The 72,089-nt window shown below is 36.3% G+C and overlaps 6 protein-coding genes and 1 pseudogene across 6 annotated transcripts in view; 4 read left to right on the plus strand and 3 right to left on the minus strand.

Annotated features, from left to right (window-relative positions):
• The first annotated feature begins 4,358 nt into the window (after positions 1 to 4,358).
• On the plus strand, positions 4,359 to 17,486 carry LOC115416663 (protein arginine N-methyltransferase 7-like). Its single transcript, XM_030130510.1, is given in 20 exon segments — positions 4,359 to 4,392; positions 4,395 to 4,449; positions 5,363 to 5,399; positions 6,143 to 6,292; positions 6,819 to 6,867; positions 6,870 to 6,926; positions 7,037 to 7,149; positions 7,875 to 8,052; positions 8,055 to 8,100; positions 8,819 to 8,999; positions 9,620 to 9,747; positions 11,059 to 11,197; positions 11,270 to 11,353; positions 11,612 to 11,659; positions 12,267 to 12,356; positions 12,851 to 13,015; positions 13,098 to 13,172; positions 13,992 to 14,152; positions 15,682 to 15,778; positions 16,897 to 17,486. Coding segments are annotated over 20 exon segments (2,046 nt in total). The 3' UTR covers positions 17,056 to 17,486.
• A 738-nt stretch (positions 17,487 to 18,224) lies between these two features.
• Positions 18,225 to 24,625, minus strand: LOC115416664 (anamorsin-like). Its single transcript, XM_030130511.1, is given in 10 exon segments — positions 18,225 to 18,696; positions 18,775 to 18,802; positions 18,804 to 18,854; positions 19,647 to 19,768; positions 20,640 to 20,716; positions 21,554 to 21,722; positions 22,228 to 22,335; positions 22,409 to 22,551; positions 22,720 to 22,882; positions 24,534 to 24,625. Coding segments are annotated over 9 exon segments (966 nt in total). The 5' UTR covers positions 22,877 to 22,882; positions 24,534 to 24,625; the 3' UTR covers positions 18,225 to 18,585.
• Positions 24,626 to 24,835: 210 nt separating this feature from the next.
• Positions 24,836 to 34,731, plus strand: LOC115416665 (ubiquinone biosynthesis protein COQ9, mitochondrial-like). Its single transcript, XM_030130512.1, is given in 10 exon segments — positions 24,836 to 24,917; positions 26,289 to 26,400; positions 26,402 to 26,500; positions 27,065 to 27,204; positions 28,202 to 28,334; positions 29,257 to 29,341; positions 30,630 to 30,734; positions 32,204 to 32,359; positions 33,694 to 33,747; positions 34,435 to 34,731. Coding segments are annotated over 10 exon segments (978 nt in total). The 5' UTR covers positions 24,836 to 24,859; the 3' UTR covers positions 34,471 to 34,731.
• A 1,245-nt stretch (positions 34,732 to 35,976) lies between these two features.
• On the plus strand, positions 35,977 to 51,466 carry LOC115416667 (DNA-directed RNA polymerase II subunit RPB3-like; annotated as a pseudogene).
• Positions 51,467 to 54,589: 3,123 nt separating this feature from the next.
• LOC115416666 (C-factor-like) lies at positions 54,590 to 59,425 on the minus strand. The gene is made up of 6 exons (XM_030130513.1): positions 58,836 to 59,425; positions 58,042 to 58,093; positions 56,725 to 56,912; positions 55,844 to 55,999; positions 55,239 to 55,349; positions 54,590 to 55,153 (listed from the first exon to the last, which is right to left on the minus strand). The coding sequence occupies exons 1-6, from the start codon at positions 58,980 to 58,982 to the stop codon at positions 55,040 to 55,042; spliced, it is 768 nt and encodes a 255-aa protein (XP_029986373.1). The 5' UTR covers positions 58,983 to 59,425; the 3' UTR covers positions 54,590 to 55,039.
• Positions 59,426 to 60,835: 1,410 nt separating this feature from the next.
• LOC115416661 (protein tesmin/TSO1-like CXC 4) lies at positions 60,836 to 67,837 on the plus strand. The gene is made up of 5 exons (XM_030130508.1): positions 60,836 to 61,108; positions 62,107 to 62,182; positions 62,269 to 62,376; positions 66,865 to 67,002; positions 67,781 to 67,837. Exons 1-5 carry the CDS (start codon positions 60,969 to 60,971, stop codon positions 67,835 to 67,837), a joined length of 519 nt encoding a protein of 172 aa, XP_029986368.1. The 5' UTR covers positions 60,836 to 60,968.
• Positions 67,313 to 72,089, minus strand: part of LOC115416668 (probable E3 ubiquitin-protein ligase HERC3) — a 35,310-nt gene continuing 30,533 nt past the window's right edge. Inside the window, exons 20-23 of the mRNA XM_030130515.1 lie at positions 71,655 to 71,725; positions 71,392 to 71,575; positions 71,207 to 71,309; positions 67,313 to 69,889 (exon numbers count right to left, since the gene is read on the minus strand). Coding sequence (XP_029986375.1) covers positions 69,675 to 69,889; positions 71,207 to 71,309; positions 71,392 to 71,575; positions 71,655 to 71,725 — 573 coding nt within the window. The 3' untranslated portion in view covers positions 67,313 to 69,674. The remainder of the gene's footprint in view (positions 69,890 to 71,206; positions 71,310 to 71,391; positions 71,576 to 71,654; positions 71,726 to 72,089) is intronic.

Consider the following 72,089-nt stretch of genomic DNA (forward strand, 5'->3'; position numbering starts at 1 on the left):
AGCAGGTAAACGGGTACGACGTGGATGCAGACTAATGGGTCGGTCCAGAACACATGGGGAGTTCTAACTGATCCAGGAGCTAAATCTGTGTCACAGTCACGTCACCAGATGTTTTCAGGTCATTGAGGAACAGTTTGGGTGTGTTTAACCTGCCTTTTGATCAAACATACGGTCCATGGGCTAAAAGTGGCCCGCCAAAGACTCCGATCCCTCCCATGGATCAATTTGTGAAATACACCAATTACACTGAAGACAAATGTTAAAATTATCTTAATTCAGTTTCCACATTCAGACCAATATGATCTAAAGTGGGTCAGACCAGTAAAATACCATCATAATAACCTAGAAATAACACTGGGTTACAAAAAAAATGTTTTTTGCAAGTTGTCTAGGTTTTTTCAACTGAATTAGGACCATTTTGCACCGCTAAATCCAAACATGACATCGGTTTTCTCAGTCAGGTCAGGTTTTTTGCTTTGATTTTGAAAAATTTGATCTTCTCACAAAATTGATTACATTTTTGTGACTTTATCAGTTGATTTTTTTATATAGTTCTCACCCAAAATAGGTTTTAAGAGAAAAAAAAAACATTTTCTAACAGGATGTATTTATTAATTGTTACAAACTGTAGCAGAATACGTCAGGCTTATTTTGCAAGATCTTCTAGTCGAAGCCATTTCATTCACCTGTAATATTAAAAAAACATTAATCATAAATTGCAAAAGTAAAATCTTCAGAACTCGTTTATTGCAAGAAATATGAAAGAATTTTGTATCATATGATGTGAAAATGCCCATAAATGTGAGCAAAAATGTTAAAAAGCCAATATGTAGCATAGTTCAGAAAGTTGACCTGATGGAGCAAAATTAATGTGATTTTTGGGTTCAGCACCAAAATGATCCTAAACCAGCTCAAAGAACTTCAACAATAAATTTGTTGTTGACCAGTGTAATGACAACTACAAACTTTTTTCTATGTTTTTGTGTAAAAAAGAAAATTACATGAAAATGTTTATATTTACAAACTGTCTGTTGGGCGACTTTTAATGAAACAATGTCGCTGAGAGGCTAAGCGAAGGAAAAAGAATCTTTATCTGCGGACTCGCTGCTAAACAATAAAAAAACTGAGCTCCAGAGGAACATCGTTCCGTATGTTCATTAGGGCTAAAAAACAAACGGTGAAATAATCCAGCAATATTTAAAAACATCCAAGACAGTATACTTTTGGCGGCGGTCAGCAAAGTAGGACCTTCCCCCCTCACCCCTCAGTTCATTCATTCAACAGGTGAAACAGCTGATTTTACTACTGTAGTGTCGTAGGTACCACCCTCACATGACTCCTCCCCGGATGTGACAAAGAAAATACCACCTGGCACTTACACTGTCCTTTCACAATAAAATGTGAATAACATGGAAAAACAGAAAAATTAGTACAATTTTAACAATATTCTGCCTCAGTTTATGATTTACTCAACTTACAGATGACAGTAGTTCTTTTTTTTTTTTTTTTTTAATTAGCTCTTGTATGTCTCCAGTAAAAATGACATAAAATGAAATAAAATCCCAACTCCAAACTGGATCAGAAACATGTATGAAGTCCAGTTCAGTCGTATTTATTAAACTTTTAACCTACAGCACAGAGCTGCTTTAGAGCTCAGGTTTTGATGTTTTTTTTCTTTACCACTGCTGCCTTAAAGCTCTTATGTAGAAAACCCTCATGGTTCATTTCACATTAACTGAAGGTCGGTGGCTTCTTTACATCAAACACAAATTTCTGAATTCTGTTAGATTTTTCACTTTAATTTCTGCTCTTTCTGTATCAGTTTACAGTGAAGTGTCTTTGAAAGCACAAAGTCCAGTATAAATCTGCCTGTTTATGTCCAATAATGAACCTTTAATGTCTTTGTCATTATGTGAGTTTCTGTACGTTGAAAACACATCACACACATCCATGTTTTAAGGGGATTTTAGGAACATTAACAGGAGAACATGGTTGTGTCAGCAACCCCAATAACAGCAAAAATACACATGAAATTAAAAAAAAACAGTTTTCACCTAAAAACATCCATTTTATGTCTCCTCAGTAGGTTTACAAAACACCATAAACGTCTACATTTCACTGTCGATGTTAAATGAATGCATTTTGATGCGTCTTCGGGTGTTTATTTGTCGTATCGAGTCTTTTAGGTCATTTTGGCTTGTGTTTTTTAGGTTGTTGTCGTCATGTTGCATCTTTCAGATCATTTTCTTGTGTCTTTTACTAAATTTTCATCTTGTTTTCAGGTCGTTTTCATCTTGTGACCTTTAGATCATTTGTCTTTTGTTGCTTCTTTTAAGTCATTTTCATCTTTTGCATCTTTAGGTCTTTTTGTTTTGTCTTGTACTTCATGTTATTTTTTTTTTATGTTTTGGATTGCATTTGTTTTAGCTGCATTTTGAGCTCATTTTCCTGTTGCTGTGTCATGTTATCTTCTGTCTTTTATATAGTTTTCATCGTTTTAGGTCGTTTTGGCTTGCTTTACATAGTTTTCATCTTTTTGACTAAGGCGTCGTCTCTCCTGCGTTTCACTTGGTTAACGTTTATAGACTCCTGTATTTGCACTAGGAAAATGAATTCACATATCGCGTTGTTCTGTTTCACCACAGCTGTGCATCCACTTTTAATCCCATCACATGACATTAACTAGTGTTTGTGAGCTCATAAGAACCATGACCTGTAACGTGTTTCAGAACGTTTTCACCTCCAAAGATCCTCATTTTCTACGTCTGTTAAAGAAACACACTCTGGGTTTATGATGCGCTGTTTTATTGAGGTGAAAAGTCGTGTGTTCAGAGGAAGCCGTGATATGAAATAACAGATGTTAAATAAACCTTATTTTGTGTATTTAACGCTCCTTTTCATGAGGTCGACTGGACTTCAGCTGCTAAATCATACAGTTTTTTGACATTTCAAACATGTTTTCATTTACTTGCCTTGACATGTTATTTTGGTTATGTTTTACCTTTTATTGTTTATTACAGTGTATTTATTGTATTATGTATTTGTTCCTGCTTTTTCCTTTTGCGTAGTGTTCATGTCTGTGGTTAAATGCTAACCTCTAAAACACACTGTAAATGTAGGTTTGAATAAATGCTCCAGTAATACACATAACTCTATGTCTTTCATTATTGCCGTGTATTTACTATAATGACCCCTTCCGTGTTTGTCCAATGACAAGAGTCATTGTATTATGGTAGTAATCAATGCATCCATCTAATTTACTTCCCATGTGCTGAAAAAGTGCTATAAAGTCATCATACATCAACTTTTTTCGTTTTGTCAGCAAAAATCTCTTAAACCACTTTAGTTCTGCTTAAAACTACCATATGTTCAATAATTTTCAGGATTTTCACAACATTTAAATGCCAGTTTGAATATGTGATGTCACTGAAATTACAAAATACCACAAAAACTGGATATTTGTCAGAACACATGATAGAGAGATGTGGTATTGATTTATATCAGAGTCATGGACATGTTAAAGATAATCAGTAACACTGATTTCATTGTATCAGTAGTTTTTGTTCAGTGTCGGACCCTCATGGTTGGAAAAAAACAAAAAGACTCTGATTTATATTAAAACCATATTTCTAATCTCATGTAACAAATCCTAATGCAATAAAACCAGTTTTACTGATCACCTTTGACATGTTTAAGACTTTTATATAAAAAATTACTACAGCCCTCCATCATGTAATATATGGAAATTTTTAATTAAACAAGCTGCATCGTGTTCAAACTGACATTTAAAGTATTAAAATCCTGAAAATTGTTGAACTTTGCACAGATATCAAGTGGTTTAAGATTTATGCTGAAAAAAGTCAAAAGCAATATATATTACATATATGATTTTATAGCAGAGGATTTAAAAAGTGTCAGTAGTGTACAGTGGACCTGAAGAAATGACATTAGATTAAAAGATGTAAAAAAAAAAAAAATAAAAAAAAAGCAAACATTTTCATAGAAATTCAACCCATCAGCTGTAACACAGACATAATGATCAGCAAAATAGACAAATATTTTTTAAGGACAGTTTTAGATAATCAGATATTTCTGTCGTTTCATTATTCAAAAGTGATACAGAACATAAAACATGGAGGATGAAAATAAACAGAAATTGAAAATGAAAATGAAAAAATATGATCTGAGGGAATGGAGATCACAGTCACGTGACTTGTGTCAGTCATGACGTAATAGCAAGATGGCGGCTCCCTTTGACACAACGCTGCTTTTTGATCTGGCTTAGTTTTCTATTTTGGGTTCGCCGTTCCATTTTAAAGCTGTGTTGTTGAACTCGTGCTGTCGAGGCCGTGGCCGAGATGAAGACGTTCTGCGGACGCGCCAAACCGACAGGGGCCTGGACTGGGTGGAGGAGAGCGAGGAGTACGACTACCACCAGGAGATAGCAAGGTAGCCGGAGTTAGCATCACACAGCCCGGATACAGCAGCGAGGAGGACCCGGGTCACAGCTGCACAGTATGAACAGAAGTGGAGCAGAACAGTCCGATAATAACAGAAGAAGCTAAAGAATGACAACTCCAAACTTTTCTCTATGTTTTAGAGTAAAAAAAGTCAAATTACATCATAAAATGTTTGCATCTACAAAATATGAGTAACACGAACAACCTGAAATTTCTTAAGAAAAACAAGTGCAATTTTAACAATATTCTGTCTCAGTTTATTATTTACACATGAACACTACACCTTACGAATCAGAGCGGATCTACAAATACACAAAACATTTAATAACAGACAGGAAATCCAATTTTCTTTAGAAGGATAGGTAGTGAAAGGATAGTTTGCAAATGTAAATATTCTCATATAATTTACTTTTTTCACATTAAACCAAGATAAAATTGAAGTTGTAATTATTGTAGGTTACTATGTTATTTTTTTACTGGTCTGACCACTTTAGATCATATTTGTCTGTATGTGAAACCTGAACTAAAATGATTTTAACATCATTGTTTGTTAATATCTTCAGTGTAATTTTTACATTTCATAAATTCATCCCATTGAGCTGGATTGGACCGTTTGGCAGCTGGTTTTACCCATGTTTGACACCCCTGTAGTAGATGGAAACTCACAGTTATTGGTGTGAATTCACTGATCAGTCGTATCATTTTAACACTGACAGACTAAATGGTTTTAATGTTGATTATCTGATTCCGGTGGGACCTGTCACTGTGTGGATAGATTACACAGAAGGTTACTTATTTATTTATTTTGATGTATTTATTTTTAATTTTTTAATTGTCATGTGATGTTTTCTGCCCCACTGTGTCTGCGGATCAAACCTGACCTCAGTGTGTTTCTCTTCCAGGTCGTGTTATGCTGATATGCTGCATGATCATGACCGGGTGAGTGTGAGATGTGATCTTGTTATGTACTGTTTTCCTCTGGATCCATAGAACAGTGAAGCACAAACACATTAAGGAATAAATATCACAAATATTCTATAAACTACAGATGATTTAATCAGTGTCTGTAGGACTTTTAAACACTACTGGTGTTGGTTGACCTTTGCTCGAATTTTGGCAGATGGAAATTAACTGACATCTCAAGTCATTTCTAAACTTCTGTATTTTCTATAAGGTCTTTGAACGTCTAGATCAAGGGTGTCAAACATACGACCCATGGACCAAAACCTGCCCACTAAAGGGTTCAATCCCACCCATGGGATGAAGTAATGGAATGCAAAAATTATGCTGAAGATATTAACAAACAATGATGTTAAACTCATTTTAGTTCAGCTTCCACATTCAGACCAATATGTTCTAAAGTGAGTCAAACCAGTAAAATAATAACAGAATAACCTAGAAATAATAACTCCAAATTTTTCTCTTAGTTTTCGTGTAAAAAAGTAAAATTACATGAAAATATTGACATTTCCAAACTATTGTTTCACAAACAAATGTGAATACACTGAAATGCCTTAGAGAAGTAAGTGTAACTTTACCATTATTCTACCTGTTAGGAAATGCTTTGGCTATTTATAGATTCAGATGAATCATCCATTTGTTCATTCATTCATCCATTCATCCATCTGTTCATCCATCCCTTGGTTTCCTTGACCGTGCTGCTGCTGCTGTGTTTCCTGTAGAATCAGAAGTACTACCAGGGCATTCGAGCCGCCGTGTCCAGGGTCAAGGCTCGTGGTGTGAAGGTCATCGTCCTGGACATCGGGACGGGGACGGGGCTGTTGTCCATGATGGCCGTCAGCGCCGGAGCCGACCTCTGCTACGCTGTGGAGGTGATGGACCAACCAGAACCAGAAAACAGAATTAAAGACAACAGTTATGCTCATAAACTGATTTATAATACATGTCTAAAATCATTATCCAGTTTGATTTTATATTTGTTTTCTCCACTTCCCTGTTCTTTTATTCAGATATTTTTGTACTTTAGTGAAACAGACTTTGTTAAACCGATTTCAACCAAAACACTTCGTCTACATGAGTGAAGGTGTGTTTTCATGTGAGATTTGAACATTTTCACTAATCTGACCTCAAACTTTCAGCATTTAGGCTGAATTATCTCTGTCTACAGTGAATGAGGACAAAAACATCAGGCCTTGGTTCCATAAACCTGAGACTGAACTGAACCTTCAGATAGAAAACACAGGTTTTGTTCTTAAAACAGAGAATTTAAGAAACTATGTGTAAATGTCGAAAATCCCCTTAGAGCTCTGAGGGTTAATTAGCCTCATCAGCAGATGTTTACTAGCTGGTTTGGTTCTGGTTCTGATTCTGGTTGTGGTTCTGGTTCTGGTTCTGCAGGTTTTCAAGCCGATGGCTGATGCTGCCCAGAACATCGTGAAGAAGAACGGCTCTCCGACAAGATCAAGATCATCAACAAACACTCGACTGACGTCACTGTGGGTCCAGGTCAGACAGAACCGCCACACACCTGGGGGGGGGGGGGGGGGGGTCACATGGCAGATTGCTTTGGTACCGTGGGGGGGCGGGGTCACAGGCTCATGTGTGGTGTTTTCCAGATGGAGATATGCAGATGAAGGCCAATGTGCTGATCACTGAGCTGTTCGATACGGAGCTGATCGGAGAAGGGGCGTTACCGAGTTATGAACACGCCCACCTCCACCTGGTACAGGTGGGTGTCATGGAAACAGAACCCACACAGGAACTGAATCTGGAGAGGTTTATTAAGTTCACACAGACATTGTTACATGACTTTGATTGCTAACTAGCTAACTAGACCAGATAGATCAGGAGGGTCCAACCGGCCAATGGGAAGAAATAGTGTAATGCAAAAGTTACACTGAAGATATGAACACTCATTTTAGTTCAGGTTCCACATTCAGCCCAGTATGATATAAAGTGGATCAGACCAGTATAATACTAACAGAATAACCTACACATTGTCTTCTTGGTTTAATGTGTAAAATTACATAGACATTTTTTAATTTACAAATTGTCCTGTCACAAAACAAATGAATGACCTGAACAAATATGAACAGCCTGAAATGTCTTAAGAAACATAAGTGCAATTTTAACAATATTCTGTCTGTTACTAAATGTTTTGTGTATTTGTGGATTCACTGTGATCTGAAAGTTGTGTTAATAATAAGCTGAGGCATAATATTGTATTTTTTTTGTCCATCTTAGTATATTTTTGTCAATTAGTGTATTCAAGCATATTTTTACACATTTCAGTGTATTTTTAGTGTGCTTAGTCTATTCCTTTGTGTATTTTTGTTCATATTGGTGTTTAATAACTATGAAGCCTGTTGAACTGGTATTTATCTGGATGTAAGGATGACTGTGGTTCCGTCTGTTCATTGTGTGGGTGGGATGTCCACCTGTCTCCATCTGCAGGAGGGCTGTGAGGCTGTTCCTCACCGTGCCACCGTCTATGCCCAGCTGGTGGAGTCGGAGCTGTGGAGTTGGGCTCAGCTGCAGCCAATAGAGGTGGATGGCGCCCGACTGGCCCCGCCCCCTGCCGTGGGCATCTGTGCTGGAGCCCACTCGGTGTGTGACATCCAGCTGAGCCAGGTGTCCCTCAGAGCTTCACTGCCCTGGGGCCCCTCTGCACCATGTTCAGGTAACGGACTGTATATGCACTATATGGACAAAAGTATGTGGACATGTTGAAATCAGCTGTTTCTTTTCTAACAGGAGTCTGGGATACAAAACAGTAATGACAAATGTCATAATGTAGCCAAAAAATGGACAAAACTCTCAAGAAAAATCTACCATTAAACTTTAAGGAAATATTGGTGTTTATAAACTATATGGACATAAATATTGGGACACATCATGTCTACAGCTGTAAGATGTCCTGTTCATGAGGATTTGAGATAAAAACATCAATATTTCCTTAAAGTTTAATGGTAGATTTTTCTTCCTCAGTGAGATGTGAAGAAAGTAGATGGTTAGTTGTGGTAGAAAATTATTTTTTACAGTCAGAGCAGGAAAAATATTTTAGAAATTTGAGGAAGAACATTTAAAATCATAGTCATAGATAAAAAAAAAAAAACAAATCAATGTTGACATAAATTCAGTAAAAACCATCTCTGAGGCATTTTGGAAATAAAGATAACAATTTAACCCAAACTAACCAATGCAATGATATTCATCCCAATATAAAACTATATTCTGACATTAGTCAGTATTGTTTTGTATCCCAGACCCCTGTTAGAAAAGAAACACCTGAATTCAACGTGTCCACATACTTTTGTCCATATCATGGACTTTTGTCCATCATCTCCATGTTCCTCTCATGGCACTGTTTCCTCACGTCTCTGACTCCGCCCCTTCAGTGTGGACTTCAGTAAACCAGTCAGCAGCGCCCTTCAGTCCTACTCTGCCCAGTTTGTGGCTCAGTCCAGCGGTCGGGCCCAGGTGGTTCTGTCCTGGTGGGACCTGGACATGGACCCCAGTGGAAGCATCGTGTGCACCATGGCCCCCAGCTGGACCTACCAAGAACCAAAAACAGCCCCAGTGAGTGATGGGATACGATAAAATACCGTCGCGCAAAAAATTATTAGACCATCAAAATTCAACAAAAATAATAGTTACGCAATCCAGTCCTAACTCCTGTGTGTGTCATGTGACTAAAACAGACAGAAAAGAAAACATGGAATGTCTAAAAGCACTGTTTTTGTCAGTACAATGACACAGATATTGATGGAAGAACGGAAATGATTCTGGTTATTATCAAGAAAACATGTTAAATGGATAGATATCAGCTCTGAAATTAAACTAATATGAGCTTTTTTGTTATCATCATATTTGTCCAAACAAATGGACCTTTAGCTGGACCAGGCATTAAAAGGAAAAAGAAATTGGAGAAAAATAATAAAACAATGGTCTAATAATTTTTTCCATGACTGTATAATTAAATAAGATTTAATAAGATGAGACAAGATGAAACTGTGGGGAAGACAGAACATAGAAATTATATAGTTATGAAGCATAGAATATAAAGAGAAAACAGAAGTGTTTCTATAAATTTAAATGTTACATATGTAACATGTTACGTTACAGTGACAGGCTGTGATACTGTGGACTCCATTTCCCAGAGTTCCCTGCTGATGGGTGTGTGTGCGTTTATGTTTCAGTGGAGGGACCACTGGATGCAGAGTGTGTACTTCCTGCCTGTGGAGAGCAGAGTTACCGAGGGGGAGGAGCTTAGTCTGACGGTGTGTCATGACGACTACAGTCTGTGGTTCGACCTGAAAACGCACAGGTACGAAAAGAAGATCTGAGTCCGTTTAATCAGATCGGACTGAAACAGCAGAGGATGATAGATTTGAACTGACACTAGTGGAAGAAATTTTGAAGGACATCCTTAAAATTTTACATAATCTCAAATATTATCATCAAATATTTGGGCAAATCTTTTGTGTGTTTCTAAAGCTGAGGCTACATCACACACACACACACACACACACACACCTCTGTCTGTGTTTGACACCTTTAAAAACCAACTGCTGTTATTTTCTGTCTCAACTCGACACATGAACAACGGCAGCTCTTCTAAATGTGTTTTATCTTCACTGTTCCGCATCAGTGTCATGTAATTTCCCTTTAGTCTTTCGCTGCAGAAGGAGGGGGTGTGTTCGTAATGTTTTAGTTCAACAGTCGATTGGCCATGACCTACAAGGCATCGTCTTCATCTTTGATAGGAATTTCTTCAAACTATTGGTCGGATCATTGAAAATGTTATATTTATCTTCCTTGGGACAATGTCTACAAAGTTTGTTCACAGTTTTGAGAATTTAAAAAATTTTGCCAAATCTTTGAAATATTAAATTTTGCCTTTACTTATAATGGTTCATATTTTGATGCTTTATAACATGTAAATGGTTCCAGATATTAATATTCAGGGTGTTTGTGCAGGTCTTGAAAGTCTTAATAAAGTATGGAAAAAGCTTCTCTTACAGTTGAATTTCAGAGTATGCTCAAAGGCACATAATCCTATAAGATAAGAAAAACATGAAACATATAAAAAAAATAGATATGATTTCACTAACCTGTCGGTACTGGAATGATTCTAGTGAAACTTGTTTGTTGATATTCATGCACTTTTGTGATTTTCATGTGTTTTGAAAATGTTTCTGTCAGTTAAACATAATTTACAGCAAATTATTTATTCATTCATTCTTACATTGATTAAAATGAACTTTTCTACCACACACAACAGGTACAATTTCAACCAAAAAAGTAGGAAACAAGTACAAAAGTATATCTAGTCAAAATCTTGGGGAAAAAATCGCAGTTTTTAAAAAGTCAGGAATTTTTATTTGGATAAAGAGCAAACACCCTGAGTATAGTTCCTATTGATCACTGATAGAAGTCATATATGGACTTTGAATTAGTTGAGTTCTCCTCCAGTGAAAGTCCCGCCCACTTCTATAGTTAGATTGATCTGCATCCAGACCACAGGACTGGAACATAGAACAGAACCTGACAACCTCACAAATTATTAATTCAGATAGGACATGACGCTGACATACAGGGACACTGGTTTTATTTTTACTCTGTGTCCACATCTAAGGCAGGAGGAGTGTCGGGCTGTGGCTCCGCCCCCTCGGCCGTGCTGTACCTGTCAGGCTCACCTGGTCTGGAATCGGCCTCGCTTCGGTGAACTCAACGACAGACATCGCACAGACAGCTTCGTGGCGGCGCTGCGCAGCGTAAGAGTCCACGCTCAGATTAATGTTTGTGTCTGAGGATGAGTGGGAAGTTCATGCTTGTGTTTCCTGCAGGTTCTGAGGGAGGACAGCGTTTGTCTCAGCATCTCCGATGGAAGTCTACTTCCTGTGTTCGCTCACATGATGGGAGCCAAGAAGGTACATGTTCATCCACAACATAAACAGAAAATGGTTTTTCATGGTTTTTCTTCCTGTCTTTCTCTCTGCAGTTGCTTGTTGTTTGTTGTTGCTGTTAACTGTGAAATTTACCCACAGTGGGACAAATAAAGTATCTATCTTATCTTATCTTATCTTATCTTATCTTACTTATCTTATTTACTTATCTTACTTTACCTTACCTTACCTTACCTTACCTTACCTTACCGTCTCTTCTGTTCTTTTATGGTGAATATACAGGTGTTCTCATTGGAAAACTCCAGAATGTCCAAGCAGGTTATTGAACAGGTGAGTCAAACATCTACCAAACACACCTGTAATAGAATTAAACTGTTATTTTCACACCAAACCAAAGGTCATCCATGTTCACCTCACCAATGTTAAGAAACTGGTCACTTCATGTGTTCTAAGTGGGCGTGGTTAGAAGGGTTGAGGCATCATGTAGATCAGGGACGTCAAACACATGATTCTTTAACAAAAAATGTGATAACACGTACAAATATGAGCCTGAAATGTCTTCAGAGAAGTGAAGTACCAATATTCTGCCTGTTATTAAATGGTTTGTGTGTTTGTAGATCCACTGTGACCTGTGATCTATATGATGTAATCCATATGTAAGCGATAAACTGAGAAATATTGGCAAAATTTCACTTATTTTTCTCAAGAAATTTCAGGTTGTTCATGTTCACATTTTTTAATATGAAAATGTAAAGATTTTGATTGTTAATTTTTTTTTTAAAAATCTGAAACACAGAGAAAACTTTGTCTTTGTCGTTATTTATCGGTTATTCCGTTATTATTTTACTGGTCTGACCCACTGTGGATCATATTGGTCTGAATGTGGCCCCTGGTCTAAACCCCTCTGGGTCTTACTGATGTCCCCTGTGTCCTTCAGGTCCTGGAGGCCAACTCCATCCAAGGGGGTGTGGACCTGTTGGAGGTCCGTCCTGATCAGCTGACCAGTACAGATCTGGGTGGAGAACAGGTACGTCTGGGTTCTGCTGCTGCTTTAACATCACCTCGAAACACAATGAGTCTGTTTACACGACCATAAGAATCTGAATACTGTTAATAATCAGATAATTGTAATGATCAGATGTGATGCGTTTACATGCACTGAAAAAATACTCTGAAAATACTGAATCAATGTTGTAGAACATGACAGTGTTTCCATGGTAACTATGGAGCCTCTGAACATCCAAATGGGTCATATCTGATGACTATGAAAAGATGAAGAACTGTATTTTACCAGTTATTCACATGTATTGATACGATTAGTGGATCAACAGGTATGAAACAGTTTAGATCAGTAGATGGTTTGGGTCTTCATGGGTTAATCTGATTTCTCATAATCAGATTCCTGGTGTTATCTGTTTATAGAATCACTTGAATGATCTGATAACTGCATAAATCAGATCCTGCTCAGAGTTTCAGTGTGGATGTGAACAGACCCAGTGGTCTCTGACTCGTGTCCCTCAGGTCTCCGTCCTCATGGGGGAGCCCTACTTCAGTACCAGCCTCCTACCCTGGCACTCGCTGTTCTTCTGGTTCTGCCGCTCCGCCGTGGCCGGCCTCCTCAAACCCGACGCCAGCATCCTGCCGTGCACGGCCACGCTGCAGATGGTCGCCGTGGAGTTCCAGTGGGTCCTTCATATCTGGACCTCATGTTCTCCACCATTTACAAGGATTTTGATCTAGAAGGTTGTTGCCTCTTCTGATCTGGTAGGATTTATGGAGGATACGAGCGCCGTGTGGGATGTGTGAAGGCTTCGACGTCACAGCGATGGACGACATGGTCCAGGTAACAGGGTTCCTGCTGAGTCTTAAAAAGTCTTAAAAGTCTTGAATTTACAAAGATGCATCTAATACCTAAAAAAGTCTTTAAAAGGTATTAAATTAGATATGGTAGGTCTTCAGTTCTGTTGCCATAAACTTGTTTGCTCCATGTGTTTAAATGTGTCTGTTAAATGTCCAAACTGTAAAGAAAGTGTATTTTAATCCACTGTGATCTGTAAGTGTTAATAATAAACCTGAGATATAATATTGTACAAACTTCAAAATGTTAATATTATTCCTTTTACTAAATATTATCAGTACAAATCCAATGTTATGTTGTTAAAATTGCACTTATTTTTCTTACAAAATTTCAGTTTTTTCTAGTTATTCACATCTTTTTTGTGAAAGGATAGTTTTTAAATGTAAATATTTTCATAATTTAATTTTTTTATTCCACTAAAACAAAAAGAAAAACTTGGCGCTGCCATATTTATAAGTTTTTACCTCCACCAGGAGGTATTGTGATCACTTTGCTTTGTGTGTGTGTTTGTTTGTTTGTTTGTTTGTTTGTTTGTTAGCAAGATAACTCAAAAAGTTGTGAACGGATTTTCATGAAATTTTCAGGAAATGTTGATACTGGCACAAGGAAGAAATGATTAATTTTGGTGGTGATCGGGGGGCAGATCTGTCTTGGCGGAGGTCTGCGCTCTGAGTGCTTTTCTTGTTTGTTCTTATTTTCCTGGTCGGACCCACTTCAGATCATTGGTCTGAATGTGGAACCTGAACTAAGGTCATGTTTAAGGTGAATCTGTCTGAGCTCCGTCTTTTTCGTCTTTTTTTTCAGAAATCTCTGGATTTCCGTGAGTCCCGTGAAGCCGAGCCCCACCCACTGTGGGAGTACCCCTGCCGGGCCCTGACCCCCGCAGCAGGGGTCATGACCTTTGACTTCACCCAGTGTGTCCCTCAGCATCCGATGGTCAGTGAAGGTTCACTGCCCTTCGTCAGGTAAAGTCTGTGCACATCTACGTCTGTTTGGGTTTTTCTGCAGGAAATCAGTAAAAACATGAAAACATCAGATAATTCTACTTCTTTTAGGCTTTTTCATAATTTATTGATGTTGGTTTTTTACTCACTGTCTCAAAAAACATAAACCACCTCTACAGTATGACTTCCTATCAGTGTATTTAAAAAGTATTTCTGGGAATTTTAGGTTTTTTGTTTTTTTTTACAATTCCCTGATGTTTATTTTTCACTTTTAATCAGTTAGACAGAGTTGGTTTCAGTACCTGAGTATTTCCAATTTATTATTCAGATTTCTGACATTTTTAAAACTTCCATTTGGTTTTTGATGCAATGAAGACATGTTTGTTTATTTTTTTAATATTTTATTTGTACTTTTTCACATAGACTGCTGCTGTTTTGGCCTCAAGACTCTTGTAATAGAGATTTTTAATCTCAATGAGTTTTTTCCCTGGTTGAATAAAAATAAAAAAGTTATAAATTTTGTACAAAAAAATATGTGGCACCTGATATTGTTACCATGACAGTCAATAAAAAAAAGTTTGCAGAACTAAAAAATAATTAGAATAATTACACCAAGTTCAACAACTTCAGCCCACAAAATTATCAGCTATGTTTTCTTTTTTTTTTTTTTTACTCTTTATTTTAATGTTTTGAATCACTTTTACAGTGCATTAACAATGCTAAATAACAAAAAAAAAGAAAAAAAAAAAAAAAATTGGGGGTGGAAACCCACACAATAAACAAGGGGGATATTGTTTTATACATTCGACAGTTTTTCCATACTCAATCTGATATCATGAGTTTCTGTCTTGAATATGATCCATTTCTCCCATCTTCGCTTAAAAGTTCCCATCTTAATCCTCAGTTGAAATGTTAATTTTTCCATGGAGTATATTTCTTCTATAACGTCCAGCCATTGTTGTGTCGTAGAGGGTCACTTTTTAACCAGTTCCTTGTGACTACCTTTTTACAGGCAAGAATTAAAATTTGAAATAGGTAAATGTCTTCTCTTTAATTATGTCATCAGGTATTAGACCAAGTATGTTTTCTTTTTTAAACTAAAAAATTATCATTTGAAAAGAAAAAAAAAAAAAAAACAACACTATGGAGGATGTTGGGGGAAATATATAAAAACCATCTCTGAGGCATTTTGGAAGCAAAGATTACAATTTAAACCAAACTAACCAATGTAATGATATTTATCTGAATATAAAACTATATTGTGACATTAGTCAGTATTGTTTTGTATCCCAGACCCTGTTAGAAAATAAAACACCTTATCACTGTCTGGCAGCCTCTATGTTTGTCAGTTTCTTTGTTGTGGCATGTTTGTACAGTGTTTGTAAAGTTAAAAACTGTAAATAAAGTATTAAAAAAAAGAAACACCTGAATTCAACGTGTCCACATACTTTTGTCCATATAGTGTGTTTGTGGTCTAAGTCTGGTTTGAGATGTTTCTGGATGATGGATGACCAGACCCGATAACCATCCAGTGTCTGCATCTGTTTCAGGAGCGGCCGTTGCCATGGCGTCGCGTTGTGGATGGAGTACAACCTAACGGAGGATGTTACCGTCAGCGGGGGACTGATTGGACCAATTGGTGAACAGGTACGGTCTTCCATCAATTTTATTAGTTTTTCCACAAGTTCAGATGTAAAAGAACTAAATAAATCAGATGAACCTGTGTACGTTCAGGAAGACATCGGAGTAGCTTCTGTAATTTTTTTTTTTTTTTTTTTTGAGTGATTGAGCGACTCCCAGTGGCAGCAATGACATACTGCAAGTTCATCATATACCAGCCTTTGATAAAAGAAAAAAATGAACAGACATCAATGAATAAATGATAGTATAAAATATGAGACAAAATATAAACCACGGTGTCATTGAATTAGCTAATTTAGCCTGTTAGCTCTTGTTAGCTTACAGAAATTGACACTAAACTAGAGATGTTCTTAACCTTCTAATATCCAGGTGAGCATATTATGCACACTTTGCACTTGATGTTATTAAAGGTCATATTATTTTTCACAGTTTGTTTCAAATCAGAATTCAAAAGTTGTTCATTTTTGCCTGATTTGCCTGAATTCTGACCCATCCACTGAAATCATCACATTGTAAACATTGTTAAATTCCTACACTAACACCCTTCTACCAAGTGAGTACAAAATGCACACTGACACATTTTAACATTTAATATTCGACCTACAACACAACAACAAAAAGTATGTTAACCAATGTTGGTGTTAATCATTGACATATGCCAGAATGAAAAAAAAAAAAACAATGAGTAATTTTTATTTAGAATATCGAAGAAAAAAAGGAAGTTTTTGGATTTTTTTGCATCAAAAATATGTCTTGTTTACATTACAAACATGGCATTTAAAGGGTTAAAAATATGCCAGTTATTGAGCATTTGGTATTTTTGTTCATGGCTCAAGTTGATGAAATACAAAAAAAATAAAAAGTTACAAACAGAAAATAAATGACATTACTCTGCAGTGCTGTTTACATTATGTGCTCTCTGTGATTAGGAAATGCCTCTGGGTGGAATACTGGAGGGTTCATTCACTTTAGGGTAACACCCCTAATAACTAATCTTTCTCTTATTTTGTCTAAATCCTGGTGTTACCTCAGACAGATGATGCATCTTGTATTTAACTTCCTTTAGTGAAGACATTTTTTTTTTTGGTAACTGTTTGGGGTTTTTCTGTTCGTCTGGTCCACAGGGTGAATGCCAGTGGACTCCACACAGGAGACAGGGGGTGTACTTCTTCAGGTCGCCGTGGGATACCACCGCCGACGCCAGAGCCGGAGTGTCATACACCTTGACCTTTGAACCCAGTTTAGGAGACATCAAGATGGACTTCAGCATCAAGTCTCAGTGACGACGGATGAACCAAAGGGACTGTTTTAAGACTGTGGTTGGTGTTTTAACATCAATACTCACTGTTTAAATGTCATTACAGGAACATTTTAAGTCCTGTTTTATACTAAATACAAAACCTAAAGAATGTCTCTCTAACCCCTAGTACTTACTGATATTATAGTCCCAGTATTCCACATATACATTACATATCCAAGGGGATGTGACTGATTTGAAGGTAATTATGTCCCAGAGCCAAAGCCAAATCTGTTACTATAGAAGTACTTACCCGTTTTCCTGTCACACATTCATGAAGGAGCTTTAATCATTCAACTGAAGGGACATAACGTCTACGTCAGGGGTCACATTCAGCCCAATATGATCTAAAGTGGATCAGACCAGTAAAATAACAGAATAACCTAGAAATAACCTTTGTTTTAGTGCAAAATAGTCAAATTAATTATGAAAATGTTTGTATTTACAAACTATCCTTTCACAAAAAAATGAATAAAAAGTGAAAGTGAATAACCTGAAAATAAGTGCAATTTTCACAATATTATGCCTCATCTTATCATTTATACATATCATTAGCCTCATAGCATAATTGCCTAAGTCATATTTTGGCCAAATTGTGATATCTGCGTAAAATAAAGCAGCAGTGTTAGGAGACTGAAGGTATGGAGATATCACAAGTAGGCCAAAAATATGACTTATGCAATTACGCTGAGACTAATGATATGCATTACAACATACAGATCAGTGGATCTACAAACACACAAAACATTTAATAACAGGCAGAATATTGGTACAATTACACTAAAGACATTTCAGGTTGTTCATATTTGTTTAGGTTAGTCACATTTTTGTGAAAGGATAATTCCTAAATGTAAATATTTTCATGTTTTACACTAAAACAAAAAGGAAAATTTGTAGTTGTTGTTATTTATCGGTTATTTTTTTACTGGTCTGACCCACTTTAGATCATATTAGTCTGAATGTGGATCCTGACCTTAAATGACTTTAACATTCTTGATTGCTAATATCTAATTCTTAGTGGATTTAACCCTTTGGGCCGTATGTTTGACACCCCTGGTCTACGTTGTTACATATATTTATATTTGGCAGTGATAGAGGTGAAGTCATTGAATAGAAAAAAAAACATTTCAGTTAAATAAATAAGATGTTAAAGCGTCCATTTTATTAATTTATTGTGTTGAAGCAAAACACAACAGAACATTTTTTTCCCAAACTGTTTGCCTTTCTACATAAATATGACGTAGTCTGGACTTAAGTAACCTCCGTGGTCGCGTTTACACTGATCAGAGTAAATATTACTTCAAAAATACAACATGTCAGTGCTTTACTGAACCCTGCAGTTCACATAATCACCAACAGGGGGAGTTGAACAGCAACCACAAAATCTCATTCTTATGGTCAAAGCTGCCGCCGTCGTGTGCATAAGAAAAAAAATCCCATTGAACATGTGCAGGGACGTGTTTTTACGGCGTCGATGGAATCAGAGGGAATGTGACGGTCAATGTGACGTGTGTTTTCAAGCGTCCGTTAGCGTCTTGTCGTCCAGTTTGATCTTTTCACCTGGTTTGAACGCCGGCATCCCCAAATACGGACAGCTGGCGCATCGGAAGGCATCGCCAAGGTAACACTGGTGGAAAAGCACAGAGGAAAACCATCAGGAGTGTGTTCAACCAAACAGAACCCACTGGATCTGACGGATACTCACACTTCCACAGGCCGACTTGGGCAGCTCTCTTCTGTTTGCCTTTACTGTCCTGCTCCAACTCCTCAGCCAGACCACAGGTACTGAACACAAACACATCCCATCAGGTTTTAACCCTTCCATGGACCAGGGTCTGGACCCTCCACTCAAACATAAATGAGTCCAAATGACCCGGGTTAAAATCGAGGTGTTTTTAAAACATGTTAATCATTTTGTCACATTAAAAATAATCATTTGTATTATATTTTGGTCCAAAAAAGAATGTCATATTTAAAATATTTATTTATATATTTTTTTGTATTTCATTAGCCTCACAACATCATTGCCTAAGTCATATTTTGGCCAATTTGTAATATCTGCGTAACTTTAATACCGCTGATTAATTTTGCATCATTTGCAACGTCCTGAAAAAAATATGACTTAGGTAATTATGCTAAGAGGCTAACAATTTTTAACAAGTTTAAGATGTTTTAAATATTTTGAACATTTGAAAAGCAAAGTATATTATATAGTGTATAACAGCAATAGAACAATGTCAACATTTAGTGAGTGAGTCCTTTGGTTTTATTGTTGAATGACTCTAATGTTCAGATGTAATTCTATTATAAATGAATGGGGTCACTTTGACCCCCTATGGAAGCCTGGGGTAGTAAAACAAAAACTACAATTACATAAAATCTATAAAATTTAACTTAAAGATTCAAATGTCGTGATGTAGATAACATATTTTTGAGTAATACCTGGAATATGAAATAACTTTTCGTTACAAACCCTATTACAATAAAACGACCTCTGCGGGTCATTTTGACTCATTTCTGCATCTAAGGGTTAAAAGCACCAGTAAATGCACAGTGGAGTTAAACACGAGTCCTCACCAGTTTTTACAGGCTTTCTTCTTCTTTCCGGCTCCGTCTCCACATCCTGGTGCTTTCAGAGACGATGGGTCTGGTTTCTTCAGGTCGTCTTCATCCAACAGAGCATCAGAGTCCAACAGATCCTGAAAGAACCAGAGGTCAATGTCAGCCAAGTGGATTTACTGGATGTGGAAACAGATGCACTGAATACACCAGGTTAGACAAGAAAACACGGTTTGAAGGAGTTCTACAAAAGATTACAGTAAAATACTCTAAAATATGTTAAATACACTATAGACATGGTAAATGGACTGAACTTATACAGCACATTTTCTACCCCTTCATGGTCCCCAAAGCGCTTTACAATTCCTCACATTCACCCATTCACACACACACTCATACACCAGTGGGCGACTGCTGCCATGCAGGGCGCTGCCTGGCCCTACTGGGAGCAATTTTAGGGTTCAGTGTCTTGCCCAAGGACACTTTGACAAGTGGACAGTCGGAGCCAAGATTCGAACTGCCAACCCTTTGGTCATTGGACGACCCACTCTACAACTGGCCACAGCCGCCCAAAGACTGGACATACACTAAACCGTACAAAAAATATGCCACAATACAATAAAATACACACACAAAAAATGCTAGAAAACACTTAAATACAAAAATATTGCTAGAAGACTATAAATTCACAAAAACTACATTAAAATGTTCATTAAAATCCACAAACGCTGAAGAAATACACTACAATATACACAAAATATGCTAGAATACACTGAAATACACAAACTACATTAAAATGCTCAAGAATACACTAAAATGTTGTTTTTTTGGGGTGGTTTTGGTGGTTGGAACAGATTAATTACATTAATTAATTTTAATGGGAAAAATCTATTTGTAAAATGATTAATCACAAAACGAGCACGGTCATAGAATGAATTAAATTCGTACTGCGAGGTTCTACTGTAACAATAAAAAGTGAACCAGATAAAGGTTTAATGAACACCATCTCACCACGTCGTCGTCGTTCATGTCTGTGGCCGACAGAGTCCACATTTTGACAGTGTTTGGATCCAGAGCAGGTTTTTCTGCTGAAAACACAATCACATGTATTAACATTAGATCATCCATTCCCAAAGACTCATGGGAGATTTTAACTTAACCCCCCATACAAATCTGCATTTCAGCAACTTTAAACAAGAAGCATGTTTTAATAGTGAATGTTCATATTGTTCTGAAAACTATAATAATTATATTTTTTTAATTTAACAAATCTAGAGTAAAAGGCTGGTGTTTTATTTATTTCACTGATGAGGAGAAAATGATTTGATCAGCTGAACCAACCCCAGATCATTGCACTGTAGGCACAAAGCATGATGGGTAATCACTCCATCCACCTCTGGATCAGGGTCATTCTGGACTCATCAGACCACATGACCCTTTTCCACTGAAACAGTTTAATCTTTATGCTCTTAAAGCCTTTTTCATCTGAATGTGAACATTTTTAACAGAAACTAAAAAAAAGTGCAAAATAAACGTCAGGGAAATGTAGAAAAATCCTACAGATGGGTGTGTTATCTGATATATTTTCAAGGTTTTAACTGATATGTGTACTTCAAGTAAAAATAAACATCCTTTCATTGCATTAAAAAGTAAACGGCTGTTCTATCAGAAATCGGAATAATAAACTTTCGGTTCATACTTTCTAATCTTGACCAAAAACAAAGACCCACTAATATTTAATCTAAATTTCTGAGCCTTTTGCCTTTTGCCTCACATTCACCATGACATTAAGTTGTAATATTATTATTATTAATCTGTTATAGATACTGATAAGGCCACATGGCAGTAAAACGGTCCAAACATATTATTATTATCATTATTTTTATTATTTTTTATTATTACTATTATTAACAGTCCAAACATACCTGGCTTTGGCGTCTTCTTTCCAAATGACAGTTTAATCTGACTGGACGAACCAACCTCGAAGTTGGGTTTGGAGGCGGACACGCGGATCCGAGACAGGGTGTTTCCATGGTAACCGGTGGCCGCCCTCAGAGACGTCAAAGCCTCCGGACTGAGCTCTGTCTTCCTGACCTGGAAACAGATGAGAACATTCACGTCAGCACTCTGACATCATCCAGGACTGATCACATGACGGATGTTTGACGAACCGTCGTCATCAGGAGTTGATTTCAGTTTTTAACTGAACTGGTTTTGTTCTTGAAAACGTTTCATCTCTGGTCCAACAGACTTCATCAGTTCTGTTAGGTTATTCCCAGGTGAGTCCAGGTATTCAGGGTTTTCACACCTGGGATCGATCAACCCCCCTGAAGGATTAATGCTGCCTTTGCATACTCTGGGAATTATGGTAAATGATTTTTTTAAACCATTTTTTTTAATATTAAACCAAGAGGAAAATGTGTAATTGTCATTATTTATAGGTTATTATAATAGTCTTTTACTGGTCTGAACCAGTTGAGATCATATCGGTCTGTATGTGGAACCTGGACTAAAATGAGTTTCTCCAGACTGGACCCTTTGGTGGGCCGGTTTTGGCCCATGGGCCGAACCCTTACCCTAACCCAGAGAGTTCACTCACCTCTTTTACAGACGTGTAACCCGACAGTTTCAGAGCTGAAATTAGCTTCTCTGCTGTCCTCACACTCTGGGCTTCAGCTCCTGCAACCAACAGACAAAGTCAAACACACTGGACCCGGATCCGAACCACAGTCGAGTCCTGTAGTTCATAAACGGAGGATCCAGACGACTGTGAAACCCACCTGTCACGGCTCATCCAGGACCAGCGTCCCTCCAGGTTTGAGGACTCGGGCAATTTCCGCAAGAGTCTCTGAGCTGTGGATGGACGAGCTGTCGGCGAGGAGGCAGGACAGAACCCGGTCGAAGGTGGACGCTGCATGGGACGCTGAGGACAGAACGGGTTCAGACGGGACGGGTTACATTAAACACAGACGGTCACCTCCAGTTTTTTTATGTCAATTATGTGGAATAAGTAAAACAATGCAATTTTATTCAGTATTGTTGCACTGACTGGAGTATCACTCCTAATTTCTGTTCTATGAGGATCACTCACACAGCAGCAGCCTGTCCATGTTTTCCACTGACACTTTTCCATTTGCACCCACAGCGGATCCCAGTTCCTCTGCCAAGTCTTTCAGGGCTTCAGGAGCCGAGGGCTGAGTCCAGACCAGCAGAACCTGGTCTCCTGCTTTGATGTCCAGGTCGGCCATGATGTTCTGGAGAAAAAATGGTTTGGCTTAGGTTGTATTTAATGCTCCTTCAAGTGCTATCGTGAGGATGCAAAAAGTGTCTGTAGTTTTTCGTAGAAAAGTAACTGCCAGGTTTAAAAATATGGCAAAAAAGAAACATTCTGTGGAAATTCATGCCATAATCTTTAACACAGACATAATGATCTGCAAGTTAAAAAAGAAAAGAGACATAAATGTACAAAAATACCCCGGGGGGGGGGGGGGGGCATTATAATAATGTGATTTCTGCATATCTGCAGTTTTACAGCTACAATAACAGAAACAGTTGAGGTTTTCATTATTTGCACTGTGGATGATGTTTCCAACAAAACTGATTCATTGTTTAATGGGGAAAAAATCCTGCCATGTGTAGGTTTTACATAAAAACAGCCCAACAATGAAGAAATTGTGTAGTAGATAGATAGATAGATAGATAGATAGATAGATAGATAGATAGATAGATAGATAGATAGATAGGCCTCAGTGAAGCTAATGACACATATTCATTCATGCATTGTTACAGTAATGGGTTTGTCCTGTACAGGCTGCACATTTTTCCAGTGTAAGAATGGCTTAAGGCCTACAATGACACAGCAATAATTGATATTCATTTTTTCTTCATTTTTTTTTCTTTTTTAAGCTCTATTTTTTTATTTGACAAAGCCATAGAGATGCAATGAATAGAGACTAAAGAACCAACTAAGAGCCTGAAGCACATTCAAGGCCAATTTGCTTTTTGGTTGTTTTTTTAATGTGTGTATGTGCGTGCACTGCTCTGGAAATGCAGAGTAGAGACAGTTCCGGATACTTGGAACTAAAGACCATCTGATCAGAGTCCTAATGTGTTAGGCTGTGGATAAGATGTTAAAGATCATCACAGGTTTTCTGACCGGTATGGAACTTACAGTTAATATTGCATAGATATTTATTCAGTGAACTGGGACATGTCGATGACTGGACTCTGGTCTCCCTCTAGACCCCGGGACCAGCACGTGGTTGTGTTTAAAGATTGGACTTTTTTTTTTTTGCGTTTTTCGTCAGAAAATCATGTCCATCCTGATCTATATGTCCCCTGCATTAGTAACATAAAAAAAACACATATGTAGGTCTGCACTGGCTGTAGTGTATCATGTCCCCATCATCCCCTTGTCCTTGACATCAGTGTTATGTAGCTGATGTTGGTTAACAAATGCGACACATGCTGGTCCATGCTAGCAGCTAACAGCCAGAATATTAGCATCTAGACTTTTACTGGTAAAAACAAAGAGAAATATCTAGAAGCTCGGCTCTTAGGACTCCTATTATTACAAATTATCAGCTAGATTTAACAGTCAGCATATGTAGCTGTTACTTTCCCCTTAATCGTGTAAAACAACCCCTCTTACCTGCTGTCTTAACCTCTAGTTCATTAGTATTTGTTTGTTGACTTCTGCGTAAACTGTAGGTTCGTCTCAGGGCAAAGCTAACACTATGACGCACAAACCGGCTACTTCATTAAAAGAGCAAAAAGCGGAACAAGATCCGGTCTACGGCTAACAGAAGAATAAAGGTTGATTCGTTGTAGGTTTTATTGTTTCTAAGTTTCATTAGAATCCTAAAATCGAAGCATAAAACTACATGTGACTGCTCTGTGTCTTACCTGTTATCTTCGCCGCAGGTCAAGTGTTAGCTCGCAAGTAAGCTAACTGTGTTTCCGGTTTAACTTTCAAAATAAAATGAGCTTTGACGTTTGTACATGTCGTGGTTTGATGTAATTATAATATTTTTTTACGTGTATCTTAACCACTAAATTTACACAAATACCATTTATTTGTTTGTGATTGTGATTTCCGGTTTTCCCCAATAAATTTAAAATACGCACATCTGTTTTTGGGTTATTATTTCTAGCTTGATCCGTGAGTAAGTCGCGTTCACGGTCGCCTTGAAGTGACGTAAGCAGTGTCAGTGAACGCAACCACAGCGGACATGGCGGCGCTGCTGAGAGGTCTGCGGGCTGGAAGGGCACTCCGGGGGCTGGGCAGCGGTAAGACCGGACTACCGTGGCCCTGTTGTCTCCTGTCTGTAACGAATTGTCTCGAAAACATCCCGTTTACGTCCATTTCCTGTTTGTTTTTACCTGTGCAAAGTGAAAACGGCTAGTGTTGACGTTAGCTTGTTGTGCTAAAGTCACTAGTCAGAGAAGGTGATCATGGAGGACGGAATATGTTTACTTCTGCTGCTTTTACAGAAACACCGCATGCAACAGATAAACAGATGGTTGGTGTTTGTTGGGCTAGACTCGACACATATTTTGCATGGTAAAACAGGCTGCAGGGGGCGTCTTCTCTGTGGTTATGCAAGTGTGTTTAACCTACATTGTCTAAATATAGCTGAGGTTTACAGGCATGAAAAACTGATCTGTGATTTAATGCATTTAAAAAAACTGCATTTTAGACCATTATACTGAATAACAATAACACAAAACTTTTCATTTGATACTGGAAGAACTAAATTTTAACTAAATATGGGATGCTGAAATCAGAAATCCTCTTGTACTTTAGGAGTTGGAGCCATGTGAACATGTTAAAAGGGGGGGGGGGGATTAATTTAACTGCATAATTATTGTTTATTCTCATTCTGAAGAAAATCTGTGCTACATGGATCAAATTTACCCATAGATATGAACATCAAACCCAGTATAGAATAGCAGATTCCATCAGTTTGACTCATAAATGTCTCCTGTGACATTTTGTAGGAACCAGCAGTTAACCTTAATGTTTAGGCTTAATCACAGTGGTACATGATTTCCGTTTCTAGTTTGACACTCCTGCTTTAATCTATGTGGAAGTAATGATTTGACGTTTATTGTGATAATATCCACATTTGTATTTGTATTTATTTATTTACTAACAGGACAGTGTGTCTTGGCATTAGTTACAAAGAACAAGATGCGTAAACCAGATTTAGAAGAGAAGCTCATTCCATCTGTTCTCCTGGACAAACGACCAACATAATAAAACATCACATAGATTACGAAGCACTAATACACCGGAAGGAAACCGTTAAACATGACAGATATAGGAAGGTTTGCTCAGGCTGAACAGTTACAGCCAAATACATAAAAAGGGGCTTACATTCTAAAAGTACAATTGCATTTCCTTGAATAAGAAAAAGATATAAAAGAAAAAAGAAGAAGGAGAGGAGGAAAAAAAAGAAGAAATACATAAATTGGCTAACATCAACTGAAATAAATGTGTTCATGATGATGACATTTTTACCGTATTGACCCGCCTTTCCGACTCATGTTTATTATAAATTGCTTGTGACCGGAGTAATCTCCTCATGGAATTTTGTTTGCATTGTTCTCAGTTGAAAGTTTCTGGTCATGATTTCATCCATGTGTTTGTGTTTTCAGTGGTGGCTCCTCCAGTGGCTCAGACCCGTCACTGCTGCAGCCTGAGGCGAGGATTCCACTGTTCAGCCCTGAGGCATCAAGACGAATCTAAAACAGACACACCTTCATCCTCTCTCTTCCTCCTACCATGAGCACTACCAGGCTCACTCTGCGGAACAGGACCATTCAGCATCTGACCCAGCAGCAGAGGAGGCTTCCAGACCCAACACCAGGTCCATAAAGACACAACAATGTCCATCATCAATATGATGATGATAAATTTTATTGGAACATAATAGGAACAAAATATAAAGGGGGACAAAAGGCAACGAGAAATTACAGATCTGAACGGAACACTCCACTATATTGGCAGCAATAAATTAACCCCCAAAAAAGATGTCACACAATGTACAACTATTTCATTGTGTCTCTTCAACAAACCTTATGTCTTGAATGCAGAGTTAATGTTACACACATCCTGTTCTCCGTCTTTGTTTAATTTATGATAAAACATCCACGTTTTAGAACAGACTTGAGTTTGGACACGACTAGTTGCTCTTCTTTGACAACGGGTCACCAGGGTTAAGGCCACTTTATTTATTATTTTTGAACATATGCACATTTTTATACATTTTGTAGATTCTATTCTGTGTATATGTTGTCCTGTTTTATAGTGTGTTTTTACTGTTGCATGCTTTCTCTTTTGCACTGTATAGGACACTACTCCAATTTTGTTGTACTGTGTACATAGTATGTTGGTGCAATGACAATAAAGATTTATCTATCTTATCTTACAGTTACCATGACGAGAGTGGAGAGCAGGATGAAGAGTATGAAACAGAGGAGCAGCTCCAGGCTCGGATCCTGGTAGCGGCGTTGGAGTTCGTCCCGGTTCACGGTTGGTCCATGGAGGCCATCGCAGCCGGAGCCGAGGTAGAGACACTCACGACTAAGAATAAACGCTGAAAAACAAACATTTGATTATTATTGTTCATCTAAGTCAGGTTCAACATCCAGACCAACGTGATCTAAAGTGGATCAGACCAGTAAAAAATAACATAATAACCTGTAAGTAATGACAACTACAAACATTTCTCTTTATTTTAGTGCAAAAAAGTGAAAATTGGATAATGAAATTAAAGTATCGTTTCATAAAAAATGAGAATAACATAAACAACTTGAAATTTCTAATTCAATTTAAACAATATTTGGCCTCAGGTTATGATTTGCATATGCACATTAGAAACTTACAGATCACAATGAATCTACAAATACACAAAACATTTAGTAACAAGTAGAATATTGATAAAATTACACAATTTTTTCTTAAGACATTGCAGGTTGTTCATATTCATTCACTTTTTTGTACTAAAATACAGAGAAGAATTATACTTGTCATTATTTATAGGTTATTCTATTATTATTTTACTGGTCTGATCCACTTTAGATCATATTGGTCTAAATATGGAACCTGAACTAAAATGTTTTTACACCATTGATTGTTAATATCCACAAACAACCTGAAATTTCTTCTTCAATTTTAACAATATTCTGCCTCTGTTTATCATTTACACATGTGCATTATAACTTAGAGATCACAGCGGATCTACAAATACACAAAACATTTAGTAAAGTTCATCTCGAACTGAAAAATATAGGATTTAACTTCATAATGAAATCAGCTTAGACTGGACTCAGTGACACCATTGACTGTTAATGTCTTCTGTTAATTTTAGTTTTTTCCCAGTTTATCCCACAGGCCGGACTGGGCCCTGTGAGGGGTCCATTTTGGGCCGTGGGCCATATGTTTGACACCCCTGATCAAGCTGATCTACTTATAGATTTCAGAAACATTTCGATTCTTGGCCTTTGTTAAAAACCACCAGCTGTGATGGATGATAACTGATTTGACCTTTGACCTTTTACTCCAGACTCGGGTCTGTCATCTGCTTCCACTGGGATGTTTAACGGAGCTGGAGACCTGGTCTTACATTTCTCCCAGTGTAATTCACAACTGACTGAGATCCTGGCAGAACAACACAAACAGGTCCAACTGGGCCAGGCAGAGTGAGCACACACACACACACACACACACACACACACACACACACACACACAAACTAACTTCCTATATAGGTTCAATATTAAATCAAATACACAACCCGGACAAAAAATTCAGCTTCTGGATAAAAAATTCCCCTACTTGATATAGAATAGAATAGAATAGAATAGAATAGAATAGAATAGATAGAATAGAATAGAATAGAATAGAATAGACAAGCAGTAGTAAGTGCAACAAAAGTAAACATGCCATTCAGTCTGTGCATCATATAAAACCTACTATTAAAGTACAGATAATATTCAGAGTCCAAATCAGCCCAGTTTCAGAGGGATGGGTGTATCTCAAGTAAACTCAACTAGACTAAAGTATAGTAAAACTAAACTAAAAGATGTTTAAAACAGACTAAAATTAGGTAAATAAGTCTAAAATATCTTCAAACCAAATTATTTGATTGTAAAACCACACTAAACGTTGGTAAAACCAGTATAAAAGAGAGTAAAACCAAACTAAAAGATGGTTAAATCAGACTAAAAGATGATAAAACAGACTAAAGAGGGTTAAAACTGACTAAAAGATGAAGAACAGACTAGAAGTGGTAAAACAAGTGTAAAAGATTGTAAAACCAAAGAATTTAATGGTTAAACCAGACTAAAAGTTGGTAAATCCAGTATAAAAGATGGTCAAACTCAACTAAAATGCTGATAAACATTCCATCATCTTTAACTCAATTTCACAGATATTTCTTACAAACACTAGTTCATTTGTTAATATTAAGTAGAAAATCTACATATAAACCCTTTAAACACACATCTGTTCATGTACTTAGAGGCTGTAATGGTCATGTACAGTATATTATCAGTCAGTCAGAGGTGATAGAACCATGTTGTGATTGTGTGTGTAAATATGTGTGTAAACGTGCTGTTTCAGACCAAAGGAGACCGCAGACTTCCTTAGAGACGCTGTTGAGACCAGACTGAGGATGTACATCCCATACATGGAAACGTGGCCTCAGGTACAGACCACTGACCACCACCTCCACTCTGCTGTTTTTATGCCATCTGCCGATCGGCTGTGATCGACTGTGAAGGCGTCGGCTTCGTCTTCATAAGAAATTTCTTCAAACGTCTTCTCTGATAAAACTACTGGTCGGATTCATTTCAAATTTTATAGGTAGCTTCCATCCCTTTACTTTTAATGGTCCGTATTTTAATGGTTTATAATATGCAAATGGTAAGAGATATCAGTATAGTTCCTATTGATCACTGACAGAAGTCATATGGACTTTGATTGTTTATTGTTTATTGGCATGTATACAAGACAATAAAAACAATAATAATAACAGTAAAAGACATGGGGAAGCCAAAAACCAAAGTGGTTTATCGTGGGCCTCCCCAAAGACTTGAAATAAAAAAAGTATTTGCAGTGTCTAATATGATATAATCATAAATAAACAAAATTAATTAAAAGAAGGAAATAAGTCAGAAAAAAAAAAACCTAAACTAAATACATCGTAAGCAGTGCACGTAGAAATAAATAAGAATCAACAAAACTATGAAACGAAATTCGGAATGAAACTAATCAGTTATCTAACTAAGAAAAATGATAAATGAATCAAGAAGAGCAAACAGATGAGGTGAAAGTAGTGCATGGATGTTCTATGAAATCCAGTTTTAAGAGTTTCTTGAATCTGGGTCAGAACACACAGGTTTGCTGTGACTGGGTTAAATGGTTCCATATGATGGGGCCCCTGTACAGGATTGTAAATTGTTTCTGATTGCATTTTATCATAATCAGTCTTAGTAGATTCCGCTGTCTTGTACTATGGTGATGAATGTCTGAGTTGAACCGAAGCCGAAGTTTGTATTGATCAGGTAAACATGAACTGTTATTAACAATTTTATGGACAAATAAGGCAATCTGAAATTTGTTGATATCATACAGTCATAACTTTGAAGTGGTGAAACAGACCTGCTGAGTGTGCTGTAAAAGTAGCATTGGCTGCGATTCTGACAAAGCGCTTTTGTAGTTGATAGAGTGGTTTGACAGATGTTGTGTATGTACTAGCCCAGATAATATTGCAATATGTTAATGATGATTGAATTAGTTGAGTTCTCCTCCAGTGAAAGTACCGCCCACTTCTGTTGTTAGGTTGATCTCCTGCATCAGAACCACAGGACTGGAACACAGACAGAACCTGACAACCTCACACATTCAACTGGGGATTGATTCAGACAGAACACGACGCTGACAGACAGAGACACTGGAACTGTTTTTATTGTGTTGACTTGTGTGTCCGTCAGGCCATGAGCATCCTGCTGCTCCCTCACAACATCCCCGACAGCCTGAAGCACCTCTCCACCCTAGTGGACGACATCTGGTACTACGCTGGAGACCGGTCCACAGATGGAGTGGACCCCGTCACCCTCCATCCCACTCATCCTCTGATCACTCCTTCCTGTCCCCCATTCATCACAACCCCCATGATTTCCGGCCCGCCACCTCCCAGGTTACTCCCTGTGTTATTGGGTGTTGTACCATAGCAACACCATCACTCAAGTAAAAACGACATTCCTGCTACATCATCAAAAGGAGTGTGGATGTAATTATTTTTCTGTTGTTTTGGGCCATGGCTTAGCCAAAGCTAAGACAGAATATTTGGTATTTAACCCTTAAAGACCTACAACTGTTGTTTGTTGTAACTTTCACATACATTTTTCTTTACATCTAACCTTTCCTACATGATTTATCTCCATTTATTATAATATCAACCTCTGTATTTTGCATTTTTCAGTGTAAATCAGGTATGTTCTTATATTTAATTTACTGATCATGGAGATGTTCATTAAAGCTCAGAGTAAATTCAAAGGTTATTATATCAAAAACAGACAAACTGAAGAAATAGTGACTTTTTCTGTCAAATCTATCATTAGCTGAACATAAAAAGGAAGTGTGTTCATCCACTGTCATTGATTCAACACCATGGGTTTTACTGGTGAATCAATGTTGTAGAAGATGACAGTGTTTCCATGGTAACTACAGAGCCTCTGAACGTCAAAATGGGTCATATCTGATGACCATGAAAACATGACAATCTGTATTTCATGCCAATTATTTACATAGGATTAATGGATCAACAGGTATTAAACAGTTTAGATCAATAGATGCGGCTGTTTAGGTCTTAAAAATACTTAAAACACTGAAACAAAACTGTAGCGAGAGAAAGAGTTAACAATAATATCATCTTCCCTGGTCTCAGCCTTTGAGATATAGAAAATAAGAAAAAAATCAACATACAATGGGAAATGTACAAGAAAATTACTAAAAATTATTACAAAATTGAGCAAAACTGTCAAGAAAATGAACAAAATAATCAATAAAATGAGCAAAATAATAAGAAAACATTGAGATAATGAAGAATTTGAACAAAATCACTGAGAAATGAAGAAAAATTATAAAAATGAATTAAATTTGGTGTAATAAGTTGACCTTTATTTATTTATTTTTTACTGTCTAGGCTCTGAAGTGTCCTCAAAGTATAGAAGTTCAAATTAGCCGTGTCATTTTTGTCTTGTTAAATATGAACTCTGTACACATATATAAACACTTACAACGTACTTCATATTTAACACAGTTTTTGTCGTTTTTGTGTTATTGCTTATTGTATTTCTGTGCATTTCGGTTTCATCCAGTTGCTGTTGGCTGAATGTTTTGATGTCGTTCATGTGAGAATTGATGCAAAATTAAAATAGATAATGGGCAATTCCTTTCAAATGCCTTAAAAGTATAGAAAAAAAAGCCCCTGTTTGTAAAATGTGTCCATCCCATTATAAAATGTTTGTGCTGACTCTGAGACTGCGTTGTGTTGTGTTTGCAGATGAACTGGTACACCAAACGGGCGGCGCTGACGGGCATCTACAACACCACTGAGCTGGTCATGGTTCAGGATTCGTCCCCAGATTTCCAGGACACTTGGAACTTCTTAGATAATCGCATTCAGGATGTGGTCAACATGGCCAGCACCGCCAAACAGGTAAGAACGAACCTGAATCGGAGTCAGAATACTTTATTAATTCCATCCAGAGTTTTTTTTTTTTTTTCTAACTGCACTTTTTCTGTTTTGAAAACCCTTAAAAAATAATTTTTGGGGTAGTTTTTGAGGATGGAATTCATTTCAGTGGGGAAATTTGAATCATAAAACACGTAATTCACATAATGAACACAGTCATGGAACAAAGTAAACTCATACTTTGCGGTTAAGACACATTAAAGAGATGTTTAGGAATGTAAAAATACTCACCATTCAACAACCAATAACATAATGGCCAAAACGTAATGTACAAACTCCTGAGTTCATTCACATGCTTTACTATGAAGTATCATTCAAATGCAGTTTTAGTGAAGACTGAATCATTTTAGCAATTCCATAGAGAAATTTTTGGAAAAAGTTAAAAGGAACTGTTTACCATGAAACAAATATAGTAAATTCCTTTGAAAATGCAACATGAAATTATGAATTTTCACATTTAAGCAAATAAACAATATTGTAAATAAGGCTTTTGCATAACAACTAATTATCAAATTGTCTCTTACAACCGTAACACTGGTCTACAAGGAAAATGCTTCCAGAATAAAAGTAATGAAATTTTACCACATGAGAGTCACTGATAAAGAAAAATCAAGTCAAAATGCTGGTTGGCTCAACTTTCCAAGATACAGCCTTGGGTCAAAATGTGAAATTCAAGAATTAACAAGAGAATGGGTTTGACTCAAAAGGAATATTTGTCTCAGAGCTACAAGATCTACTTCCAAACACTGTCTGCACATTAGAATACATTCACTTTACAGGTTCTATTTAGTGGAAGATTTAAAAACTATTATAGAAATGCACATAAACCAATATGTATGTGTAATAACACAATCATATACCTTGAAAACATCAGCAAACTGGCATTTTGTCATTTATTTTCCAATTAATCGTATTAAAATACGTAACATCTAGCACATTTAATCTCTGAAGCAAATCATTTCTAAAAAATTATAGACCAATGTTATTAAGGAAAGAGTGTTGCATCGTATACACCCATGATGAATGAATATGAGGACTCAGAATCCACTCTACCTATTTTTGATGAACAAACTGAACAAAAACTGCTCAAAAAATCTTTTATATCCAAGAAGTACTATCATATTGATGTATTATTATATTGTATTCGAAGGATTTTTTTAATACTAGGCCAATAAATAACTTATTACGTTATTGTCAAAAGGTTCTCATGTTATTGTCTTTATTACATGTAAAATGACTCCATTATTGGTTGCTGCACAGCTTATTCTAATCATATTTGTGTTCCACTTGTTTTGTAGGTGCAGTCAACGGGTGAAGCCATGGTGCAAGGGCTCATGGGAGCTGCTGTAACTGTAAGTTTTTGTAACACTATGATATTTTCATTGTATGACATCCATCTCAGTTGTGCAGTACATAGAATTAAATAGTGACAACAAACCTTAAAGCAGGGGGGTCAAACTCATTTCAGTTCAGGTTCCACATTCAGCCCAGTTTGATCTCCAGTGGATCACATCAGTAAAATTATAACATAATAGCCTATAAATAATGACAAATACAATTTTTTCTCTTTGTTTTAATGCAGAAAAACCCATTAAATTCTGAAAATACTTACATTTACAAACTATCCAAACAAAAAAGATGTGAATAAGCTGAAAAAATAAATTTCCATAGAAAAATAAGTGCAATTTCAATAATATTATGCCTTAGTTATCATTTGTACATGTGTATTAAATCAGATCTACAAATGCACAAAACACTTAGTAATAGGCAGAATTTTGTTAAAATTGCACTTAATTTTCAAGTTCATATTTGTTCAGGTTATTCACATTTTATTGTTAAAGGAGAGTTTGTAAATGTAAATATTTTCAGAATTTAATGTTTTTTTTTGCACTTTTGGGAATTTAGGAGTTGTCATTATTTACAGGCATAATGTAATTTTTTAGTTGTTTTTTTTTTTTTTCACTTTAAACCAAGAAGAAAATTTGGAGTCATTATTAATAGGTTATAGGTCTAACCTGTGTTTGTTTTGTGTTTGATAGCTGAAGAACCTCACAGGTCTGAACCAGAGGCGATGATGAGCAGCGCCTCCCCCAACCGAAGAGCTTCCTGAGCTGAAGAACAACCCTGTTTTTTTCCTCTATTTCTGGAAAAGTGTAGCTCATCAAGGTGTTGGATAACGAGTTCAATTCATCACGCCCATAAGAGACCAGACCGACTTTATTTTATTCACTTTCCTCTGCTCAGAAGATCTTCCCATTTGTAATAAAGATACAAGGATCTCTAATTTTGTTGCCAGTTAAATTAGGACTTAAATAAATCGCTATTATTGTGTATTTACTTTCTTGTTTCATTGTTTTAAGTATTGTTTTAAGACCCAAACAGCCACAGGGGACCAATAGCATCCACTGATCTAAAATATTTAAGAACTTCTGATAATATCCTATCAATACGTGTAAATAACTGGTGTAAAATACAGTTTGTCGTTTTCATGGTCATCAGATATGACCCATTTGGACGTTCAGAGGCTCCGCAGTTACCAAGGAAACACTGTCATCTTCTACAACATTGATTCACCAGTAAAACTCATGGAGTTGGATCAATGACAGTGGATGGAAACACCTCACTTATTTTCAGTTAATGAGAGATTTTGCTGGAAAAAAAATCTTTCTCAGTCTTGATATACAATACTTATGCTCAGGGACCAGCCAGCATCATAAAAGCTTTAATGTAACTTTTTTTTTGTGAGCTCTAGATATTTTACCATTTAAATAGGAATGAGTTGAATTCACTTTTTTATTTCCAAATTTAAAGCTAGAAGTTAGAAATCAATCAAGCCACAATTTCTTGAGGGCTCGGCCCAAGGGATCAACAAAGTTCAGTCAATCTAATCATGATGACATTGAACCACTAAAACTACTTTTTATGTGCAGGAATGCCAGTAAATTAGCTATAATTTGATATCTTAATCAAGATACACTAACTTGCTTTCCTATTTTTTCTCTGTTTTGTGAAACAGTACATTTGAAAATTAATGGATAACAATGATTTTATTTTAGCATTAAAAATATAATTTTGGTTAAAAGGCTTCTACATGCTAGTCTGTCAGTTATTACAGAAACATAAAAAATATATGGTTTTGGTAATTATCAGTGGTGTTAATTTAGGGTGGCTGTGCCATAAACTTTACATTGGATGGTGATTTAATAAATATGTGAAGCACTATAAGAACATTTGCATTTAGGTTCTATGAGCATCTTTTATGATGAGTGAAATAAATGTAGGAAAAAAAACCTGATTTTCATCAAAAAATGTAAAGAATAATGTAATAATTGGGGATATGTCACTTACGAAAATTTAAATAAAAGAAAAAAAACATTTAGAAGTCGTTACAGAAATGGTTACAGGTCATTAAAGCTATCGAAATATTTGAATCCCTTTTAATTCGAAAAGATTCAACCGGAACAGCGTGACCCGGAAGTGAAAAGAAGACCTGCCTATTTTTCCTCTGTATAACCAATCAGCAATGGCGTTTACCATGTTTTGACCAATCAGCGAGGGTAAATATGTCGACGGAGGTCTTCAATCCGAAGCAGCGGCAGTGGAGTCAAGTGAACAGCATTTGACACGTATTATTGACTTATTTCACTCCTAAAATGCCGTATGCCAACCAGCCGACCGTGAAAATTACAGAATTGACAGACGAGAATGTGAAGTTTGTCATCGAAAACACTGATTTGGCGTAAGTGTTGTTTTATTTGCCTATTAGAACAGCGCGTGAGGCCAAGAGCGGCCATTACTGTTATCAACAATGACAATGGAATCAGTTTTAATACGGAAATTAAACATTAAGGTGATTTATCCGCTAAATTATTAACTCACTCTTGTGCCCTGGTCTGGGCACAAAAGACTCACCTCTATATTTCAATTATGTCCCTTCATTAATTTTATATCAATATTTTAATCCTAAATTAAGGTTTTTGCTCAATAGCTTCCAGGTCATGTGACCTGTGGACTCCAAAAATTATTTATAGCCCTGGTCTGGGAACACAAGACACACTCTTTTATTTCAATTATATACTTTCCTTAATTTTATATAATTTTTTTATTCATATTTAATGGTTTTTGCTCAATAGCTTCCAGGTCATGTGACCTGTGGACTCCAAAAGGCCTTTGTTTATAGCCCTGGTCTGGGAACACAAGACACACCTCTTAAATTTCAATTATATCTCTTCAGTAATTTTATACCAATTTTTTAATCCTAAATTACAGGTTTTTGCTCAATAGCTTCCAGGTCATGTGACCTGTGGACTTCAAAAGTCCTTTTATTTATAGCCCTGGTCTGGGAACACAAGACACACCTCTTATATTTCAATTATGTCCCTTCATTAATTTTATATAAATTTTTTTAAAGATAAATTTCAGGTTTTTGCTCAATAGCGTCCAGGTCATGGACCTGTGGACTCCAAAAGCGTTATAATTTGTAGTACTAGTCGGGGCACACAAGACACACCTCTTACATTCAATATATCACTCATTAATTTTATATCATTTTTTAAATCATAAATTACAGGTTAGTGTGGGTCAATTTTTTTTGTGACGGTCCCTAAACCCTCGCAGTGAGAAGCGGGTGTCCGGTCCTCGGCCGCTCAACCGGGGTAAGCCTGAGGACGGCCGATGATGGTAGTGGAGAAGGAGGATACCCGCCGAATATAGAACGTTAAACTGCCGGCCCTCAAGCTTGCTCACCGGGCGTAAGCTTGAGCGGAGAGTCGGTGGAGAGGGTGGAGCTGAATATCGAACGTCAAAGTGACTTCCCGCGGTACCCGACCAGACCTCACACGTCTCCAGTGACCAAAACCATGTGGTTAACTAAAATATTAAAACTTCTGAACCATTAGTCCTATCAGTACATGATCAGGGGTGTCAAACTACATGTAAAGAGTCCAGTCTGGGTCATGGGATGAATTTGTGACGTAAAAATTACACTGCAGATATTAACAGTGAATGGTGTCAAAGTATTTTAGATTGGGGGCATATACAGACAAACATGATCTAAAATGTGTCGACCAGTAAAATACTAATCATAATAATGTATAAATAATGACATTTCCAAGTGTTTCTCTTTGTTTTAGCGTAAAAAGTAAACTTGAATATTACATTAAGAACTATTTTCACAAAAATGTGAATAACCTGAACAAATATGAACAACCTGAAATGTCTTAAGAGAAGTAAGTGTAATTTCACCAGTATCTGCCTGTTATTGAATGTTTTGTGTATTTGTAGATCTACTGTGTTGTGTAGTTGTAATTTACATGTGGAAATGATAAGATGAGGTATAATATAGTTCAATTGTACACATTTTTATCTGAAACATTTGATTTGTTTGCGGTCTTCTACTATGAAGACAGTTTGGGTTGTAATGTAATTTGCTAGTCATTAGGGACCGAGCCGAAAGGTAAGGCCCTCTCACACAGTGAGAGGCCTTGCCTGCAAGCAAGGCCCTATTGTTTTTCATTCGTTTTTTTTTTTTTTTTCCGCCATCACTTTAAACTGGATTTTGACCCCCTAACATGCTCCAAAACTCACCAAATTTGGCACACATGTCAGGCCTGGCGAAAAATTTGATAAAATGAAAAAAACCCCATAGGTGCAAAAATGGCCTCTCTAGCGCCACCTCTGTGAAGAAAAACGGCAACTGCCCTAGTGGCCAGTAGGAAAGTCATACAGACATGGAACAAATGCCAAAATGTTGGTTGGACATTGCTCTACAAATTATCCACTGACACCTATGAGCTATCTTCAACAGGAAGTTCGCAATATGCCTTTCAAAATAAAATTTTTAAAACTAACTCCGATGACACCGTTTGTCATATTGACTTCTAAATAGCACCAAAAGATAGAGTGAACTCTCCTCAAAAAAGTGATCTCATAACTTAGTCTTAACTGTCTTAGTTTTTTTTTTTTACGAGCCCGCAAAGTTGCGATGTTTGGAACTCATTTTTCACTTTGGAGTTTTTCCCTACATATGACATATCTACGCGTTCACGGGACTCAGCACAACACTCACATGCAAAAAATTTGGAGATAGGGTGTACGGTTATTGATTTATAACAATTTGTTTCTTTTCATACTTTTTCCACTTTAGACTGCCATTTGACCCCCTTAACATGCTCCAAAACTCACCAAATTTGCCATGTATGTCATGGCTGGTGAACACTTTGATTCAATATCAAAATTAACCCCTTGGGTGCCAAAATGGACTCTGTAGCGCCACCTTTGTACTAAAAAACACACAAAATCTACCCTAGCAGCAAGTAGGAATGTCACAGAAACATGAAACAAATGCCAAAATGTTGGTCTGATTGAGCCGACAAATCATACACTGACACTCATGAGCTAACTCCAACAGGAAGTTGGCAATCTGCCTTTGAAAGTTACGCTATGTTTCTGCAATTACTGCTTAGTCATTTCAGACTTTTTAGAAGAAAGTTATATATCATTAAATTCCCACAATCTGCAGAATCCAAACTGAAAGAATTTTTCAGATACGACCTACGGTTATGGAATTATGGTGATTTTTTTGAAGAGTATGTTTAGTTTCACTTTTCACAATGACAAGGTTCCTATAAAACTCTTCCTGGTGCACAGCTGTATGTGTCTCTCTGTAGTGCGGTGGTTCATGTAGCTGCCTATGGAACAAGAAGACCCTGGTTCAAGTCCCAGACAATCCAAAATTTATTTATTTATTTTTTTAATTTTAAAACAGGTTTTACTGCATTGTATTGTGGATATTGGAAATTTTGCACACATTCAAAAGTACACGGACTACATTTTTTCAAAATAAAACCCCAATTAAGAATAATACAAAATGTCTTACATAATTTCTTTTCATTTTTATGACCAAACACTCAACTGTTTTACAATGTTTCTTCATTCAAAAGTACTCTTTCTCACAGACACACATGCTCACACAATAGGGTTTTTCCAAAATAAAAGCCTTAAATGTGGTAAATCATCACTTTTATACTCATTTATTCATACAATTTCAATTCATTTTTCAAACTGATTCTTTCTCTCACATACAAAACAAATGCACATACACACAGTAGGGTTTCCAAATAAAAGTCTCATTTAAAGGTGATGGTGGTTTCAGCAGAGGGTCACTGTGTTCTGTACAGATGTAAGGAGGACAGACACTAAAGGGTGGGAACTGGTATGGGGACGGAGAGGTGTGAGTGGAGCTGAGGTGTCAACGGTCACGGGAGGCGGATCGCAAGGGAGGCGGATCGCCCGGGGCAGGTCCCACCCAATGCTGCTTGCAGCTTTAATTACATTCTGTTTTTGTTCACATTTTACTTTGTTGGAGCTGGAGTTGTATCCTATCAGTAACAGGAATGTGATAATATTGTTTTGTTGTTTTTTTTTTCCAGGTTGCAAACTCTCTTCGTCGTGTCTTCATGTCAGAGGTTCCAACAATAGGTAACACTTTATAATTTTAAACCAGATTTGTTATTGTAGTGTTAATGCAGTAACACATACAAAAGATCTGATAGAGCAGAGATGGAGAAAAGATGGAAAAAAAATGTGCCAAACAAAACAATAGAGAAGACGTAAAAGAAGAAATCACATTAATGCTGCCTTCAGGTGCTATCAGGAGATGATCCTTTCCACTTGTGAACTGGAAATTATGAGTGTGTTGTGTTCAAGTGCTTTTGTTATCGTAGTAAAATGAAAAATCCTGGCTGACGCACAATTTATGGTGACCTGCTACTTGGGTAAACCAGTTTGGATGTGTTAATTCATCTGACAGCATTTTTATATAATTTTCTTTTTGGTGAATTGTGTATACTATAAATGTGCAAAATCATCATCTAACAGCAGCAGAACATTAATAAAACATTGTTTATCTTTGCCATGAATCCGTCGTTGCTCTGCATTATGTTGAAAAGGTCAAAGGTTATTTTCATCTTGTGTATCAACATTTTTTCCCCAGTTCTCCAGTGGAAAATACAACACAAGGGGGCATTCATGTGCAATTTTTGAGTTTGTAACAAGTATTTCCCATAATTCCTAATGCATGTGAAGGCAGGAAAAATGCAGAAGGATGAAACAGACATTAAAGATTACAAGAAACAAAACAACCAGTGTCATAACTGAAGCTGTTTTATGGTTATTGAAGCTACAGCAGGGACTGAGTGGAATTTAAAGAAGTCATTTTTGCAACAGTGTTTTATTTGTCTTTTCCTCACCTGTTGGACTTAACTGGTCCCGTAGAGTTCAGGAGGAAGTTCTTTTCATCCACTTTGTTCAACTATTTATAACAAGGGCGTCAAACATGCGGCCCGTGGGCCAAAACCGGCTCGTCAAAGGCTCCAATCCAGCCCATGAGGTTAAAGAATTACACTGAAGATATTAACAGTCAAGGGTGTAAAATTCATTGTATTTCAAGGGTCACATTCAGCCCAAAATGACCAGTAAAATAGCATAATAACCTATAAATGCTGACAACTCCAAATTTGTATGTTTGTTTTAGGATGAAAAGGAAGATTACATGATAAAAATCACACGATGAAAATGTTTACATCTACAATTTTTTTTGTATATTCCTATTTTAAATTTACTAACTATTTATATTTTATATTTTAAGCCTATTTGCTTATATTTATACTTTTATCTGCTTGTGACGGGGATTGCTGTCAAACAGATTTTCATTCATTGTGTAATCGTGCAACGATGAGAAAGTGTCTGTCTGTCTGTCTGTCTGTCTGTCTATCTGTATCTATCTATCTATCTATCTATCTATCTATCTATCTATCTATCTATCTATCTATCTATCTATCTATCTATCTATCTATCTATCTATCTATCTATCTATCTATCTATCATTAAATTCTGCAAGTATCTAAACAACCATGAACAAACTGAAATTCCTAAGAAAATCAGTGTAATTTTACCAATATTCTATTAAATGTTTTATGTACTTGTAGATTCCACTGTGATCTGTAACTTGAGGCTTAATATGTTAAAATCACACTTTTACTTTTTTCCACTAAACAAGAAAAACATTTAGTTATTATTTCTAGGTTATTATTTTACTGATCCAGCCCATTTGAGATCTGAATGTGGAACCTGAACTAAGATGAGTTTGAGGCCTCTGATCTATAACAGAACCTCTTCTAGACTTATGTATGTTGCCATGGAAATGTCCCCCTATAAGTAAATGACCAGTATACTATCACTAACCTTTTTAATCCTGTTTTGCGATGCCTGGATGAGTCTCTTCTGTTTGTTTCCATTCACAAGCTATTGACTGGATCCAGATTGATGCTAATTCATCAGTTCTCCTGATGAGTTTATCGCACACAGAGTCGGTTCGTACAAACATCTGTGCTTCGAAATGACTTGAATGATATGATTTTTTCTACATTATTGAAGTTTGATAAAAGGTCAAAGGCTGTAACCTGTGTTTCTTCTGTTAGGTCTCATTCCTCTCACTAGTGACGACATCGTGGACAAAATGCAGTATTCAAGGGTAAGTGCATCATCACATGGACTCGTTCAAACTCAACTCACACGATAAGTTTTTCATCTCCACCTGCGTTTTAGCTTAAAAAACCTTCTCCTGATATGACAAAGCAGAAGGAATTATAGAAAACATTTCCAATATAGCCCATCTGATGTTAATGTCATCAATAGTAGCTGATAAATGTTCAGCTAAATGTGTCAGTATTTTGCATCGGAATTGCATTGGTTAGTTTGGTTTAAATTGTATCTTTGCTTCCAAAAATGCCTCAGATATGGTTGTTAATTAATTTGTCTCATCATTGATTTTTTTTTTTATTTTATTTTTTTATCCCATGACTATGATTTAAATGTTCTTACTGTAAATTTCTAAAATATTTTTCATGCTCTGACTGTAAATAATTATTTTAAAATAAAATCTCCATTAAACTTTAAGGAAATATTGATGTTTATAAATTATATGGACAAAAATATTGGCACACATCATGTCTACAGCTGTAAGATGTCCTGTTTGTGATGATTTGAGATAAAAACAAATATTTCTTGAAAGTTTAATGGTAGATTTTTCTTCCTAAGTGAGATGTGAAGAAAGTAGATGGTTAGCTGCGGTAGAAAAAAATGATTTAGTAGATCTATTATTGCGCGCGCTTTCTCTTTCTCCTCTCTCTCTCTTTATATTTTTTATATATATATATATATATATATATATATATATATATATATATATACATATACATACATACATACACACACATATGTATATATGTGTGTGTGTGTAGTTTGTATATATATGTATGTGTGTGTGTGTGTGTGTGTGTGTATATATATATATGTATATATATAATATATTGTGGTGTGTGTGTGTGTGTGTGTGTATAAATATATATAGATATAATATTTACACACACACATACATACCTACACCAGTGTGAATTAATGCTAACATCAGCTAATGCACTGAGGTAAGCTAGTTTTGTTGTAATTAAATATGTTAAAGTACATGTGAGAATCCTCTGATGGTCTTGTTAATGTAACTCCTTAAATATAACCACATCAGAGGTGTCTGTCAGAGGGGAACATGCGTTTATCTAACATACTGAGCTCTGAATGTCTGAAAATCCTGAGCTAAAGCTGCTAAAGCCCCACATAAAACCCAGCAGACACTCATCTGTCACCGTGGACACTTTCATGACTCGTTCTGTTTGTGCTCCTTTATTCCTTCAGGACTGTACCTGTGATGATTTCTGTCCTGAGTGTTCCGTGGAGTTGACCCTGGACGTCCGATGCACTGAGGACCAGACACGACACGTCACCTCACGGACCTGCTGTCCCAACAACCCCCGAGTCATCCAGCGTGAGTCCAGTACCCACCAGGACATGAACCTGTAAACCCAGATCAGACAGAGCTGAGATGCCAATGTTTACTCTGTTTATTCTGTAACTTTATTTGGTTTTACTATACTTTAGTCTAGTTAACCATCCTGAAGTCTAGTTTAGCCATCAAATAGTTTAGCTTTTACTGCCTTTTAGACCTTTTTTTTTTCACCAAATTTTAATCTAGTTTTACTTTTTTTTTTCACTAGTTTTACCAACTTCTGGTCTGTTTAAACCATCTCTGAATCAGATTTTAGTATCTTTAGTTTAGCCATCTTTAAGCCTGGTTTTACCATCAAATAGTTTGGGTTTTTACCAATTTTTAGACCCCCCCCCCCCCACACCCCACCCCCACCCCCACCTTTTTTTTTTTTAAAACCAAATTTTAGTCTGTTAACCATCTTCTAATTTAGTTTTACTGTCTGGTTTTACCAACTTTTACGCTTTCAACTATATTTACCTCCGCCAAGGAGGTTATGTTTTGCCAGGGTTTGTTTGTTTGTTTGTTTGTCTGTTTGTTTGTTTGTCTGTCCGTTAGTGTGCAACATAACTCAAAAAGTTATGACAGATTTGGATGAAATTTTCAGGGTTTGTTGGAAATGGGATAAGGAAGAAATGATTAAATTTTGGTGGTGATCGGGGGGGGGGGGGGGGGGGGGCACTGATCAGCCTTGGTGGAGGTCTGCGCTCTCCGAGTGCTTCTAGTTTTATTTGATTTTACTATACTTTAGTCTAGTTTAACCATCCTTGAGTCTGGTTTAACCATCAAAATTGGTTTTTACCATCTTTTAGACCCTTTTTTGACCAAATTTTGTCATCATCAACCATCTTGTAGATTAATTTTACTTTTTTTATACTGGTTTTACCAATTTTACTGTGTTTAAACCATCTCTTTATTTGGTTTAACTATACTATGCTGCAGCAGAGCCACCAACCTGAGGGGTTACGCCGCGTAGACGCTGAAATGCCGTCTTTTCTCCTTTCTTTCGTTTTGGAGTTTAACTTTAAAGGTCATATCTCAGGATCTAGTGTTATAGAGAGTGACAGCTCCCGACCAGGACCGCTACTGTTGTGACTTTGTGTTTGGCAATTTAGGGTTTTAAAAAACCCGGAAGAAGACCTTTGTGCTCAACATGGTAACGCTCAGGATTTATACCCAATTAAATTGAAGAGTGCGGGTACGACTGGACTCCGGCAAACTGTTGTGGATGAGCCTGGAGAGTATGAGGCTGGGATCTACCACCAGCAGCCAGCTCCCAAGCCGGACCGGGATCTACCACCAGCAGCCAGCTACCAGGCCAGGCCAGGATCCAAGCTAACACAGGAGACATGGCAACTAAGAAGCTTGCAGAAGACATGGAAGAAGTTAGAAGTCTTGAACTTAATATCTGAGGAACTAAGCAAGGTGGCAAAACAACAGAGGGGACTACTGGATTTGATTGAGGAAATGTGGAAATTGAAGGTGGTGATCAGGGAAAAAGACCAAGAAAATAGACAAACTGGAAAGAAGAGTAGAAGATTTTGGAGCAGTGCATAAGGATGGATGATTTAATGATAACAGGACTAAAGACAAACCATCGCACTTATGCAAGCATCACAGCAGGTGACAAGGACGGTGAGGATGCATCAAACACTGAATTACACTCTCCGGAGGAACAAGTTATTAAGTTTTTAAACAGCAAAGATATTCCTTTACACCGTAAAGATATAGCTGTTTGTCACACCTTACCCCAAAAACAGAGTAAGAGGCCAAACATTATTATTCGTTTGGTGAGTAGAAAACAGAAGATTGAAGTTCTTAAGCATGCAAAAAAACTTAAGGGCACAGGGGTGTACATAAATGAACATTTAACAAGAGAAGTGCTGCAATTGCAAGGACAAGCAAGAATCTTGAAAAAGGAAAAAAAAAAATCCAAGACACGTGGGTAAGAAATTGTAAGGTAATGATAAGACTAAATGGTACTCCTGAACGGGCGAAAGTTGTTGTTATTAGAGATATAAACTGAGCTTGATCAATACAATGAAAATGAAGAACAAAGTACAGAGGTGGACCAGTGGAGATATGTCATATCTGAATTTTGTTGTGATGGAGCTATGAGGTCAATTATTGTTGTGGATTGAAATATGAGAATGTGTGAATACACTGAATTTAAGTCTTTTGACTTTCAAGATCACAAACCCTATGTTTTAGAGAATGATATTGATCCAGAGACCCACTTCTACCAGAGCATTAATACAACATGTGAATATTATTCAGAAGACAAGTATAAGTCTAAAATTAAGGGTTTTTTTGGTGATTCACTTTAATAGCAGGAATCTTTATAGTAATTTTGATAAAAATTAAAGACTATTGCAACAATTTCAGCATAAATTTAGTGTAATAGCAAGTTCAGAAGACGTGGCTGAGTGATGAGAAAGGGTTACATGATGAATTAGAAGGACATGAAATGTTTGGCAAAACAGAGCCAATAAAAGAGGAGGAGGCGTGGCCCTATTTGTATTAACTGATTTGAAATGTAGATAAATGGTGATTTGACAGTTGCTATAGACAATCTGATGGAATGTGTAACGGTTGAAATTAAGATGGAAAAACATAAAAACATATTTCTTAGTTGTATTTACAGGACACTGGGGGTCATGCATTGAGAAATTTAATAAGGAGATTACTGATTTATATGAAAATATTCTGATAAGGTGATTTTGGTTTGTGGTGACTTTAACATTGATTTGCTGAAATGGAATGAACATGCAAAAACGGCAGAATTTGTAAATACTATGTTTAGTTTGAGTTTTCATCCTGTAATTACAAAACCAAGTAGAATCACATTGGAAAGCGCAACATTGATTGATAATATTTTTACAAATATTATTGAGGGTGAGATAACGGGTGGTCTATTTCTGACTGACATAAGTGATCATTTACCAGTTTTTGTAGAATTGGAAATGAACAACAAATTATCTTTAACCAACTATAAGCAAAAACCTTGTCTGGTTAGAACAAAGTCACCAGAAGCAATTATGGCCTTAAAGGAGGAACTAATAAATTATGACTGGCATGAAGTTTAGGTGATGTTAATGAATCATATAATGCTTTCTTAGACATATTCCTGACATTGTACAACAGACATTGTCCTGTGAAAGAATATAGACAAAATTTTAAAAAGAATAAGAAACCATGGTTAACTAAGGGATTGGAAAGGGCTTGTAAGAAGAAAAACTGGCTCTATAGGGAATTTCTGAAGCACAGAACAAAGAAAAAGAGAATAAATATAAAAGATACAAAAATAGATTAACAGCAATCATAAGAACACATAAAAAAGCCTATTATGATCAGTTGTTAGAAAAACATAAAAATGATATTAAAGGCACTTGGAGAGTGTTAAATGATATGATTAAAAAAAGTAATAAAAAGGATTTTTCTGCATATGTTGTTAAAACTGGTGACACTGTGATGGAAAAACTTGAGGACATTGTGAACGTATTTAATTACTTTTTTGTTAATGTCAGTCCAAATTTGGCAAAAGATATTACCAAGTGGGAAAAGGATGATAAAAACTTGGATTTTGCTATCGAAAACAATTACTCAATGTTTCTTGGTGGAGTTTGTGAAAGTGAAGTGTTGGAAGTGGTCAGGAAATTTAAAAATAAAAAAATCTACTGATAGAAATTCCATTGATATGTCACTCATAAAACAACTGATAAACAGTATCCTTCAACCATTCACTTATGTATGCAACAAATCATTTCAAACAGGCACTTTTCCAGAAAATATGAAAATAGCTAAAGTGATTCCAATTTATAAAAATGGTGATAAGCACATGGTGTCAAATTATAGACCGGTGTCACTGTTACCACAATTTTCTCAAATTCTTGAGAAACTGTAAAGAGGTTAGATGACTATGTAGATAAATATAGGATATTAAATGATCATCAGTACAGATTTAGGAAAAACCGATCAACATCTTTAGCAGTAATGGAATTTGCAGAAAATATAGCAACAGCGGTGGATCAGAAACAACATACTGTTGGTGTTTTTATCAATTTAAGGAAAGCATTTAACACAATTGATCACTCAATATTACTCCGGAAATGTGAAATGTATGGTATAAGAGGTGTGGCACAAAACTGGTTAAAAAGTTATTTACAAAATAGGTCTCAGTATGTATCAATTGGAAATACAAATTCAGAACTTAGAAAAGTAACCTGTGGGGTCCCACAAGGTTCAGTTCTGGGACCCAAGTTATTATACTTTATTTAAATGATATTTTTATGGCATCTAGTAAGTTAAAATTTATAATATTTGCAGATGACACTAATTTGCTTTATTCGGGAACAAATATGAAACAAATATTAGAAACTGTGGAAAAGGAATTGATCAAGTTAAAAAAATGGTTTTACATAAATAAGTTATCACTTAATGAAGATAAAACAAAATTTATGGTTTTTGGTGGTGCTAGGGGAAATTATGATATAAAACTGAAAATTATGAAATTGAAATTGAAAGGGTGTATGAAACAAAATTTTGGGAGTGATTATTGACCATAAACTCTGTTGGAAACCACAAATAGAATATATCAACGCAAAATGTCCAAGGCTGTTGCGATTCTTTATAAAAACTCGAGACTTGTTAAGCAAAAAATGTTTGATATGTTGTACTGTTCACTTGTAATGCCATATATGTCATAGTGTGTGGAAATATGGGGCAATGTGTATAAAACTAATATAGACCCGATAATTAAACTCCAAAAAAAAGCTATTAGAGTCATAAACAAAGCTGGTTATCTCCAACCAAGTAATCCACTTTTTGTAGAATCTGATTTACCAAAATTTTTTGATATTGTATATTTAAAAACAATGGAATTTATGTTTCGTGTTAAAAGTAAAAATCTTCCTGTTTGTATTCAGAAAATTTTTAAGTTAAGAGAAGGAAATTATAATTTAAGAGGGATGTTTGTGTTTGAAAAATGTAAGTAAGAACAAACGTTAATATCACAGTGTTTCTGTTATTGGTGTCAAACTATGGAACGAACTGAAGGATGAAGTGAAATTGTGTAGCTCACTGTCGAGTTTCAAAAAGGCTTTAATTTGTCAAATTCTTAAGGGCTATGAAAGTAATATGATTACAAAGTGACTTATAACACCGAATGTAGTATAATTTGTGTTTAAGTTTAATCTGCTGCAACTTCAGGTGTGCACTTGGAGTAAGGATGGGAATAGGAGAAGCAGAAATAAGCCTCTGGCTTCAGCTTCTTCCTTTTTCAGTTACAAATTGTGTTAATTTTATGTTTGTTTGTTTGTTTGTTTTTTTATATGTATGTGTTTTTTAACTGAAATAAACATTCATTCATTCATTCATTCATTCATACTTTAGTCTAGTTTAACCATCAAATAATTTTGTTTTTATAATATTTTAGACTTGTTTTACCAAATTTTAGTCTGTTTTAACCATCTTGTTATTTTAGTTTTAATGTTTGTTTTTTTTTTTTTACTGGTTTTACCAATTTCTAGTCCGTTTAAACCATTTCTTTATTTGGTTTAACTATACTTTAGTCTAGTTTGTCCATCTTTAAGTCTGGTTTAATTGTGAAATACTTAGATTTTCCCATCTTATGTTCCATGTGCATGTTTTTCTATATAATTCTGATCTGAGAAGCAGACAGATGAGCAAGTTTGTTGTGTTTTTCTTTCACTGTTTTATTTTTAAGTGTTAAATCCAGATGTTTCCATTGTTGTGCAGGTGACCTCCAGGAGTCGGGACAATGACCCTAATGACTACGTAGAGCAGGATGGTGAGCTGAAGGAGTTGTTTTTTTAGTTTTATTTTCCCCTTAAATCAGAGGTTGGGCCTTCATCTGGTCTGTGCTCTTCCTCCTTGCAGACATTTTACTGGTCAAACTCCGTAAAGGTCAGGAACTGCGACTCAGGGCGTACGCCAAGAAAGGCTTCGGTAAAGAACACGCCAAATGGAACCCGACGGCGGGGGTGTCGTTCGAGTACGACCCCGACAACGCACTGAGACACACTGTTTATCCCCGACCTGAGGAGTGGTGCGTTACCTGTCCGTCAAATACACTTCGTGTGTGATTATTACTGCACTGAAACTCACCTGACCGTCTGACTTACAGGCCCAAGAGCGAATACTCAGAAATAGAAGAGGATGAGGTTCAGGCCCCGTACGATCCCAACGGAAAACCAGAAAGGTAACGAGAATGTTCAGACAGGGGTGAAGTGGAATCAGTCAGACAGGTACAGTAGAACCTGTCAGTACCAGACCACCGTAGAAGGAGACTTTCACTGTAACTGTGACTCCTGAGTATTTTAGTCTGTAAATGTAGGTGGAAATGGTCAGGAGGAGCAGGTGTTCCTCCAACAGGTGGAGCCTCCACAGGTTCAGATGGAGGAGCAGATGAGGAAACTCTACAATGAGGACAGAGAAGGAGGAGGAGGAGATCTGGACCAGGAAATGAAAACTAGTGTTTCAAAGTGGACGGAGGAAAAACCATCCAGATGAATGAAGTTGAGGAGGTGCAGCTGCTTTATTTAGTGACGATGGTCTGGAACATTTAGGAACCTTTTTAAAAATCAGAACAAAACAGATTTATCTGAATAAGTTTATAATAAAACCACTGGTAAGAGCAGACAGTGATGAAAGGGAGGGCAGAAAGAACAAATTAAATGAAGAGAAAACGAAAGAAATTCAACTATATGACGATTAATGGAAGGAGATTCTCCTTCAGAGAATAACCCTCTTCCTCCTCCTCTTCTTTCTCTTCCTCCTTCAGTGGGGAAAATTGATTCATAAAACAAGTAAACTGCAAAATGAGCTCGGTCACGGAACAAATTAAACTCTTACTGTGATGTTCTGCTGTACGTGACTTCAAACCGCTGTATAAATGAGTGGACGCTGTCATAAGGACGTGTGAAATGTAGATTTGAAGCCTTGAGTTTTGGCCATTGCCATCTTGAGTTTTTTTAAATGAACATATTTGGACATGAGGGGGTGGAGCTGGAGTAGAGGAAGAGGAGAAACTCACCAAGATAATACCAACTTAATGGAAACACCAAGAGGGGATGTAGTGACTAAAAAGAGGAAACTAATGCTACAAAGTGACCAGATTGGATGAGAGCCATAAAGAAACAACTTTTAGAGTCAGAAAATAACTGATAAAATAAAAAATAATTTTCTCCAGCTGTAAATGTAAATAAATGTCAGTGGTTCTTCTACATGGGTGAGTTTGATTCTGAGGCTTATGAAGGTATAAAGTTATTATGGGATGTTCTTATTGTTGCTAAGTTGCCATTTGTTGATGCAGAGTTCAGACTAAAGTGTGACAGTTCTGACCTTGTTTGTAGGATTACAAACAGATCTTTAGTTCAGCTACTGACAACACAAGCCCAACAGAAAACAGAGGTGATTTGTGGTTTTACAGTCTGCTTCATCTAAAAACAGAGCTAAGCTAACAGAGCTATAATGTAAACTCTCAGCTGACGCAATACATCAACTTTATAAGACACAGTGTTATTTTAGCCGCTGTTAAAATAAGCGTCTATGAGTTTTGGTTTGATTAAAACTTGATGATTCCATAATACAGATGTGGAAACGATGAGCTTTATCCTTTATTCAGTGAGTGTTACAGTCTGTGGATGTGTAGCATTGGTTCGTTGGTGGTTTTGGTCCTTAGTGTGTTCTGGTACCAGACTGACCCCTGCTGGTCAGAGATTGGAACATTAATATTACACAGAACCAGTTAATGTTATTCCCAGATAAAGCTGAGGTTACACTGACATAGACTCAGAGTTCTAGAGTCATATTAAGCCTGTTTTTTGGACATTCAATAAGAAAACTGAACCCTGCTAACCCCAGCCCTCCTTCACAGGTTCTATTATAACGTGGAGTCTTGTGGGTCTCTGCGACCTGAAACTATCGTCATGTCGGCGCTGGCTGTTCTGAAGAAGAAGCTGAGTGACCTTCAGACTCAGCTGAGCCATGAAATCCAGAGCGACGTCCTCACCATCAACTAAAGGACCAGTGAACCTCCTGAATACTGACTCTGGATCAGTACGTCCACAAAGACTGATGAGTTTATACAACCAGTCACACTGGTCTCAAAGGATTCACTGTAAAAAGAATTTTAAGGTTTTTTGTCAAACAGAATTGCAAATGTACAATAATTCCAAAAATAATAGAAATAAAACAAATGATAGATCTTTGAGATAAAATGTGGAATTGGTCAGATGTGTTTGTGTTTGTGGGTTTGACGCCAGAATCAGAACCTGGAAATGTGTGAAACCTTTTAAATTAGTTTAACCAATTACCAAATTTTAGTCTTGTTTTACCATCTTTACTTTGTTTTACCATCTCTTAAAACATCTCTTCATTTGGTTTTACTATACTTTAGTTTAACCATCAAATAGCTTGACTTTACCATATTTTACACTTGTTTTATCAAATTTTAGTCTATTTTAACCATCTTATAGTTTAGTTTTACTGGTTATACCAATGTCTAGTCTGTTTAAACCATCTCTTGATTTGGTTTTAATGTACTTTAGTCTAGTTTAACCATCTTTAAGTCAGGTTTAACCATCAAGTAGTTTGATTTTAGCATCTTTTAGACTTGTTTTACCAAATTCTAGTCTTGTTTAACCATCTTTGTTTTAGGAATTCATTTCACTGTCTTTTTTTACTGGTTTTACCGATGTACGGTCTGTTTAAACCATCTCATAGTTTGGTTGTATTGCCGTGTACTTTATATTAACCACATTTTAATTGAGTTTACTGTCTTTTATACTGGTTTTGCCAACGTTTAGGCTGGTTTAACTATCTTTTAGTTTGGTTTTACTATACTTTAGTTTAATCTTTCTGCTCTCTACAAACTGATGGTTGTTTAAAAAATGAGAAGCCCCTCACTGCATCAGTTGTTATAAGTTTCCAGAACTGGTAGATTTTCCTCATCCTGGAAAACAGAATCCAGAAATGGGGTAGAATTCATGTTTCCCTTTGAGCTACTACTGTTAAAGTTTGCTGAAAGATTAATATCCTGCAATAATTATGGATTTTTTTGCCCAGTAATAGAAAAACAAAACAATCAAGCAGTGCAGGTGTCAGGCTTGTCCTGGTTTGTTGAAGCTGTTGATGTAAGTTCTGTGATTAATCTGGACACTTTAGCGTCCATCAATGTCCAGGAGACGATGTGGACCAGAAGAGGACGTCAGAACAGGTCTGTCTGTCTGAACGTTACTATAAAACATAAACAAATGTGTTCATTTCAAACCCAAGTGTCGTAATCCAAACTACCCGAGGACTTAGTGGATCATATGGATCTTTGTCAGGTTCATGTTTTCTGTTACTTTTGTCCATTTAGTGCAAGTATGAGGACATGTTGAATTCAGGTGTTTTCTAATGGGTCTGGGAAACAAAACAAAAATGACAAATGTCAGAATATAGTTTTATATTGGGATAATTATCATTGCTTTGGTTTAAATTGTTATCTTTGTTTCTAAAATGCCTCAAGAGATGGTTTTGACTACATGTATATCAACATTGATTTAGGTTTTTTTCAATCAGTGACTATGATGTTTAATGTTTTACCTCTAAATTTCTAAAATATTTTTCATGCTCTGGCTGTAAATAATTTTCTGTCACAACTAACCATCTACTTTCTTCACATCTTACTGAGGAAGAAAAATCACATTAAACTATAAGGAAATATTGATGTTTATAAACTATATGGACAAAAGTATTGGGACAGATCATATCTACAGCTGTGAGATGTCCTGTTCATGATGATTGGAGATATAAACAATATTTCCTTCAAGTTTAATGGAGAAAAAAAGTTTAAACCAAACTAACTAATGCAATGATATTTATCCCAATATAAAATTATGTTAGAACATTTGTCATTATTGCTTCCTATATTTCATTTGTCTTCTTTTGGCTGGACCAGAGGAACATGGTGTGAGGCTCTGAATCTGGTTTGAATCCAACTGGAAAGACCAAAACTGGACCAAAATAAGGTAGATATAACTTTAACTTAAAGCCTTTTACATGCACCTTTCCCTTTGACCTGAATGTATAATTTCTCAGTTTGCTCTCTCTGATGTGATGCAGACTGGACTTATTTGTTGTTGATTTTTTTTCTTCCAGATTCCCTGAGAACAGCTGATGAATCCATGCTGTCACTGACTTCCTGTCTTACCTCAGAGTTAAAGGTTAGCTGGTCATTTAGTTGTTTCCTCTGTCTACTTGATTAATCCAGCCATATCAGCTGATAATGTGCTGTCAATAGCATAAAAAGAAGCACATACACAACTGTCAACATCGAACTGAAACATACTCATCCTATTTACAATCTGTTAAGATTTTGATCTGTGTTGTAAGTGGAAACTAAAGACACACAATACAGACTAATATGATCTAAAGTGGATCAGACCAGTAAAATACTTTCATAATAACCAATAAATGATGACATCTCAAACATTTTCTCTTTGTATAGTATAAAAATGTAAAATTACATGAAAACATTTACATTTACAAACTATCTTTTCACAAAAAATGTGAACATGAACAAATATGAACAACATGAAATGTCTTGAGAGACATAGGGTAATTGTACCAATATTCCGCCAGTTACTAAATGTTTTTTGTATTTGTAGATCCACTGTGATCTGTAACTTATAATGTACATGTGTAAAAGATAAACTGAGGCAGAATAGAGTTAAAATCTCAGGTTGTACATGATTGTTCATGTTATTCACATTTTCATAATGTAATTGTATTTTTTTTACACTGAAACAAAGAGAGAAGTTTTGAGTAGTCATTATTTATAAGTTATTCCATTATTATTTTTGTGGTTCGATCCACTTGAGATCAACTTGGTCTGAATATGGAACCTGAACTAAAATGAGTTTGACAGCTCTGGTCTAGAAAAAAGTAAAATTACATGAAAATGTTTACATTTACAACCTATGTACAACCTAAACCTATATCTTACCTATATCTTATGAACAGTACTTTGCATTGTTGTAAATGTGATATATAAATAAACTTGACCTTGAGCTTGAAATTTCTCCAGAAAAATTAGTGAGATTTTACCAATATTCTGCCTATTGTGTATTTGTAGATCCACTGTGATCTGTGAGTTATAATCTACATGTGTTAATGATAAACTGAGGCAGAATATTGGTAAAATTGCACTTATATTTCTTGAGAAATTTCAGGACATTCATGATTATTCATGTTAGAAAAAAAAAGTGTTTCTAAAGCTGTGGCTGCATCAGACAGACACAAACAAATGTAAATGATTTCATTCTTTTATTAACAAGAAAAAATAACCCAACTAAATAATTGTCAGTTTCATCATATCATGTCCTGGATGTGTTTCATTATTTGCTGAAACATCCAGTTTTGACCTGGATGGAATTGAGCATGTGCAGAAGGATCATGTGAGTTTAATAGAACAATACTGGACACACTTTAGTGACTTAACAGTGAATAATTAATGGAATAAATCACAAATGCATGGGGTGAACTAAAGCGCCTGCAATTATTTACAGACAGACACACTGGCGTGTACATGGCATTGACCTGAAGTTAAGAAGACTATTTTTGACTCATGCTTTGTCTCAGGTTGATGAGGATAGAAAAAAAATCAGTAACAGTCACATCTATAAATGTATTAGTCACTCATTAAAAGCCACAATAAACCACAGGGTGTGAATCATGGAGCTCCGCCTGCAGATATCCAGGTGTTACCACGGTAACGTGTGTCCGCGGTAGTCCTTGAATCCTCCGTTGTCGTCCTCTGACAGAGTGGACAGGACAGACAACATCCCAGAGACGCTCTCCTCCACTGTCAGTTCAGCCTGAAACACACCATTACCAACACTTCAACAAGTGAACACGGTCTGAACATGTGACGGATCTAAGAGGGAACCGCTGAGTACGTACTAGGGGACCTCCCATGTCAGTCTTGACCCACCCCGGGTGCAGAGACATGCAGACGATGCCCTTTGGCCCCAGATCAACAGCCAGACATCGGGTCAACATGTTCAGCGCCGCCTGTGCATGTGAGAAACACCAGGTAGAATTCACCCTTTCATGCTTGAATTATGAGAACTTTAGTCAAGATTTGATTCCTCTTTAGGCCTGAAAAAAAAAAAAAACTATGCAATTGAATTTTTTATGAACCTATTTTTCATGGAGTTCCATAAATGTCCACTCAAAAATATGCATTTAACAAACTATCAGAAAATGATAAATTGTGTGAAAACTATGTGATGTTTTCTCATATTTTCTCATATTCTAATACTAGTTGTTACTCATTTTATGGAGATACTATGAAAAAAAACATAATTTTTAATAACACAACAATATGTTTTTACACTTATTTATGCATAGTTCTTTAATTATCATATTGATAATATATTGTCTAATACATATTGTACAAATTGCTGTTCTAAGTGTGTCTTAATAGTGTTTTAATATGTGTATTTGGTATATACATTCAGATTCATTCATTCATTATTAATTCACAGATAAATGACACAGCAGACCTTGGAGGTGCGATAGGCGTAGGCCTTAAACGCAGCGGTTTCGCCCCAGTTGGCCTGGATGGAACCGAGGATGGAGGAGATGTTGATGACGGCTGCTCTGTGGAGTCCCATCCCTGTGGACTGAGACGCAGAAGTCTGCAGCAGAGGCAGGAAGGCCTGGAAAGAACAGAATAAAATACAGTACAACAGAAAAACATATTTATTGTCACAGGAACAATGAAAATCTGTTAACAAAAAAGACTGTATAAAAATATCACACAAATACTGAAAAATGTAGGCAACGTGCTAAAAGCTACTGATTCATACAGCTGGAATTAGCCAAGATTACAATTTAATTAGAATTTAATTATTTACGTAAGATTATTTTTTAAATAATTTACATTAATTAGTTAGGTTGATTAGATTCACCTTCACCTGAATCGTTGTTGGGATAATCTCAAATGGATCAGACCAGTAAAATAATAACAGAATAACCTATAAATAATGAAAAAATTAAAAAATTGATTAACATGAACAATAAAAAATTTCGTAAGAAAATTAAGTGTACTTTCACCAATATTCTGCCTCAGTTTATTATTTACACATGTGCATTATAACTTACAGATCACAGTGGATCTACAAATGCACAAAACATTTAATCACAGACAGACTATTGGTCAAATGACACTTATTGTTCTTAAGACATTTGCAGTTGTTCAGGTTATTTACATGTTTTAAGGGAGAGTTTGTAGGTGTAAACATTTTCATTCTGTAATTGCGTTTCATTCTAAAACACACAAAACTTTGGAGTTAACATTATTTCTAAGTTATTATGTTATTATTTTACTGAGATCATATTGGTTTAGTGAGATTTAGTTAGTCATGTGCACATGAGGTCGTACCTTCGTGACAAACAGCGGTGAAACGCTGTTGACCTGAAACGTCGTCATCATGGCGTCTGGGGTGACGGTGTTTAGATCAGTAGAGATGTTGATGGCGGCGTTGTTGATCAGACAGCTGAGGCCTTCACTCCCTACGATGGACTGGACTTCCTGTACGGCTGAGCTGATGCTCTCCTGACTGTTCACATCTGGAAAAAAAGACTCATTCAGCCTTTTATGGACAGTTTATACGAGAATCAAGAGCTTGAATAACACACCCATAGTAACACACTTCTGTTGTTATTGTTGTGTTTTCTATCATTTTAAAATAAAGTTGGATAAGATAAGATAATATAAGGTAAGGTTTTATTCATTCCATCCTGACGAAATTTGACAGTTGACAGGAGCAAATACAAAAAATAAAGTGCAGGGAAAACAGAAAATATACAGCGTGAAACATGAAATATAAAGAGAAAAAAAGAAATCTGCTACTTATACCTGTATTTATATAAATTTAGACTTAAATAATATATACATATTTATAAGAAAGATGCAATATTGTATAACACTGTATTGATAAATTTTCCAAAAATAACAATGAAAATGTTACCATGACAATATCTCCTGATCATAAACATCAGAATGATCTTTATTATATAAGTATGTGAAATGCATACAAGGAATTCTTTACTGACAGATGTTGTCTCTTGTAAATTACAAAATTTAATTAAAAAAATAATAATAAAAGAAGAATAAGGGGGGAAAGAAACTATACACATCAGAAGACACTATCAACTTCTGTACAGTGATTTAATCTGTTACGATTAAAATATATTGTAGGTCTTATCTAGTTTTCATTCAGCTTTAACACTCCTCAAATTCATCTCAAAACACAGATATGTGATTTATTTTAAATGTGTAGAAACATTTGAATGTGTCTAAATATGATGAGACACAACTGAGCTGTTTGAGCTGAAAAAGTAACTTATTCTTCTGTGTTTTTGGGGGTTTTTTTCATTGAATTTACTCTGAGCTTTTATGAACATCTACATGATCAGTGAATTAAACGTAGGGAAATGATTTACACTGAAACATGCAAAATACAGAGGACATTATAATAACTACTGATAAATTGTTTGGAAAATAGTTAAACTTCCTCAATGACATGGACTAGACAGTGATTCACTGATTTGGTTAGAATTTAATGAAACTGACTGAACTTTGAACATCAGCTCCGTTCAGTTGACACAGACGAAAAGAACAGTGTAATCTGAAGGAAAATCAATGATCATTAATTAGATTAAATTAAGTAAAGGACTAAAAAGAGCCAGAACTCACCTAGTGTGACCATGTGAACACCTTGATAGGCCTTGGAGATCTCCTGAAGAGCCTACATCAAAAAGAAAGAAGGAAGAAATGAGTAGGAATGACACCTACATGATATCAAAAGGCAGAGTGAGGTTTTTTTTATATATATTTAAAGATGCAAACCAAAATGAAAAAGTGAGCAAATAAACATAAAATCAGAAGGTACAGGTGTGTTTGTCTTATACATTATTTGTATCACGTCATTTTCTTTTAATGTAATTTTTTCGTGTGTTTTATGTCTGTTTTCATCTAGCTTTGTCTTGTTACACCTTCTAACACCATTATCACATTTTGGTTTTTTTTGTTTTGTTTTTTTTTTTTTTTTGCATCTTTTACATCCTATTCATCCTGTTGTAGCTTTTATGTCCTTTTTGTCTTGTTACATGTTGTTTTATGTCCATTATGGCATTTTTTTTTTTTTTTTTAACTCATTTCTCTTGTTACACCTTGTTGGTTGTTTTGCATCAGTTTTGTCTTGTTACATCTTTATAACCTGTAAGAAGTAGTAGTAATAATAATAATAATAATAATAATAATAATAATAATAATAATAATAATAATAATGGTGATAATTAGCGAAAAAAAATAAAATAAAATCAGCCACAATAAACAACTATGGCACACTGGAATAAACAATAAACAACACTACACAACTTGACAACTTCCCAGTAACGTTAAAGTTATGTTATTAGTCCTGATCATCTCTTCTTTTCATGTTATTTGACTGTTTCACGCATTAGTTTCGGGTTTGTTGTGTTTACTACCGTGGAGCTCGCGGGGTCGCGCGCCGTCGCTATGATCCTCGCGGGTCTGTCGCTCCTTTCCGCCAGTTCCTTCACCAGTTGCAGACCTATTCCTCTGCTTGAACCCGTTACCAGCACGGATTTACACTTAGTCCATGCTCCGGTCATCTTCAGGCCAGTATTAAAACTTGCACGGGTTCGCACGGAATGGAATTTAACAGGCCGACGTGCACGTGACTGACGAGCTACGTAACAGACTGGGAGTTGTGTTCACGGTTATGCGTAAATGTAAAAGTTTCTCCCGACTTCGCAATAAATAGTAGCATAATAAACGTTTTACAAAATGTTTGTCCGCTGTTTTTGGCTGTAGTATCAAATTTAAATATGAAAGAGTACACGCTGCCGAAAAATGAAATAAGACCCAAACTGGTGCAATCCTGGCTCTAAGTTTATTGAAAACCCATGGTCGCAGGGCTTGTCAGACCTGTTCAACACTAAAGTATGCACTGTCTTTATGGTCATAATTTAGATAAAATTTTACATCTTTTTCCACTTACGGAGCATAGAAATTGATTGTTATGCTTGTTTGACCGACCCCAGATCTAGGTCCCTGAAGTGTACTCAACGGTCCCGGAGGCACCAAAAAATTTAGACAAATTTTCAATTCGGAACAAAAATTATCCCAACCGGTAATGTAGCCACTACACGTAGGGCCTTTGAATTTTGTTACTTATGTCTTTTACTCATTTATGGTTTTATATGGATAAATAGACTTAAATATATATTTTTAAAACTTGTTCTCAACTTGTGTTAAATCAAGCTAATTAGCATAAAGTTCACACAGGGTCAAAGTAACGGTAGCTTAGCCAGCTAAAGCTAATGTTAGCTACTGTTGCTAAAAATAATAATAATAATAATAAAAACACATTAGACAAATAACACAGTGGCTGCAAGTTTGACAAATACATGTAAAGTTACAAGAATTACGGAAGTACAGTTATAAACAATAAAAAACTAGACTAACTAGAAAAAACTATTCCTTTTGAGTGTTACTTTTTCTGGTCACTGATTCACAAATGCACCGTGTTTATCTAAGGTAACTATTTGTGTTGCATTAACTACATACAGTGATCAGCCATAACCTTAGGACACGGACAGGAAAAGTGATTTTACTGTTGATTATCTCATTCCAATGGGACCTGTCAGTGGGATGTATTAGACACCAAGTAAACATGCAGACCTTGAAGTTGATGTCTTACAAATAGCAAAAATGGGCAAAAGTATGGATCTGAGATATCCAAAGGTACCAAAATGTCAGATTATCTTCAGATCTTGTTCATTCCCAATGGGTAAGTGGTTATTAACTACTGAAAGTATCTAAAGAACAACTGGACCTCAACCAGTCGATTTTTGTGATTTTTACCTCCGCCAAGGAGGTTATGTTTTTGCCAGGGTTTGTTTGTTCGTCTGTCCGTTAGTGTGCAACATAACTCAAAAAGTTATGGACAGATTTGGATGAAATTTTCAGGGTTTGTTGGAAATGGGATAAGGAAGAAATGATTAAATTTTGGTGGTGATCGGGGGGGGGGGGGGGGGGGGGGGGGGGCACTGATCAGCCTTGGCGGAGGTCTGCGCTCTCCGAGTGCTTCTAGTTTTTTTTTTTTTTTTTTTTTTTTGTGCCACCTTTTCTGTATCAGTTTAAGGTGGAAATGTCTAAAATGTCATATTGATTAAACAGACTTATTTTAATCACTTTTTAGACCCCTGACTGAAATGCATACTAGCAACTCGTGTGTCTCAGCAAGACATCTGCTCATGCTCATTTTAAACATCATAGATGTATTGGGATTTTTGTACAGTCCATGTTAAAGATTGCAATTTTTTTGGGTCATATTTTAGAAATGAAAAATAAACCCATTCTGAGTAGTTTTATAGCACTTTTTTTTTTTTTTAGGATTTTTCTTAGAGAGTAAAGAGGATTTGGGCAGTTGACATGATCTAAATACTGTACTTAAAAAGTCCCGTGCCTGTATCACTTGGTGAACTTCGTCAGAATTCACAGCATCGTCTTTATATTCCACAGTGATTTAAGACCGGTGCCCGTGTAAGCTGTTGGAATGATTGACTCTACCACAGCTTCAAGGAAAGAGAAGAATGTCATTCCCAATCTGCTCCACCAACAAGAGTGATCCCCCCATCCCTGCAGAGATCCATGAGTCAGCAGGACCCCCCTCCTATGTCAGTCCTCAGGTACAACCTCTTCAGCTGGGAATGATGGATCCTTTTAACTACAGGTACGACTTCACCACTGTGATCTCCATCTTTAAGGATTTATCCGCATTGTTTAAACACAGACCTAAGCATGTAATATGGATCATTCCTATTACACTGTGAATTTTCTGTCTCTGTAATTTGCTTACCCATATTTTCTCTAAAATGAAAAGAGGGGTCTGATTGTGTAGGGTCTCCGGACTTTTGCACACATGCTACAATTTCTTTTTTAAATTTTTTGCTAAGTTTATGAAATAAAAAGTACCTATGCATGAATATTACTGATAATATTGTCAAGTTTTTTTCCACATTCTATTTTTCATTTTAAAAAATTGCCCAGTTATGCTATTTTTCAATGGGTGCCCACATTTTTGAATAGAACTGCATGTATCAGGGCTGTGTGTTGGAGAACTGATGTGTTTGTTTGTTTGATGTTCATATAAAGCAGGGCTGTCAATCTCATTTAGTTCAGGGGCCACCAAATATGATCTCAAGTGGGCCCATCCAATAAAATAATAGCAGAATAGCCTATAAATAATGTCAACTCCAAAGTTTTGTGTATCTTTTTGCGTAAAAAAGTAAAATTACATTATGAAAATGTTTCCATTGACAAACTACCCTTTAAAAAATGTTTAGAATATGAACAACCTGAAATTTCTTAAGAAAAATAAGTGCAACTTTAACCATATTTTGCTTCAGTTTATCATTTACACATGTACATTACAACTTACAGATCACAGTGGATCTACAAATACACAAAACATTTAGGAACAGGCTGAATATTCTACAGTATTTTACTGGTCTCATTCACTTGAGATTGAAGTGGATTGAATGTGGAACCTTGAACGTAAAGGATTTTAACATTCTTGATTGTTATTATCGTCAATGTAATTTTTGCATTTGACAAATTCATCCCACAGGCCAGATTGAACCCTTTGGCAGCCCAGTTTTGGCCCATGGGCTGTATGTTTGACACCCTGATGTACAGTAACTTAAATTGGTTCTCCTCTCCTCTCCTCAGCGCTGTGGCCGGTCCGTCACAGCCCTCAGACTCCCTGGGGTGTGTTCCTGAGGCCGTTCAGTGGAGCTTGAACACAGTGAGAACAAACATTCACAACCAGGTGGTGCTGTCGCCCATTTCACTACATGTGTCTGAATTTGTTTTGTGTGTGTGTTCGAGGAGGATTTACAAACCTCAGCCTCCAGTGTGTGTTCCCCACCCAGAATGGAACAGCAGTGTGAGGGAGGGGCGTCTGTGGACCCGCCCCCTCACAACAACATCACTGTGCCTGTAAGTTCAGTTGCTGCTCTTTTCAGATAAATCAGAATGTAAAGAAGCTACACCCCCCTGGTGCGGCTCATACTAAAGTAAGGATCAGTCGTGAGCATCTTGGAGGCAGTGTTTTCATGTCTATTCTGTTAAAAGCATGTAATCATCTTCAATTCTTGTTGTAATTAAATACACGTGTGAAAAGAATGAAATTTGTACATATCATTAGCCTCATAGCATAAGTCATACACAACATGGACCAAAGCCTTTTTTGCACTAAAACGAAGAGAAAAATTTGGAGTTGTCAAGTTATTGTGTTATTATTTTACTGATTCAGCCTGTTTTAGGTCAAATTAGACTGTATGTGGCCCCTGAACTAAAATGAGTTTGACACCGATGGTGAATGATCCAAAAATATGAATTTCACTATCGCCCATACAGAAAGTCAGCGTATATGTGGACCTGGAACTCTAACAATGTTAATAACTGGGGGTCCGCTTGTTTTGTGCATTGTAGATATTATGTACAGTGAGTACAGGTGGACTGGTTTGGCTCAGGAACCTGTTTCAACCAAAACCCCAATGCCAGAATTTACATCCTGCACCAGCGAATGTGAACGAGAACCGGACCCTGAACAAAGGTTAGACCATGTTTATCTAACAGACATGTTCATTTCAGTTGACCCTAATGGTCTGTTCTAGTTTATCTATATTTTTCTGTGTAATTTCTGTTGTAATGTTTGTTTTTTTTGTGTTTTCCAGATCATTTGGGGACTCACATTCAGGTAGAGAATAAGAAAAATCCCTCTTTTTTTGTAGGATTTCTAGAGTCATATTCTTCTGTTGTCTATTTGTATTAATATGTATGTGATGTTTCATTCTATCACCACCAGGGAGATTTCACAGACACCATGACTCCAACCTCACCTGCACCGTAAGACCTGGACAACATGAGCTACAAATCTCATATAGACACAAAAAAAAAAACAAGTAGAAGCAAATGTTCAAGTTTAGGTTGTGTATGTGAATGGGTTTAATATGGTTAACTGCTCATTCATCATCACACAGATTTTATTTCAAAAAAAAAAAAAAACTAGCAGGATTATAGATACACTATATGTACAAAAGTATGTGGACGTGTTGAAGTTGGGTGTTTCTTTTCTAATTGGTCTGGGACACGAAACAATAATGACAAATGTCATAATACAGTTTTATATTGAGATAAATAAATTGCATTGGTTTGGTTTAAATTGTTATCTTTACATCCAAAATGCCTCAGAGATGTTTTTTTTACTTAATTTCTCTCAACATTGATTTTGTTTGTTTTTTTTATCCATGAGTATGATTTTAAATCTTCTGCCACTAAATTTTTAATATACTTGTCATGCTCTGACTGTGATCATTTTCTACTAACCATCTACTTTCTTCACCTCTCACTGAAGAAGAAAAGTCTACCATTAAACTTGAAATGAATATTAACCCTTTCATGCACACTGGTCACTACAGTGGACAGCTATTCTACAGCTGTTCTCTTGTATATTCATGTTTGGTTTTTTTTGTACACATATCTATATGAAAGTTTTATGACACTACATATCTTTTCTGACATGAACTGGTAACATTATGTAGATCTCTCCTGAGAATAAACCCCCAGAATCACAAGCCCTCCCCATAGTTTTCACACAATTTATCAAAAAATATATGTTTCTGTGCATCAAAAATTAAATGTGTGGTGTCCAGCCGAGTGGACATTTTTGCAACTTCATGAAAAATAGGTTCATAAGAATTTTTATTTTTTATTTTTTTGTATGTATTTTTTTAAATTATTTTTATTTATTTATTTTTCAGAAGAAAATTTTCAGTTGCATTGTTTTTTTTCATGCCTAAAGAGGAATAAAAACACTCAGGAAAAAAATTTGATTAAGGTTCTCATAATTTGTGCATGAAAGGGTTAATGTTTATTTGTCAAATCATCCTGAACAGGACATCTTACAGCTATAGACATAATGTGTCCCAATACTTTTGTCCATATAGTTTATAAAACAATGCCATTTTATGCCATGATTTGTTCATAATAAATTGTGTATTGATTGTTAAAGCCTCCTATGGTCAGTTGTGAACAAAATGGTGAAATCCGGAATCCTTTCAGAACAGAAACTTGTATAGAGAGGAATATCCTGCCCTCTTGTGGAAAACACGGTATCATGTTACCTGATCAAAATATAAAAGGGATGTTGGATTTTCTGGGGTTGTGGGATTTGTGATCTGTGAATCCTACCACGTCATTGTAAGATTAATGCTGATACGTTCCACAGAGTTTGGACTAAACACAGTGGAGTTTATTTTGTTGTTTCATTGCTGTAGAACTGTTGGAGCCATGGTTAAACCAGGACAGTCCAAGAAATCCTGCCACTGCACCAGGTCCCAGTGCCTCAAACTGTCAGTATACCATCCTGCTGTTGCCTTCATTACCTCCGCCAAGGAGGTTATGTTTTTGCCAGGGTTTGTTTGTCTGTCCGTTAGTGTGCAACATAACTCAAAAGTTATGGACAGATTTTGATGAAATTTTCAGGGTTTGTTGGAAATGGGATAAGGAAGAAATGATTAAATTTTGGTGGTGATTGGGGGTGGGGGGGCCCACGGGGGGGGGGGGGGGGGGGGCACTGATCAGCCTTGGCGGAGGTCTGCGCTCTCCGAGTGCTTCTAGTTAGTACATGTAGAGCAGAGGTGTCAAATGGACGGCCCATGGGCCAAAACTGGCCTCCCAAAGGGTCCAATCTGGCCCATGGGCAAAAAATGACACTGACAACATTAAACTTCAAGGGTGTTGAACTTGTTTTAGTTCAGGGTCCTGACGTGATCTCAAGTAAAATAATAGCATAACTGATAAGTAATGACAACTTCAAAATGTCTCCTTGGTTTAATTTGAAAAAAGTAAAATTACACAATGAAAATATTTGTTTTTCACAATAAAATGTGAATAACCTGAACAAATATGAACAACCTGAAATTTCCAAAGAAAAATCAGTGTAATTTCCCCAATATTCTGCCTGTTACTAAATGTTTTGTGCATGTGCAGATCTGCTGTGATCTGAAAGTACATGGTACCTCAGGTTATTCACATATTCATAATGTAATTGTACTTATTTTTTACTCTAAAGCAGTCATTATTTATTAGTTAATATGCCTGTTATTTAACTGGTCTGACCCACATTTGGGATTTTTTGGGCTGAATGTGGAACCTGAACTTAAATGAGTTTGATGTCCCTGATGTAGAATCAACATTTTTCTAGAACCTGATGATGTTTTCTGATGCATTTGACCTTCATATGAACCTTTAAAAATGCACTGAACACCACATTCTGTGTTTGTGTCTTTCAGTTACTGTAGCTGCTTTGCCAATGGATTAATGTGCAACAACTGTAACTGTTCCAACTGCTTCAATAATGAGGAGCATAAACTATGGCATCTCAGGGCAGTACAGGTTAGAAATGTTCTCACTAAGTTTTGTATGTTATTTGCACAATATTTTTAATATGAGTTTTGTAAATAAGATACAAAAATAATATCCACATCACAACTTCGCGCATAATATATAAAAAAAACAATAGGTTATCTATTACATGTATATTGTGTACAATGAAATAGAATATCAAACTTGAAAATTATCTTGAAAAAATGGATGGAATGGAAAAAAGTAGATCCATAAATAAAAGAAAAGAAATTTTAAAAAAGTGTCATTAATTAAATAAAATAAAGTAGCATAAAATAAAAAGGAAATAAAATAATAGAAAATAAAATGGAAAATAAATAAAACAAAATGATAAAAAAAAATAGAAATTAAATTAGAATATAAAAAGTAAAATATAGTAGGATAAGATACATTTAAAAAGAAGTACAGTTAAATAAAAAAAAAAAAAAGAAATTAAATTAAAATATAAAATTAAAGTAAGATAAAATAAATACAAAATAAAATAGAATGATTTAAAATACAGAATAGAAATAAAAATAAAATGTAGTAAGATTAAAAATAAATTAAAAACGACCTTGATAGACAAGGTGTCTATGTGGTCCATAAACATCCTTCATCTTCTTCAAGCGTTATATTTAAGTTTTGGACATAGTTAATGAAAGGTCTCCATATCTTTTCCAACTTCTTTTTTTTTATTTCAGTAAATATGTTATTCTGTGGAGAGGAAGGTTTGTAAACATCAGTCTGAACCATCTGGTCTGTGTGTGTTCTTTTAAGATCATTTTTGATGTTTATTGTAGGGAGCTTTGAAATATTCCGACTGTTGGTTAGAGCCTGTTCAGTTTCATCTACTATCATCAGACTCTCCAAAAAGCAAAATTATTCATGTATTTGATTCTGAAAAGTCCTGCAGAAAGACATCCACATTAAATGCTCCCCTTACCTCCAAAGGTAAACATACTAATAATAGTAATGATCATATTATGTCCTGAATAAGTCTCGTTCTGTTTCATCTGCCTTCTGTGTGTCTGTGTTCAGTCGTGTCAGAAACGTAACCCCAACGCCTTCAGACCAAAGGTCATCCAGGCGTTGTCCAGAGGGGTCAAAGGTTGGCATGCTAAAGGATGCAAGTGTAAACGCTCTCACTGTTTGAAGAACTACTGCGAGTGTTTTGAGGTGAACACACACAAACACACACACATCCACTTACATCACTCCTGATTTTATCGGTTTTGTCGTTTATATCGTTATCGTTTTATCGCCCAGCCCTAGTTGAAGTGCTAGTATTGGTTTTCTATGTCAATAACGAACACCACAGAGGACTAAACATAAACCTGAATGCTCTACCATTTTTATCTCATCAACCAATAGTTTTGAGACTTTAATTTTTGACGAATTTCTGAATTATTGAAAATAAGGGTTATCTGATGATTCTGTGTGCTCAAAATAAAACTACACTACTACTATTAGATTCGATTCGATTCGATTCGATCAGATAGAACTTTATTGATCCTTGGACAGAGCCCTCAGGAAATTGAGGTTCCAAAAGTAGCACAAACACCAAAGATACACACAAGAATTACCACAAGAAAAAAACAAGAAAAAAGCAGTACAATAACATAACTATAAAAGCTTATACTTTCCTTCTAATGGCCCATATTTTGATGGTTTATAATATGTAAATGGTTACAGATATCAATACAGTTCCTATTGAACACTGATAGAAGTCATGGACTTTGATTGAATTAGTTGAGTTCTCCTCCAGTGGAAGTCCTGCCCACTTCTATTGGCAGATTCATCTGCATCCAGACCACAGGACTCTAACATAGAGACAGAACCTGACAACCTCACAAATTCAACTAGGGATTGATCCAGATAGAACATCACACTGACATACAGGGACACTGGAACTGTTTTTATCCTCTACAAGTGTTTGTGATGTGTGTTTGTACAGGCGGATATCTCGTGCACCCCCACCTGTAAATGCGTCGGCTGTATGAATAAGTTTTGACGCCTTCGAGGGAAAACCAGCCATGATGAGGACACGTGAGTCGATCACATTTAAAGGAGTTCATCAAACTCCTGTACGTCATCACAGGTTTAGACTCACACTGAGCAAAGAAGGTGCACTTGATTTATGATCTACTTTTCAGAGGTCGTTCATATTTGTTCTAATTATTCATTTTTTTATAGAATAGTTTGTAAATATAAAGGTAAATATATCCAGTGGGCAATGTTTTTGTTGTCGTTCTCAATTTATTTTTCATATTGCTTATTATTATTAATTTTATTATTATCATTACTATTACTTATTTACATACTTATATTACTTATCACTTATATACACTTGTTACGACTACTGTCACTGTTATCACTTTAACATAATTAGTTATTATTATTACTACTACTCCATTATTACTTCCCTGTTATTTATCATTTCCACTAGTACTTTCTAATGTGGAACTGCCTGTGTTTTTCACTGCTGTTTTTATTGTTATGACAATTTTCTTGTAATATTCTTATAAGTGTACATTCCCTGTTGTGCTCCAACTGGAACCTTAATTTCCTGAGGGATAATCTAATCTAAACATTTTCATGCAATTTTACTTTTTTTACACTCGGAGTTGTAGGTTATTCTGTTATTATTTAACTGGTCTGATCTACTTTAGTTTATTTGTGTGGTTTCCAGGGTTGAATTTGTTCTGTTTATTCCACAGGTTTTGCCATTAATACTGAATGTCATATATTAGACAGTTACATGCACTATATGTAAGATTATCTTAAACCCTCAACTTAATTCTTCTTATTTATTGGTTTTCCACCAGTTTGATGCTGTGTAACTGTTATGTTCTACTTGTATTTCTGTATTTACTGTACAGGTAGAACAGGTTTTATTAAATCAAAGGGTTTTTCCAGAATTTCCTCCAATGTCCTCTTTCACTCAGTGGGTTAAAGGTCATTTTTCCTTTTAAGAAACACCTAAAAATGTGAAATTACAAACCAGTCTGCATTGGTGAAGGAGTTATGAGGTATAGTCAAGGCCAAAGCTTTGGTCGTGACCCACAATTACTTATTAATTATAATTCATTTGCCAAAACAAGTCAATTGCAAAGTAAATGTGGCTACAACTTTGAGTTCCATTCATAAATATTCTTCATATACGTAAATATCCTCAAGTATAAATACACTGTACACTGTAACGTTGGAATAATGCTGATTTCAGACTCATTCCTCTTTTTATTCCCACTTATATACATCAGTAATCACCAGTGATTACATACCGAGTCCAAGTTACACTCTGTATATGAAGAATAAATCACATTAATAAATTAATGTTTTATTCCAACTTTATGGGCAACAGTGTTTTACCCGAAAAGTGCATTCAATACATAAAGTTTCATCAATCAGATTTTAAAAATCATGTAGAAAATTTGTTGTAGAAAAAAACTACAACTTGTTACCTGCACCTCATTTATATTTAATTTGTTTCATTTAACATGTGCAGATGATTGTGATTTAACAACATAAATGTAACATGAACAGTCATTCATGTAATACGAGGACAAAAAACAATTTACAAAGTTTTTTTCTTGCAACATTTGACTTTGGTCCAAAATGTCTAAATGAATCCCACTCTTTATTCTCTCAGTATTTTTAACACTTAAGAGTTAAGTAACTTATTTAAGATACATGTGATTTTTACACATTGTACAGATAGACATCAACTGCATGTACACTAGTATCATGTGGAGTAAATGAATTTGTGTTATATGGTCACAACAGCAGGATTTCCGTTTCCAAAGTGCTTTGTTCCAGTGCCTCCATAAAAACACTAACACGGTGCTCAGTCAGTGGTCGATTTGACTGAAGGCCTCTATTAGCTTGGTCTTCATGATCTCCTTGGTTGAGTATCGAGGCAACTCCAAAGCAGAGTAGCATGTAAACGATTTCGGGTAGTACTGGTCATAGTCCAGGTTCTGGACTTTGTCTGACAACTCACCCACTGTCATCTTCAAATTGTCTGTATTGAGAATGGGAACTCTCTCAAAACCTGTCACAAATCCTAATGAACAGAAGAATAACTGTTAGAGCAGGAAAGGAAAATCGTAACACACTAGGAAAAAGAAGTAAAAATAACCATTCACAGATTTATGGTTTCTTTCAATTTAAGACTGAAAGTGTACCTGTACTGGTCATGCTGATGACATTAACTCTTTAAGTGCCAGACAGTTAAGGGGCTAATAAGCCTTAAAAGTGCCACAGAATTTGGCCGTTTTTCAGTATTTCGCGTCGTTTTTATAACATTTGAAGAATCCTGCAGGAAACCGCTCGGTAACATCTGACCGATTGCTGATTAGATCCAAAACGCACCGGACGCAGCCGATTCATTATTGATCGTAATTTGCATAATTTATAATAATAATAATAATAATAATAATAATAATCTTTATTTATATAGCACTTTTCATACATTAAAAACTGTAGCACAAAGTGCTTTACATATCAGTTTAAAAATCAGTACCGCCCCCCACCCACACCCACCCACTCCCCCGCACACACACACATACACATGCAAACCCACATATACATGCAAACCCACAAGCTCACACATACTTAAGAAGACTGACTGAGCACGGGTAGACCAGAACAAAAATGTACAAGTAAAAGTAAAACATCAATTTAGGAGGCGCTGTCTCAGGGAGCCATCCGCACCAGGAGGCAGCCGCCGACCCCGGCGACCAAGCACCAGCAACACAGCCCCGCATCCCAACTAGTGGGAGAGGGCCAACTGGGACCCCCACCCACCAGAAAGGAGCGGACCCCAGTGAGAGAAGGCGCCGCCACAGCCCCCGGAGTCCACAGCCGCCCCCTGGCATGGAGGGCTCCCTCTGATGAAACACCGGAGAATAAGAAACATTAAAAAGATATAAAAATATTATTCGGTCGCGTGACCTCAAATTCCCGTCTGCTTGGTCTCAAAAGGGGGACACAGAAAGAACGACATCGAAATGTGAGAAAGAAATGGGGGTGGATGGTTTGTTTGTACACAAATGTGGCGTGTTCTCCAAAGCCGATCTGATCGGCCCGTGGCACTTTACAGGTTGTTTTCGTAAAGCCGATTTAATCGGCCCATGGCACTGAAAGTGTTAATTGTGCTTTGTGTATTACTTATAAGCAAGAGAGGCGCAAATTCAGTAACATATGATCGCCATATTGGCTTATCACTGTTGTTACTGTTGGTTGGTTGGATGGATGGATGGACCCATCCGTCCGTCCATCCATCCATCTGCAGCTCCAATAATGAACTTTACAAAAAAGAATTCATTCACGTGAATGACCTAATTGTGTTAAAATGTGTAAATCTCAATAAAACACTTACGAAGTAAAGCTGTTTTCTGATCCTCAGTTAGTTCATCAAACACCTCCCAGAACATCAGAATGGTGGGATGGTTGGTGCTGTACTGTCCTTTATAAACTGTGCTCTAATCACAGAAAAAAGACTGGATTACTACTTAGCATTTCATGTATATTCGGTAAAGTTGGGGCTCTATTTATGGATTGTACCTGCTTCAGTTTTGTCCAGTCATTGACCTCTGTTCCCACCAGAACTCTCTGAAGCTGGTCCGGCTGGAAAAGCTTCACCACAGCCGGATCACACACCTGGAAGAAGCCTCGCTTGAACTCACAAAACACCCTCTCCACCGATGCCTTGAAAGCATAATTAATGTAGGCATCCACAAACTCCTTCCTGTTGAAAAGGGTTTGGGTTGAATGTTGAACTAAACAGAATTTCAGTCACAGAGTAATACACGCTTCATGAATCTTACTTATTTTGATCTGTCACAGGTTTTTGAGGAGTGCTTGGATCGAGGTTAACATCTGTCCCATCCCAGTTGATCTGTTATGAAAATGAGGAAAATAATGGCAGAAGATTTTTAGGAGATAAAGACAACGTTTGGATATGACTAAAAGGATATATATGATATTTAACCCTTGAAGCACCAAAGTTGCAATATAGAGGGTATGCACATACGTCACTTCCTCCCTGGGCCACACCCCTCTAAGTCAGACTGAGTGGCAAAAACCAACCTGCTCAGCATGACGGAGTATAGCAGTAAACACAGCCAGACCAGGAAAATGTGAAATATGAAATTAAATTAAGGACTATTGGATTGGACATGGATCCGTACGAGTTACCAAAGAACAAGTGGTCCATGAACACTGACATATGGACAGAAATTGCGTATCCAGACATCCAGGGT

The sequence above is a fragment of the Sphaeramia orbicularis genome, unplaced genomic scaffold, assembly GCF_902148855.1.
Source record: "Sphaeramia orbicularis unplaced genomic scaffold, fSphaOr1.1, whole genome shotgun sequence".
NCBI lineage: Eukaryota > Metazoa > Chordata > Actinopteri > Kurtiformes > Apogonidae > Sphaeramia > Sphaeramia orbicularis.

Coding starts and splice junctions, on each gene's coding strand:
- LOC115416666 (XM_030130513.1), bottom strand. CDS start 58,982: ATGACCGGAGCATGGACTAAGTGTAAATCCGTGCTGGTAACGGGTTCA. Junction 56,913..58,041: donor TGTTCACATGGTCACACTAG/GTGAGTTCTGGC, acceptor CTTTTTTTCCAG/ATGTGAACAGTCAGGAGAGC. Junction 55,350..55,843: donor ACGCCTATCGCACCTCCAAG/GTCTGCTGTGTC, acceptor TCACATGCACAG/GCGGCGCTGAACATGTTGAC.
- LOC115416661 (XM_030130508.1), top strand. CDS start 60,969: ATGTCATTCCCAATCTGCTCCACCAACAAGAGTGATCCCCCCATCCCT. Junction 62,377..66,864: donor ACAACAACATCACTGTGCCT/GTAAGTTCAGTT, acceptor GTCTGTGTTCAG/TCGTGTCAGAAACGTAACCC. Junction 67,003..67,780: donor ACTACTGCGAGTGTTTTGAG/GTGAACACACAC, acceptor GTGTTTGTACAG/GCGGATATCTCGTGCACCCC.